A 70113-nucleotide genomic window follows, 5' to 3' on the forward strand; every position below is an offset into this window, starting at 1 on the left:
AAAGGGGAACATGGAAAGATGGGGGGGAAAGGAGGACACAGGACGGAGAGAGGACAGCAGCGCTCCCGTGTCACCTCTGGATGGATTCTGTCCCTTGTTCTGCCCTCAGGAAAAGAGAGACAGAGTGGCACAGAGTGTTGGGAAGGATGAAAGTTTGACAAGAATCTTTAACAGATATGTGTGCATGACAGAAAGATTTTTGAATGTAGAATGAGCCAAAGGAATAGAAATGAAAGCAAGTTTTGATATAGAAGAAAAGAATTGTTGAGCCAGTCTTACTGGGTAACTAAGGCAAAGGCTGTGCTACTTACAAGTGGTTTTTATGGCTTAGAGCAAAGGATAAACCCACCTCAAGAAGATGTTTTTACCAAGCAAAAAGATTCCACAGGTAAACAAGACTGCCAATATTGCAAGTAGAAAAAAGGTCTCAGAATTTTCCACTGCAAGAAAACTGAAAAACAACTTCTAGCTAAAACTGTAACGTAATAACTTTGAGTGATTGGAGAATAGTAACATGAATATGGTAATTACAGGCGTTATGATAGGCTATAGGTAAAAGTAAAGGTATAGATTGGTTATTCTGTGTTAACATGCTCAGCAAAGCAGAGTATATAATGCACTGTAACCAAAGCTAAAGGGTCTCCAGGCCTGCCTGCAGCTGTAGGCACAGGCTCTGCCACGCACAACCCTGGACTGCTGTAACATCCAGGATACAATAAACTGCATTTTGAAGAAATGCCTGGGGTCCCTCATCTCTCATTCAGGCTCTTACAGGAGAGGGACACGGGGTGACAGAGAGATGGCAGCAACCCCGTGCCGTGCTGGCAGTTTTCACTCCTTGCTGCACGCTTGGGAACAAAAGGGTAAGGAAAGATATGGGCAATGTTATGGATACATATTCTAATATTGGCTTTTCACAGATATTAAAATGGATTTTATATGTGTGATGTTAAAGCAACTTTGGTACAAATATATGGGTTTTATTTCTGTTGTTAATTAAGCTCAGAGAAATAGCTGCTTGTGTTAAATGCCTGCTGGGATGGGATAACATCCAATGCACACAGGATGAGGACACCTGTACAGATCTGCCAACTATCAGCTCTCCCTGTCTGAAGGCAGAGTGGACCAAGGCCCAAAAACCTGGAGGTGATAAAGAGAAGGAGCCAAAACCACAGCCAAGAAACACACATGCTCTGAAAAGGCAGACCCAAGGAGGGGCCAGGTAGAAGAGTTCCTGGAATATGTAAACTAGTTTATGGATATGCATGAGGGTCTATGAATATGCAACAGGCTGATGAAAGGGAAAAGGTATTTCAGGGGATCCCCGAAGGGAACAGGGTGCTCCTGGCTGAGTGCCAAGATGCACCCGGCCATAATAACCATGGTCCTCCATGGTCCTGGTCTCCCATTGTCCTTTATTAAACTTTTTACATTTTCACAGGAGGGTGAACGTGTTTTTCACATTTAGGAACGGGTAAAGTTTTTTCAGTTTTTTACAGGAGGGAGTTTTGAAGAGCTACAAGTGGCTAATCTGCCTGCAACAAGGACCATTCCACGGGCTCTTGTCACCTTTCCTGACACGTCTGCTGCAGCTCATGGAGGGTGAAGCCCTGGAGGCTCCTTAGGGGTGGTTATGGACGATTGCAGGCAGCGCCTCGATGCCCTGGATCAGCGGTGCCCCCTCCTGGGAACCCCCACGTTTTCCAAATAGGCATCATCTCCTTCAGGATGCTTCCTTAAGAATCTGAGCTGTACATTGATGACAGAGGTTACAATCTAAACCATTCCCATCAGTCAGTAACATAATTCAGGTGTTAAGATGTTGGAATGTTGGAGGACAGAAGACAGATGATGAACTTTGGACCTGGTTAACAGAAGAGATTTGATACCAGGATGCCTTGGCAAAACAAACAGGACTTTGAAAATTAGACCTAGATTGCAAGAAGGGTTTGCTGGAAAAAAATCAGACGGGTTTGCTGTAAAAAGAAAATCCCATTAAACTCTGCAAGCAAGGGATGTTGTTTTATGCATAAGTTTGTGTATGTGATTTTAACCTAATCACTGTAGTACACATTACTAGTCTCCCTAAAATAGTATATAAGTGCTTTTATCCCACAATAAAATCAGATTCTGATCCCCAAGTCAGTCTCCCCATCTCTCTCCATCACTGACACTTCCCTAATAAAGAACTGTTATTCCTGCTCCCATATTTTTACCTGAGAGCCTCCCTTAATTTAAAATTTATAACAATTCAGAAGGAAGGGGTTTCCATTTTTCCATTTCAAGAAAGGCTCCTGCCTTCCTTAGCAAACACCTGTCTTTCCAAACCAAGACACAGGAGCCACCTGTATTATACATGGAAATACTTCACACAAAAATAACAAGAGCCTCAAAAAGGCAAAACAGCTTGGTAATTTGTAGAAAGTAACTCTGATCAAAAATAAAATGTGTGAATAGATTGGTCTAAAGATGACATTCACAATTTTCCTGGTGACATTGTGCACTGTACTGTAACAGTGGACAGTCACTGGATATAGACAGCAGGATAACTGGATATGCTTTTCAAACTTATTCTTAGTATTCATTGAATTCTTCATTGAATCCTCATCCTTCTGTACACTTCAGCTCTGCTGTAAACTTCAGAGACATTTTTTCACAAGCTTCTAACAAGTTACTCTGGATCCATAATTCCTGAGACCAAATGGAGTCCAAATGCCAAGTGGGATTACTCTTTTCAAAGCCTGGAGTCACACAGAATGGAGCAGTACTTAAATCATTGTGTGTATCCCAAACACATAGCAGTCCAGTCACTGACCAGCTGCAATAATTTTTTGACTTTTGCTACAAATTACCTTCAAGAATAAGCTACAAATAATATCTTGAACCGGTTTAAATTCAGGGACAGCATTGCAATTGCCCTTTAAATTTCTAAGGGTGCCTAGTGCTGTTGCAGTAATACAAGAGAACTGTAAGTGTGTATTACTAGTTGTTATTCATATTAGGTACAAATGGCTCAGCTTAGCTTTGCAAAGGAGGAAACAAGTGATGGAGAGTTGAAATGATGGAGTTGGGACAGTGTAGCCAGTCTGCTTTTTGTGAGAGATGCTCTTAAGCAGTGGCAGTAGTAATGCACTTGTCTTCTGTAACTTTGCTCCTTGTGATCTACTGTCCACCTCAGCAACTTTTTCTCCTCTTTTTTTTCCTTTATTACTCCAGCTGAGTACCAAGAGGAAAAGACAGAACTGCAATGTTACTACCAAAATAATAGATTTTTTTTTCAAACTAAAAAATACTCACAGCTTTTAGAAAACACAACAGAAGTGTTGGAAAGTATAAACAATACAAGTTATTGAACAGTATTTTTACATTCTACTAAATCAGCCAAACAAATGGATAGTAGGGCTTGAGGAACAAGGATATAATTGAAGTTTTGTTAAAAGGGCTTATTTTGGTCTCTATGTGGTAACTGTCATCACCCTGATGTAAATACTTCACAATCTATTTAAATTTTCCTAAATTGTATTATCTTGAGATCAGCTATGATTTTTTAAATTTCTCTTGTACCCATCACTGAATTATCTGAGCACAATCTCCAAACAAGACAAATGGTAAAGTAGCAAAGGGCTGCAATAACTGAGCAGCCAACAGGATAAGCCACACTGGCACCTATTGGCTTTGCCAAATCCTCTGTGAGTGCTTTCGTTTCTTTTCCTTTTTGGTTTAAAATGCAACACATTTTCATTACTTCTCATGACTCGCCTCTGAAAGAAAAAGGCAGTAGCTGTTTTTGGCAGGGTAAGTTACATTTGCAAATTGGCTCACCTCCTTGGCAGCAGAACTGCATTTTTTCTTATCAAAGCTGCTCCTCAGCTTGAGTGGGGAGAAGGCGCAAAAGGATGAGAGAGGCTGGTGGAGCTCTGATGGTCTGAGGATCCAATGGTGCAAAGAGCTGGAAGGTGAAATACCTTCTCTTGAGTTCAGGGGCATTAGGGAAAGGGAGTGTGTGCCCAAAAACTCAGTCCTGTCAGCCATATTCACCTAGTAAAAGGTTTCTTTCCTGCACCTGTGTGTGTGGCCAATGCCAAGGGATGGCAGCTCTTTCTGTTGTGAGGGCATTGCAGCCTCCAACTGCAGAGTATGCAAACTGAGCTGCACTGAAATGTGTTCTCCAGGGCTCAGTTTTGGGGCTGGTCCTGGTTAACATCTTTATTGATGATCTGGAGATCGAGATTGACAGCACCCTCAGTAAATTTGCCAATGCCCAGTTGGGTGGGAGTGTGGATCTGCTGGAGGACGGGAAGGCTCTGCAGTGAGACTTGGACAGACTCGATCAATGGGCCAAGGACAAGGCCATTGAGGTTCCACAAGGCCAAGTGCCACATCCTGCAGGTCACCAGCCGCCTCAGTGTGAGCCAGAGTGTGCCCAAGGGGGCAAGAGGCCAATGGCACCTGGCCTGGATCAGCAGCAGTGTGGGCAGCGGGACCAGGGCAGTGCCTGCCCCTCTGTGCTGGGCACTGCTGAGGCCACAGCTCGAGGGCTGTGTCAGCTCTGGGCCCCTTGGGAAAAAGGACATTGAGGGGCTGAGTGTGTCCAGAGAAGGGCAGCAAGGCTCACAAAGTCTCTAGAAAACATGTCCCATGAGGAGTAGCTGAGGGAGCTGGTTTGTTCAGTCTGGAGAAGAGGCTCAGGAGGGACCTCACCGCTCTCTCCAACTCCCTGACAGGAGCGTGCACTGAGGGGGGGCTGCTCTCTTCTGCTGGGCCTGCACTGAGAGCCAGAGGAAGTGGCCTCACGTTGAGAGGAAATTCAGGTTAGACTTTAGAAAAATATTTCACTGCTCAGGTGTTCATGCCTGGGAATAGGTTGGCCAGAGGGGTGGTGCAGTTGCCATCCCTGGAGATGTTAAAGAGACCTCTGGATCTGACACTGGCAAATGGTTTAGTGGTCTGTGTTTGAAGTGTCAGAGCTGGGCTGACGTTGAACTGATGCTCTTCAAGATCTCTTTCACCTCTGACGGTTCTACAATTCCAAGCGCTTCCCGCCTGGCTGAGGGGAAGGCTCAGGGCTGTCCCGAGTCCGAGGGCGGCCGCACCCTGAGGCGCTGGGGCGGCGCTGCGGCTGCGGCGTCTCCTGAGGGGCCGGGTCGGGCTCTGCCCTCAGCTCCGCGAGATCCCAGATCAGCCCGGCGGGACCTCTGCTGTCCTTCAGCCCGCAGATCCCACCCCTCAGCCCGCAGATCCCACCCCTCAGCCCGCAGATTCCACCCCTCAGCCTGCAGATCCCACCCCTCAGCCTGCAGATCCCGTCCTTCAGCCGGACAGCGCTCGGCAGCGGGCGCCCGCCTCGCCTCGGGGTCTGCCCGGAGCCACCCGCGCCACTGGATCACAGGTACCCGAGCCGTGCCCCATTTCCCCCCTCGGGACTCCCCAGCCTTCCCACAGAAGAATGCAGCTGCTGTTTCATCTTTAGACTGTTGCCTTCAAAACCCCCCCTCCCCACCCCCCGCTCTTATTTTAAATTTGTATATGTTCTTTCCCTTTTATCTTTGGGCTGATCTGGGGTGCTTGCTAAGGCTTCAGAGGGGAGCTCTGATAACGAGCTGTAAATCACTCACGGCCCATCTGAGGGAGGAGGGTGCGAGGGAGCTGAAATAGGCCAGGACAGCCCCAAGTCCTGTTCCACAGCTCAGCGTCCTCACGGCCTCAGCTGCTGCTGTGGGGTTTGGTTTCCACAGGACGCCAACAACCCGCACTTCTCCCCTCTGGGCTTTGCTCCCTGGGTTTCGAAGGATAAGTCCTGCCCAGGCTGGCTGGTCTACTGACCGTGCCAGCCATGTGCTCTGGTGCTGCTGAGCACACACATTGACAGATCTGCACTTCTCCAGGAGTGGTTTCTGAAGTCTGAAGCAATGTTACTGGGTTATTTTCCATAAATGATGGAGAAGAGTTTTAGATGCAACATTTGCCAGCTGTTTGTTGAAGCAAATCTAGTTGTTTGTCTCTCCACCTTGCTCTGTGATGAAACAACCGAGGTCAGCTATTTGCATCTAATTAATGTATGCTGGCTTATCAATACTATTTTGTGTACCTCCTGTAGGTTGCAAAAGTCAAAAAGATCAAGGTAAAGGTCGAAATATACATCCTTGTATACATCCAGTTTTAAACCCCTTGTTCTTCTTATATTGCAGAATTGTATAAACATGTATTAAATGAAACTCTTCTGAAAAGCAATTAGCTCCAGAGCAAACTCATTTTTACAGCCTTCCTTTTGTTTGGGTGGGTTGTGTTTTTTCTTAGGCTGGCAGGGTGATGGCAGTAGGACAAAAAGAGGTGAGAAAGGCTGGCAAGCTTTTTCCTTGTTGTGGCAGGGTAGGATTTGCAGGAAAATGAAATGCATGTCTTATTATCACTTCTGAAAGGCTGCAGGGAGATGACCACTCTCAATTCTCGCTGTGTAAGGGAAGCAGCAAAGGAATGGGGGCAGTCAGTAACTCCCAAGAGAAAGCAGGGCTGGCTGTCTTCATTAGGATGACAAGGATTCTGCTTTGAGCCTTTGCTCCACTTGGAGAAGGAAAATGAATCCATTCTTAAGCTGCATTTGCCACTGATTTAAAGTTTCTACCTGGAGCCAAGTCATTTTTGGAGAAATTGTAAGGGGTTACTGTGATGCTTGCATCAGCCTTCTCTGTTTGGGACTTGGGGCATGTTTGAGGGAGCATCTTTGTGCCTCCAAAGCTGAATGTCACTCTGCTGCTCTGCTCTCAGAGGCTGCCCCGTGGGGTTTGTGAAGAAGCAATGCTGTGGGGTTTTGTGGGTTGCATGGTTCATGGAATGTGGCAATGTCTTTGGAGAATTTCAGTGGGTTCTCCCTGTAAGGAACATGTCTCTGTGCTCACTGCCCTTGGTTTGATCAGTGCTGCCAGAACAATGCTGATGGTTTGGTGGCTCCTTGAGCAGCAGGAGGCCGAATGTTTTAGAGTGTTCACCCCCTAAGTAACATGACTTGGTCTTAGTGCCAGTTGTTGGCTGATGGCAAAGTTGGCCACTCTTGTAAGGAAAGTTGGATCAGCTTTGTTGTGATCAGTGACACAGAGCAGGGGATGTTCTTTACTGACAGTGCCCCTCAGGGGTAACATGGAACGACCTGATTTCTGCAGAATGTCCACTCTCAAAAGATGATCACCTGTTAGTTACAAATGCAGGGCTGTCATAAAAGACTGTATTTCCAAAGGAAAACTCTGCCATACAACAATACATTCAACTGTGTGTGTGTGAGAGATGACAAAGTAAAAGCAGAAAACTGGGAAAAGTGCATTTTGGAAAAATGGTGTCATTTCTACTGCATATATTATAAACGCTGCTAATCTGAACAGAACTGAAAAAACTTTTTCCTTGTTGTTGTAGAACAAGAACAGAGATTTAAAAAAAATGAACACTCAAAAGGTGCAGATAAATCAGTGTGGTAAGATATCTAATATAATTTGTCATTATAATCTGCATCAATTTTACAAAGTTTTAGTAGACTGTGATAGGCCTGTTGTGGGGTGGTGAGCAGTTGGGAGAACATGCTTTTTCCTAATTTCCACATTTTGGATACTGTATTGGCTATGCAAAGGGTAAATCCAATGTCAAACCTGCACACATAGTAAAACACACCACCACGAAGTCACATTTTTTTGTTTTTAATTTGCTAATATTTATCCACATTTTTATTGTATTTTAACTTCTTTAAGAACCCTCAGACCTTGTAAGAGTTTACAGTAAACAATACCTTCTGTCACTGTTAGAAATAATTATCAACTAAGTCTTTTAATGATACCCCAAAGACTAAGAAGCAGATTTTCCAAGTCTGTTTTCCCACCCAGGGTTGTGTGTAGGTGCCCAGAGAATATTTTGTGTTACATCTCCACCCACCTGACTGAGGGCTCTGCTGCTGTGCTGCATGGTTTATGTCTCCTGTACCTCAGTACCACGGAGCAGCCTTGTGCTCTTGGACTCTTTCCTTACTACTCCACAGATTTTCAACTGCACTCTGAATTTTATTTGCACTCTGAATACTTTAATGGCTGTGTATTATTTACACTTAATGCACCTTGCAACTGTGAATTTAACATTTAGTAGTTTACATCAGACTTACTAGGAGTTACTAGTAATTAAAGGCCAGAAATATTAAAAGGAGGCTGTTACTCTGCAAAGGAACTCATGCTCAAATAACAAAGGATGGACAGAAATATTTCTAGGTTTGTTGTTTGTGGCTGAATAGAAGTGATGTAGCTCCATTTTGGCTCACTTCCCCCCCTTTTTTAAAATACACCTACATACTGCATTTTGACAGGTTTATTCTAATACTGACTAGATTAATAGAGAGAAAAGATAACAATTTTAATGAAGTTATTTGTGTTTGCTCCTAGATATGAAAACAGATCTGAACTTACTGCTGGAATGCCTTAAATCTCAGATGGACTGCCCTGTGTCTCAGCAGGAGGCTGTGGTCACTGTCTATTCCATTTGCCAACAAAACAGTAAGAAAGGCTTTTCCTTAGAAACAATGCAGGCATTTATGTTCACCATATATGCCAAGGAACTGGTGGGCACTGTAAAAATGTCTAAAGGACATAAGGCTTGAGATGTTGGAAAATCCTAGAAGCCTTTCATTTTGCAGAGAAACAGAAGCAAAAGTTTCTGTTCTTTTTTCCTCTTGTAGGTGAAGCGAGCGAATACTTTGGAGGAATTGGTGGTTTGATGTTTAGAAATGACCTTGCCAAGTCGAGTACTCATTGCATTGTAAAGGAAGCAGCTTTATTTACATTGGGGATTATTCTAGAGAGTAATGGCAATAAAAATAACACTGTTTGTATTTCTGAGTGCGCTCTGGCCCCCTGTCATTACTTGTGCTCCTGCTTTGTCTCCACTTTCTTTTGGTCTCACAAAATGAGACTACAAGATTGTCAGTTGGAGCAAGGGCAGGGAAGGTGCCCCAGTTGCCCTGTCCATCCCCAGATTTGATCTGTGCCTTGCTGACTTGTGCACACAGGGTGTCTTTAAGTTACCAGACAGCTGCACTCCCCCTGTCCCTCAGCAGCAAGTGTTCAGTGACTCCTGGATTGTTCCAAAGCTTGCCAGGGTCCTGCTTGGTGTAGAACTCACTGCAGGGGGAAGCCCTCAGGCACTTCATAGTCCTGCCCTGTCTCTGCTCCCCACATACTGGCCACAACTGAAACTTAATAATTTAGGATGATGAGTAGCTTACTTTAGGACTTAATGGTTTTCACTTTTTGTTTTCAGTGTCTTGTCAACAGACTTTGTGTACTTCTGCATTGCTTGAAGAACTCATTTTATTTTGAATTAAAAAGGATTCTGATGTGAACTTGAAAAGAATGTCTGTTTCTGTCATCTTAGTACTGGTGTCAAATAATGGTAAGTTGGTTTTTTTTCTGTGTTACAACAACACTCCTTTTCTATTTGCCAATCTGCAGTCCAAAATTTGGAACATGCAATAAGCAATGTTTTGGTGAAGTGAATTTATAAAGATGAATGTTTGCATGTAACCGAACCTGAATTGTCGAAATAGGTCACTGCTCACTGGGATTTCCTTAAACAGCAGAACGTGGTTTAGTTCTAAGAAGAGAGTTTGCAAATGCAAACCCATAGTTTCTGAGAGTGTCTAGAAAGAGAGAGACATGGAAAGGTTATTTACCAATATGTTGATATGATTTTGTATTTCCTTGTGGGGAGGATATGTGCTCAGGAAAGGGAATGTATGTATGTAAATTCAACTTGCTGTTGAGATTTTGTCTGCAGTTGCATTTGTCTCTGGAGTCTTGTGTGTGTTCTCTTATAGAAAATGGGCAAACCCATGTCAGAGACACAGGCTGCATCAGCCTGCTGCTGCAGTTGTTCAGGTGAACAGGGTTGCAATTCAAACAGACAAATAGTAGGCTGGTTAGCAGCTATGTTTCCTTGACTATCAGTGTCATGGTCTGAGCCTGGCAAAATGCCAGTGCTTCCATGAGAAAACCTCTTTTCCTGGTATCTACTGTGAGATGTGATCAGAGACAGAGCCGAGCTGGCTCCAACTTACGATTGAAAGGAAAAAAAACTTCATTAACATAAAACTACAGGGAAAAAACACACAGAACACAGGATGAAAACCTTCACAATTTCCTCCTCCTCCCCCCACCAAATTTCCTAATTCTGTTACCACCCTTTGGATAATCAATTCTCAATTCTTTGAGAAGAGAGGAGTCCCTTTTGCACCACAGACTTCACCCAGGAAACAGTCGAAACTTCTCGTGTTTCCGTGTCACGTGTGGCACCGCCCGGAGAACATTTTGCCATTGTGACCTCTTCCTTCCATGTCCAGTGCTCTCACCACTGCACATGGACCAGAGCTGCTTCTAGGGTTTTTTCCCTTTAAGGATGCTTTGTCCAGTTCCAAAAAAGAGCACAGTCCCTCTCCTTTTGGGACACCTGTCCCTGCCATGTTTCACCCCCTGGGGCTGAGGGGTCTCTTGAACAGAGATCATCTTCCTCTTCTTCTTCTTCGGAGATGAAGGGCACCACCACCATTCTCCTCCACCCTTCGTCTCTGTTCACACACTCTCACATCACCGCACTCTCCTGGCTCTGAGCCACTGCCTCCCCCCAGAATGCAGTCTCTGTGTCACAGGAACTGAAGGGTTCTGTCCATAGCTATCCAAGAAAAGTCCAGCCAAAAGCCACTCCATCATCTCCTCCCACCTAGAATTCTTCTCAACTTCTCTCAATCTCACCAACTCCAGGATGAATCAGCATTTGCAAGGTTTCCATCGTCCCAAGAAGGGTTAAAAGTCCCAGGCTCTGCCGGTTTGGTTCATGAACTCCCACGGCTGGCTGCCCTGCTGGGCACCCCCCCCTTCTCCTTCACTCCAGCCACGCTATCACAAGCACAGGCTGCTCTCGCTCTCTCTCCCTCCGGGGGGGGGAATGGGGGATGGCTGCCCGAAGCCCTCGCAGTGCAATGCTCCTCCACCCTTCGGCCCAGGCCTGGCCTACCTCCCTCCGGCCGCATGGCTCCCCTCCCCCCTGCCCAGCTCAGAGCTGGACAGGGGAGAGGTCTCGTCTGGTCCAGGACCGTAACCCAAAAGGAACTTCCAGTGGGAGTTCACAGCTTTTAACCCCCTGTGTTCTCAGAGGCGTATCCATACCCTCAGTGGAAAAACCAGGTGCCAATATTAAAATCTAGACACCGATTGGCGTGACCACACCATCCCAAAAAAACCATATACCCTCAAACCATGACAATCTGAGACTTGCTTGCATTGTCCTTAACAGAACAACCCTCTCCACGTCTGAGAAGAATCTGCCAGCTGAAAACACTGATCCCTGCTATCAGCTCTGGTCCTCAGTGTGCAGCACTCTCTGTGCCTGTGTCAACAACCCCCAGCACGGGACGTGTTGCTCTGAAAATTGTGGAAGAAGTTCAGAGATATTCTCCAAATTGGTAACACTTAGGTTTCATTTTTGCTGTTCAGCTGAAGTTGATTTCATTGCGTTTTGATTTGGGGTAATTTGTTTTTACTTTTCCAGAAGATAATCAGAACATTTGCTGTGGGGTTTTTCCCTGTGCCAAAGGGTGGCTCGAGAGTTGCACAGAGCCTGGGATAGTTCGTCCCATCTGTTCATTTCTTGGTCTCACAGTTGCAAACAACTGGAAGTGCAGCTCAAGCTTTACACAGCTTTGCATTTGAGAAAAGGAAGTTTAATTCGAGAGCAAAATGGGTTTTCCTTTCTTGTCAATCTCTACAAAGTCATTTGCTGTTCTTCCCACTTTTACTCTGACCACTGTACTCCACCATCTTTACTTACACTGCGCTGTGCTCAAGTCCAGAAAGAGCCACAGTCTGCTTACATTTGATAGGGTCAGTAAAACTGCTGGGAGCTGTTCTGATTAAAAGTGTGTCTAAATTAAAGTCCTTGTGACATGACTGAAAACAATGACTTAGGTAGAACTCAGGCATGATGTTTGCCATTTGTGTGCACATATCAGGGTCATGTTTTCCTGGAACTATTTTATCTGCAGTTACTGCATTTCTTGAGATTAATGTATCTCCAGCTTCTGCTGTATAAGAAATGTAATGACTGACACATGCACAGAAAAACTCTGATGGACTTACTTGGTGAAATGCTAAAAGAATTTGCAAACTCTGTTGCTTAAATCATATTTTTTTCTTTTTTCCACTTAGCAGATGTGCAGAAATCTTTTGTTTCTATTGGAGGATTGGATACATTATCCAAAGTCCTCCTTGAGCTTATGCCTGATTCCTGTTTGTGTCACTCCAGCATGAAACTTGCAGTGGTAGTAACAAAGACTCTGAATGCCTGTATTGCTACTAACTGTGAGTGGAAAGACATTTTTGATAGATGGCAATTTTAAAATGCTATTTTTAAAGTCTTGTGCTGGTGGAAAAGTTGCAGAAATGAATGCTTAAAGGCAGTTAAGTTCTACACATCTCAGTGGATGTTGCAATGCTTTTTAAAACTCAGAGGTGTAAGTGGGGAGTGATTCAGTTCATCTGAGGTGGATTTCTGTCCCATCGTTGCTCAAATAAATGCAGTGAAATTTAAACCCAACTGAAAATTAAAATTGAGATGCTCCTGCCCGTGCTGGGTAAGTAAAGCTGAGCTCTGGGCCTGGATTTGACCAGTCAGTTTGGATCCTGGAGTTATGCCTGTGGCTGAATAATAAATTGTGTAGCTTTAGGAAGCTTTAGTCATTTAGAGGTGGAGCTGAACGGACGTGGTGTTTCTGCAGAGCACACTCTGCTCTGGTTTGCTGGCCGGGTACTGCTCTCCTGATGAGGTTTTGTGTTTTCCACAGAAGGTTTGCAGAAACCTGTGATCCTGACGAGCCTGTGCTGTGGCCATGGTTGCTGTATCTCACACTTCTGCCATAAGAGCTTCAAATGGAAGTTGCCAAAAGTTGAAAAGCATCAGCCTGCACTAGTTGTGAGGGTAGTTTCAGCTCAGTTGGGTGTGACAGGACTGGGCCTCAGCGTGGATGCTCTAGCAGTGGTGTTGCCAGTGCCAGGAAGGGCTTGCCCCCTGCTCTTTTTATGGCAGATACTCTGCGTGTCAAAGCTTATTCAACTCTCTCTGGCTCCATGCTGGAGCTGATCAAGGACATGGAGAAACTCAGCAGGGATCTCCAGAAGCTGCACAGTGCAAAGCCCTCCTCATTCATCAGATCTTCTGCCTCCTCTCCGTGGAGCACGGGCTGGGAGGATGGGCAGGGCTGGATTTGGGAGCAGCACAGGAGGGGTGGGGTAATCTGAGCTGTTCAGGGTGGAGCAGGGCAGGGCTGAGCAGGCCCAAGGCTTTGAGGGCTCTGTACAGTTCCCTCCAAACCCAGCATTTGATCCTTGGATATTTCCTGTACACTCACAATCGACTTTCTTTTCCTTCCAATCATTTTAACCAACAGCTGCCATGAGTGTTGTCTTGGCAAAGTATCCCACTGTGTCAGAGCTGCTGAAGCTGCTGTCCAATGAGACACTGAGCACAGGAGAAAAAATGAGTATTATTCTAACAATTGGACACTGTACTGAAGTTTGTGGTAAGATTTGCTTTTTCTTTTTCCTGTCTGTCAGCTTCTCCTAAATTCTCATCCACTGACTCCTCCTGTGGTGTCACTTCATCAAGACTGGAACATGAGAGAGAGTTCAGTTAAATAATACAATGTCAGTATTTGGACAAAAAGTTTTCTAGGAAGTTCCATCTTTAAATTTTAAAGCTTGTTAGCAGGAAGTGTCTTTAGTAGCTTTGAAAAGTAGACTCAATATGCAAGAATTCAGAGCTGGGCTTAGGTGTCACAGGGAATAATTAATCCAGACCTGAAAGCTGCTACAATCCAGACCTAGCAAATGGGTTGTCTTGAGCACCCTTTTCATGGTCCTTGGCACATACAGCTTCTCTCCACTGCTTACAAGGCCAGGAATATTTGTAAAAGCCATGTAAGAGCATTGGTTTCAAGACACAGAAGCAGTTGGTGGCTCTAAAATGGTTTTGTCGTGTTCCTCAGGGCTTGCCCAAGCTTATCTGGCACAAATACAGCACTTCAGTTGGTATTTTGTGGTAGTGCAAGCAAAGAGAAAAGGAAATTCATTTGTACCTCTGGTTTTTCTCATGTATGTTTAGAGAAACAAGAAAAAGGCCTTTTGTTCAAAAAGGTTGATTTTTATCCTCTGAGTGCCAATAACATGTTCAATAATTAGCTCAAGAGGTCATAAATTTATTTGAACAGACATTTTTTCATGAAGAATTAGTGAAACAAGACTTAATGGAAAATGTCTTTTGAATAGAAAAATTATTTTAAAATTATTTCAACAGAAAAAAGGTTTCTCTTCAAATGTCAACACTGTCAAAATAAAAATGTTAAAAGTTTATATTTCCTTTTTTTTGCTAAGTTTAAAGAAGAAAGAACTATGTTTGCAAGTTACCAGTTATATGATTCTGTATGTGAATGAGATCACAATAAAAATTCAGCCAATGGCATAAGAAATGAGGAGGAACAGATTGGCTAGACCAGGCTTAAGCTACTAATTTTATTTTGCTAAATAGAAACCTTGAGATTTTGATATTTCTGCATCCCAGGCCTCACCGAAATGTTGCATATCTACTCCAAGAGCAGGTCATGGAAGAGAAGAAATACAGGAGTCATTATTCAAATGTTTTAGGCCACAATTAAATGAGCTTGGAACTCCATAGAATAAGTGGCCTCAGTCCTTCAGTTTTCTTACAGCAACCTGAGTTCTGGTCAAATCATCCTGTGGGATGTAAAGCTCTCCTGCTGTCACTGCAGCAGGCTCGGGTCTGGAGTGAAAATCTCTCTTTCTGCAGAAACTTGCAGAGAGTTGCCAGTATTGGCCCCTACAATGACTGTAAGGTGAAGGTGTGTGGGGCTGAAACCAAACCTTTCCTTTACCATGTCCTGTTCTAGAAGAGAACCAGTGTGAGCTGCCTCAGAACAATGGTCTGCCACTCATGATTCAGGTATTGACAGGATCTCAGGACGAGGAGCTCGTCAAAGCTGCTACTTTTGTGCTGCAGAGCTGCAAACAAATGAGTAAGCTTGCTGTGACTGCTTTAAAAAGGAGAGGGATTGTTTCCATCTCTGTGTTCTGCTGATTCCCCAAGTGATTTTAACTTCTGTGGCAGCTTTTTTTGTAATTCTGTATACTCCAAAATATCTTTGTTTTCTGCACAGAAAGTTGCCTATTTGTCATCAAGAACTGACTTAGGCAAAAACAAAAAAGAAGTAAAAAAATTCCAAGAGTGTTGCAAAAATGCATTTGTGAAACCTCTCCATGTAGGGCCAGTTCTTAAAGCTTTCCCATCTCTAAATTGTGTGGAAAAGATCAACATTGTCATTTATCACCCAGGGGATACTTTCTTCCTGGGGATGTACCTCTAGAGGGAGGGAATAAACCAGGAGATAATCAAGCCTGAAATCACTGTGTCTACATTCATTTCCAATCTGAAGAAATCTTGATCTTTTTTTTCTAAAGTAGGATGTATTTTTGGGCCCCGTTTCAGTTTTTTATAAATTATCTGTACAATCCCTCCCATGAAGCAGAGAGACCTTGTCCTTTAATCTCTAGAGCATGGAGGGTGTGCAGTTGCTAATTAGGAAAAAACAAACCTGTATCTCCATTTCTGTGCTGCAAGCACAACGGAGAGGTTTGTGTCAGATTGAGGTGTGGAGATTTGTAGTGTCCATTACTGTGGAGTTGTTTTTTTAAAAAAGCAGAGACTTGTACTGGTGAAGAACCCAGAGTTAATTCAATGAAAAAGCTTTTTTTTCTTTCACAGCATCATTGTGGAAACAGTTTCTAGGAACTCTAATTGCAAGTTCACCACTTGTAACAGCAGCTTATATTTCAAGTGTGTTAACATTTATGTATAAATCTAAGTTTTATAAAAATTGTAATTTTGCATTAAATGATTGGGGCTGTCCCTCAGCATACTAAAATATAATAAATACTTTCTAAATGTTGTGTTTACATGATAAAATTTTAATTATTAATGTTGTTTTATATTTTATAAAGCTGAACAGTTGTCTCTGAAATGATATGATAACTCATTAAATGTGAACAGTGCAGAAGAATTGGATATGCAAGTCAGAAAAAGATGTCTGCAAGACAACTGGAAGAAAGCAAAAGTAATTTAACACAGAATAAACTCAACTGAAAAACAGCACGATGAGGTTGGCCTACTTACCAAAATAGGATAAAACTAATCACATCTTTCCAGAGTTTGAGGAGCAAGCAGAAGTAAAGCCTTAAGATAAGTTCAATGTGAGCAAAAAACCCAGGAAAAAACGTTGAATTTGTGTGAAACTACAACCTGCAACTTTTATCAGTATTGTAGATCAGCCTGAGTTACAGGTGTGCAGAGAATGGAGGCATCTGTATTGTAGGAAGTATTCTAGTTTGCTGTAAACCCAGATTTTCTATAAGCTAGAAAAAGCAGTTGAAGTAATTTTTAAATGCTGGACATTCAAACCTGTAAATTTAATATTTGGATGCATGAAATGCTCAGTGTTGTATGTCTGTGGGAACTGACTTACTGATCTACCCCAAAGGGTGAATATTATATATAGATACAATCTCCCCTTCAGAATGTGTTAGTAGTAGAGTTAGGTAATCATTGAAGGAGGCGTGCAATGACATGGATTTTTTTCCCCCCTTCTTTTCAAATTAATACATACTGCATAAAATAATTAAGTATCTTACTCTTCTGCCAGGTTGGTATGCTCTCATTTAATCCACTGACTGTCTGCTTTTCCTTTCCAACTTGAAAGATCATTTCCTTTTTTATGTCTTTCAGGACATGATTGAGACTGGTAGAACAATGAAAGCTCTGCTTTCCAAAATAAAAGACAAGAAACCAAGGATGGTAAGAGGTAGATCCTTGTAAGGTACAAGGATAAAGCCACTAACTAACATCTTCAAATCATTTGGGTCAATAGGCAGTGTATGCTGACAGGTGCTTGTTTGGCTTGAAGTTTGGAGTGGGAGGAAGCAAATGCAGGAAGTAATCCTTATCCAGCTGCTGAAAAATTAACTGTTTCTTCAGCTGGGAAATGAACCCGGGCACTACCATCTTCACTGCTCAGATAATTATAAAAAGGTTTTGTGGCTCTTGCCATGCAGTCATCAAGTCTGATGGATTCCCTGTTTCTTACTTTATGTTTGAAGGAAATTCAGCTCTTTCCATAGCTTTTCTAACACCGCCTCAGTTGTCTCGATACTAGAATGACAACACTCAGAATATTTCTTCATACTGTCAACCATAGAGGTTTTCAGAATCTGAGAGTCTGTCAGCCCTGGGAAGATGACTTCAAGTAGCATTCTAGATCTGCTTTTAGTAGATCTCAAAAGAAATTGTGTGGAATATCTCTGTGTCTGTCAAGTAACCACAATGCTCTGTAAAAACAGTTGCTTTAAGCATCAGGTATCCAGACAGTCTTTCTAGAGACTGTCCAGGAGGTTCTCAGGTTCTTCTGAAGTGCACAGGAAAAGCAAGAATAGATATGATTTTGCAGAAGAAATTGTCCTTTTCTCCCTTCCCCCAACTAAAATCATTACCAGCCACTTGGACATGCTTCCCCCTCTGTGCTATTCTAGTGTGCATTGCTGCATGGAAGGGCAAAGATCTGAGACACGGGATTGAAGGGAACTGAATACAAAGTCGAGCCACTTGGACAGACAGATCAGAGCCTTTGCTTCTCCCTCCACTTCAAGGCTGAACACTCCTCCTTTCTGTGCAATCATCTCACTGTTTTAATTGAAGTGCATGATTTCAGACACTTATGGGAAGTGTCGAGAGCCTGGGTTCCCCCCCGGCCGCGCCTTCCTTGTGCAGGAGCAGCCCGGAGCTGGGGCCGAGGCCCCGGCGATATCGAGCGCTGCCGCTGTGGCCCGTCACGTTCCGGGCCCCGGAGCGGATTCCTCCCCCTCCGGCCGGGGACCGAGGGGGCAGCAGGGCTGGAAGGAGCGGGGACCGAGGCCCGCCCGGCGTCACCGCCCCCGGCCCGGCCCCGACAATCGGGTGCTGCGGTTGCCGGGGAACCGCGGGCGCGGCCACAGCGGCTGTGACGGCGCCGCCGCCTCAGTTGCCGCAGAGCGCGCTCCGGGCTGGTTGTTCGCAGCCTGGGCTCGTGCAGCGGCTGCACTCAGCGATTCGCTCGGGGACTTTTTCACAGAGATTGTCTCTGCCAGCGAGCCCTGGACTCGCAGGGCATTGGTCTCTGCCAGCGAGGAGTCCTGAATTTCATTTGAAGGTAAAGATTGATTGTGCTTTTTTGTTTTGTCCCATCTGTGCTCTGAAAGAGAATTCCAAAGGGAAACAGAGGATGGGATAATGTGCAGCTGAATAGATGAACGATATCTGGTCTACTGATGGTTCTTTTTTTTCACTGAAGAGAAGCAGAATTTCCTAAATGTACTAGTCTAGGCATTTTTTTTCCCTATAGTGATGACTTAAACTGCTTAAAGGTGAATGAGTTCTGCTCAGGTTTCAGTGGGTTGTTATGGTCTGGTTCTTAAAATTATTAGGGATATGCTCCTGAATTAAGGTGCAAACAGGACCATATGCCAAAGTCAGTTGTCTGGATTTGATGTAACAGCAAATGTGAGAAAGAGAGAGAGAGAAATAGAGAAGGGAGTTGGGGAGGGGGAGAGAAAGAGAGTGACCAATTAAATAGAAAGTAGAAAGTATCACCATTGCATGAATCTCACTGGCATTCCATGAAATACTCTTCTGGTCTTCTCTGTGGTGAGGTGTCACAAAACATGAGACTCCAATGGATTCATGCAGATTTGGGCAAGGTGGGACTGCCCAGGTTCCTGCCTGGGGTGGGGCAAGTTGGACTCTGTCTCTTGCTACTTTCAAATAAGATAAAATCTTTAGCACCAGTATATCCTTTTGAGCCTGCTGTGAATTGGGTTGTGGATTTTCAGATCTGTTGTGTTCCTTTGCATGCCATGCAGTCACCTGGTGCAAGGCCTCAGGAATGGGTCTGGGGGCACTCTGGAGGTCTTTGATGGGTTCTGACACCCCGTCAGCTGCCCCTGATTGGAATGTCCCCTGGATGTGGCCTTCTGGGGCTGGGGGGTTTTAGAGCTGAGCCAGATTGTCTGAGGGAGGATGGGTGTCCACTGCCCCTTACCAGAGGTTGTGCCACACCCCCAAAATTTCCTCCTTCCCCCTGTGTTGATGGGAAGTTTGTGTGCAAAGCTGGCCTCAGCAGATGAGTCTGTAGCTATGACTTCCCCAGCCTGAAGGCAGAGAGAGCTGATTTTCAGGACAGCTGCTGGGTTTGGCTTGGTTGTGGATACATTTTTCTCAATTAGCCTTGTTTAGTTCTCCCCAGACCTGAGCTAGCAGGACCATAGTGTCACCTTGATTTTGTTTCAAGTTCCCTTAGGTGGCTTAACTCCCAGTCCCAAGTTCCAGTCAGGAGGCATTTTCAGGGAGGGTTGGGCTTCAGTGGAGGCAGCTTCCTTATTCAGTTTTGTCAGAATGGGCAAAAAGTCCTTCCTAACAAGATTTAAGCCATTAGCCATAACATTCCAGTCTCTCCCAAGTCCTGTGAAGAGCAGCTGAGAGAGCAGGGGTGCTTTTTAGCCTAAAGAAGAGGAGGCCCACTCTGGCTATTTTTAAGTAATATTTAAGCTAGAGCTTTGTCTGTTCCAACTATTATTAATGTTCAGCTTTTGAGCTCCAGGTTTCAGTACAATCCATCTTTGAATTGCACAAGGCAGCCATATAGTTCAAATAAAGTCCAACTAGAGGCCTAACCATACTAGCTACTTATGCCAAACAAGCACTCAGCTACTTTCAAATCATATCAAATTGTTTAGCACCAGTATATGCCTTGAATCTGCCATGGATTGGGTTGTGGATTTTCAGAGTTCCGTTGTTGCTCCTTCCAGTTTTGTTGAGGCACTGTCTCCCTCTGTGACATCATCCCTTGGAGATGGCGTCTGGATTGCCCAAGAAGACACCACCACCTCGTCTTTTGCTGAGGGAAAGGCTGAAGCCAAACACTGTGAGTGGCCACTGGGGCTGTGTTAAGGCTGGCACCTGCCCTGGTGTCCCTGCTCTCCCTGGCCCTGTTGTCCAGCAGCGCTGTGAAGCTGCAGAGCCCCTCCCCAGCCCTCTGTGCCGTGCTCCTGTTGCTGGGGGCTGTCCTGGTGCAGCAGGGAACACTGTGGGATGCTTCAGTTGTGTCTTGCCTGGCTGTGCCAGTGGAGCCAAGTGAAACCAATGTACAGCTGAAGCCCTGTCCCTTTCCCTTTGCCACAGGAATTCCTTCTGTCAGACTGGGCACTCACCTGTGCTGCTCTGACCATCCTGCCCTTGGCCACCCGGGCATGTGGGGGAGGGAAAGCTCAAATTCTGCCCAAAGCCTTGAGAGCCATGGCTGTTCCCAGCTGGAAGAGCTTCCAAAGCAGCTGTTCTCTCCCAGCTCCTGTGGGCACAGATCCAGCCCTGCAGGCAGCACTGGAGCCAAAGCCACAAAGGTCCCTTGCTGTCTGGAGCTCTCTTGGCTGAAGATGCCCCAGTGCTGAGGCTCTGTCAAGGAGATCCCTCTGTTTTCTTCTGTGGAGGGCTCTGTCAGCCCAGACAGAGAAAGCAATTTAACAGGGAGAACCAAAACCTGGACACATTCCTGTGCACCTCCCTCTTGGTACAGCTTTGTTTTCTTGCATCTGTTGGACTCAGCCAGCAGCGATATCTCCCTGCTGTGAGTTCTGAGTGTTGTGCAGGGATGGAGTTCAGGCAGTTCTGAGAGCTCCTGCCCATTTTCTGGAAAGGTCACTGCCTCAACCCAAGGAAATGTAAGAGGAAACAAATGCCCAAAGAGCAGAAATCCCCAACCATGTCCCATCCAATCCCAGAGAAGCCAATAGGACAGAGCCATGTGGCTGGAGTGTGTGTATTGCACTCTGTATTATTAATTTACTGATGCTAAGGATTTCAGCAGGAAACTTCCAGGGCTCCCAGGACTGTCCTAGTGGCTGTGATCACAAGTTATTCACCAGTGCCACTTGTTCCAGAAAAGCCTCTCTGAACAAGCCATCTCTGAGGCTCTAGCTGGTGTATTTTTGCCTTTCAGCTGCTTCCCTCTAAGTTCCAGAGGGAGAAGATTCCCAGCAGGAAGAAGGAGGCCAGTACTGGGGGGAGTATTCTGCCCAGAACTGGCCCATTTCCAGACAGGAGTGAGACTCGTCCAAAGGTAGCCTTTTCCTGCTCTTTTCCTTTCTGTTGAACATGAAGTTTGAAGGGGGTGTGTGCTTGTGACAGGCTTGTCTCCAGCAAAACACCTCAGTGTCCAGGTGCTGTTGTCATTGCACACTGCTGGGAGGGGTGGACTGGGAGTCCTGATGTGCACAGAGCAACACAAATAACCTCTGCTGAAGCTGCTGGGCTGTGCTGGAGTGTAGCTGCCATTGCTAACAGGGGAAGGCTGGGGACACAAAGGCACAACATTGCCATTTGCCATTCTCCTGCTGAGAGAGCCTCCTCTTGCTTTGGTGTGGTCACCATCAAATGCTTGGGGTCACAGGATTCCCTCCAGAGTGGCAGCGTTGGCCTTTGAAGGCCAAGGATCTGCAGGAATTACTTCAGATTTAACAAAAGAAATTGCATTCCTGCTTTGGGCTGGAACAATGTGTTGGACCCTGATGGGGTGTTAGATTTTGCAGGCTGCCAGATGTGCAGGGGACTGGTCCTGGGCAGAGGGGAATGGATGTTCTTTATCTGGATCAGTGGCTACTTAGAGGTGTGTTTAAAGCTGCTTTTCTGGCAGGACTGGCCCAGTAGAAAGCACAGTCCAAAGGGGCAGGTGACCGAGGTGGGCTGTTGAGCAGGAAATTGGCAGCAGGAGACATGGAACAAAGTGGTTAAGGATTGCCCTTGAGAGGGGCATTGGGAACACCTCAGGGAAGGGCACAGCTAAGGGCCAGTGTGCTGCAGCCACTCCCTTCAGCAGAATGTGTCTGCTGTGAAGTCCCACAGGAGACCTGCTGGTGTCCCTGCAGTGACAGCAGTGTGGCTGGAGCAGGCAGACAAAGCAGGGGAGAGTTTTCTCAAAGCAATGTCTCTGCTCCAGAAGCATTTGCTGTTGTTGTGTCATTCCAGACGTGCCTCTACAGTGGCATTAAATAAGATAGCAGTAATGACAAGAAAGCACCCATTTAAAACTCCTGGGAAATGGAGATACCAACTGTCATGGTCTGCGCCTGGCGAAATGCCAGTGCTTCCATGAGAAAACCTCTTTTCCTGGTATCTACTGTGAGATGTGATCAGAGATAGAGCAGAGCAGGCTCCAACTTACGATTGAAAGGAAAAAAAACTTTATTAACATAAAACTACAGGGAAAAAACACACAGAACACAGGATGAAAACCCTCCAAATTTCCTCCTCCTCCCCCCACCAAAAATTTCCTAATTCCGTTACCACCCTTTGGATAATCAATTCTCAATTCTTTGAGAAGAGAGGAGTCCCTCTTGCACTACAGACTTCACCCAGGAAACAGGCGAAACTTCTCGTGTTTCTGTGTCACGTGTGGCACCGCCCGGAGAACATTTTGCCATCGTGACCTCTTCCTTCCATGTCCAGTGCTCTCACCACTGCACATGGACCAGAGCTGCTTCTAGGGTTTTTTCTCTTTAAGGATGCTTTGTCCAGTTCCAAAAAAGAGCACAGTCCCTCTCCTTTTGGGACACCTGTCCCTGCCATGTTTCACCCCCTGGGGCTGAGGGGTCTCTTGAACAGAGATCATCTTCCTCTTCTTCTTCTTCGAAGACGGAGGGCACCACCACAACCCTCCTCCACCCTTCGTCTCTGTTCACACACTCTCACATCACCGCACTCTCCTGGCTCTGAGCCACTGCCTACCCCAGAATGCAGTCTCTGTGTCACAGGAACTCAAGGGTTCTGTCCATAGCTATCCAAGAAAAGTCCAGCCAAAAGCCACTCCATCATCTCCTCCCACCTAGAATTCTTCTCAACTTCTCTCAATCTCACCAACTCCAGGATGAATCAGCATTTGCAAGGTTTCCATCGTCCCAAGAAGGGTTAAAAGTCCCAGGCTCTGCCGGTTTGGTTCATGAACTCCCATGGCTGGCTGCCCTGCTGGGCACCCCCCCCTTCTCCTTCACTCCAGCCGCGCTATCACAGGCACAGGCTGCTCTCTCTCTCTCTCCCTCCGGGTGGGGAATGGGGGATGGCTGCCCGAAGCCCTGGCAGTGCAATGCTCCTCCACCCTTCGGCCCAGGCCTGGCCTACATCCCTCCGCATCCCTCCGGCCGCATGGCTCCCCTCCCCCCTGCCCAGCTCCGAGCTGGACAGGGGAGGTCTCCTCTGGTCCAGGACCGGAACTCAAAAGGAACTTCCAGTGGGAGTTCACAGCTTTTAACCCCCTGTGTTCTCAGAGGCGTATCCATGCCCTCAGTGGACAAACCAGGTGCCAATATTAAAATCTGGACACCGATTGGCGTGACCACACCATCCCAAAAAAAACCATTTCCCCTCAAACCACAACACCAACTCTACTTTTACCCAAGTTGCTGAGAAAATAACTGAACCCTACCCTCATTCAGCATTCACCTCCCTTGTCTTTTGATTTTCACCTCATCTGTCTTTTTATTTTTGCCTTTCCTTCTGTTTGAAACACACTAACTTTTAAGTACAATGAAAGGGGACAAAATCATCAAAGCAAAAGAAAACTATTTATTAGTAAGGATTCAGCTGAGCCGGGTGTGTCTCCCTCCCCGAGAGCCAAGCACACACACACCCTCTGAGAAAATGGCAATCTTTCTGTGCCCTTTATACCCGGCTGGGGCGGTCCCTGTCCCCTTTCCCATTGGATGGGTACTCAGGAGCTTCCATTCTCTACTGACCACCAACTTTTCTGTCCCCTCCCCTCTCGTCCTACTTCCTTTTGGTCAGGTCTTCAACCCCGTCCCTCTCACTGCCACACTCAACATCCAACCTGAACAAATCCAAACCACAAACAACACACAGAACCAACAAATTCCATTCTTTTGCTTTATGACCTTTTGGCTTCAGCCAAATACCACCTCATCTCTCCCACCTCCTCTGGTCCTGTGCTCTTCTTACTGATAGGTCTAAGTTCTAGAGCAAAAAAGATATTTGCAGTTGTGTGGGCCTGCGTTTCCCTGTCTCAGAGTAAAGGACATCCCAGAATTGTTTCCCATGGAGTCTCCTGTAAATCCATGGGTTTTACTTACTCCATGAGTGCTCAGTCAGTGCCCCAGAGCTCTGTGACCACATAGGCACAGGGCTGTGCTTAAGGGAAGTGCTGCCTGGCATTGTGGAGAAAGAAACCTGGAGAAATAGATGCCAAACGAGCAGCTTGGCCTGAGCCTGCTCTGTGTGGCCCAGCAGCTCTGGATCACTCAGAGCAGAGGTGGGTGAGCCACTGTTTGCCCAGTGTGGGCTGGGCAGACGTGCTCGCCCAGAGTCTGTACTTCCCTGGGGATCAGTGGAAGATTCTCCTTCATGAACCTTCCTCCCAGCAGCTGAAGCTCTCCCTGCTCTCTCTCGCCTCTCCAGCTGCCGTCAGCTGCCCCGAAACAGAGCTGGTTTGGGGTTTCCCCACCAGAGGTGGTATTTCAGAACTTCGTCGCTCGGGAGATCTCTGAGATGGAGCTGTCTCTCATTAATAAGGACAAGGTAAGTGCTGGCACCCGGAGCTTTAACACTGTGCTGGAAGAGGAGAGTGCTGTCATTCCCTGGGTGTACAGCAAAGCAAGTTGTCTGCTGCATCACATGCAGAAGAAAATATCTCAGCACCTTGTTCTGCAAGATGCTGGAAATCTTCCTGTGCTGGGAATTGTCCCCTGATTTTGGCCATGCAGTGATGGTGTCTATCCCAAAGGAGTTTCCTTCTCTTGCAAGCTCTGGATTGAGAGGAATGTTGAGGGCTGTACAGTTCTTTCCTGCTCTCCTGCTTTGCCTTGAGTCTGTCCCACACCCTGTGTCTCCTTGGTTAATCTTGGCTCCTGGTAGGAGTCTCTGCCTCTCTCAGCCAGTTTGGCTCCCTTTGTGCAGTTCACAGTCACAGCTCAGGGGCTGAGTCTTCTGCACTTTGTGCTGGAATCACTTCTCATCAATGGCATTGGCACTGCAGGAGACGTGTTCTGAAAGAGCCCTGCAATCAGGCTGATGGAGCAGAAGCAGTGAGAGGCCTTTAGGTGCCACTTCAGGCTCCTGCTCAGCTTCATCCAGCTCTGCTCAGCTTTTCCAAAAGGAACACGGTGCTCTGCTTTCCCTTTGGAGAACCAGAGCGCATCCAAAGCTGTGTGCTCCTGGAGGTTTCCAGCTTCACTTGAAGAAATTTGGATTGTTTTGCAGTTTGCCAAGAGAGCTGAGAGGGGGGAAAAGTTGAAAAATGTCAGCAGTTGTGTTCCAGTGTAAAGAGGAAAACTTGAGACCACTGGAATTTCAGTCAGGGAAAGATTTTCTCAAGGGGGGCTTGTGCCAAGAGTGGGCTGGTGGGAGGAGACAGGAGGGAGTTCAAATCATCTGGTTTAGACTTTTGGAGAGCATTTTGGTGCTCAGGGGTTGATGCTCTCAGTGTGCCAGAAAATGCATGTTTGCTGTGTCTGTGAATGCCAGAGGGCAGAACCTGGCCTGCTGGCTGCAGGCAGGAATGCCCAGCAGCCCAGCCTGCCTGCACAGGCAGCAAGAAGGCCTGGAGAGCCAAGACTGGCTTTTCATCCTGGAACCACACTGTCAGTCAGTGCTGGTCATGTTTCTCCAGGCAGAAAAGGCCTTTGAAGCCCATAGTCAACAGGCAAAGCCTGTCTGTGTTTCTGTCACTTTTGGCAAGCTAATTGCTCTCATGGTTTTATGATTCTTCCTTGCTGCTTTACTGTTAATTGCAATTCTCTTTGCCATCTCCTTGTTTTAGGGATTGTCTTGCTGTGTTCCTTCCCTGTTTTGCTTTTCAGGTTTGCTTTTCTTCCCAGTAAGGCCACAGTGCTTGGTCTCCTCTCTTGCTGCTCTGCCTGCCTGACTGTATCCCCACAACTTCCCTACCCAAAGCTAATCTGCTAGAAGGGAATTTCTTCCTTCCCCCAGGACAATGTGCTGGTTTGCTTTCAGGTAGCACATTCCCCCTCTGGAACATGACAACTGCATGGCTGTGTGCAGGCAGAAGCCAGCAGGTTTTTTGGCCTTGTTGAATAGGCAGATGACTTGGTTCAGGTGCTCTGTCTCCATCCTCCTGGTGCTGACCTGCTCAGCCCTTCCTTGCCAGCAGGCACTGCCCTACTGGCCGTGGCCAAAATGCTGGAGGCAGACAGAAGGGATTCCAGTTCACCCTTGTGAAGGATGTGCCTGTGCCTGCAGAGCTGAAAGTGCTTTGGGAAGGGGCCAAGGAGGGATGCCAGCAGGGCACAGACAGGTCTCCTCTGGTCCTGTTGGCACAAGTGGCACAATGATCATTTGGTGTCTTTGCTGCAGATTCCTTGGCTGGTGAAGGTGTCCATGGAGAGCTGCCCTTATTTCCAGCTGGCGTGCCCCAGGGATGTGTACCATGTGGTGCCAGCAGGCGCCTCTGCCCCTGTGCGCATCCGCTTCAGCCCCGCCGAGAACAAGGTGAGAGTGGAGGAGCCAAAGCACAGAATGATCTGCACAGCCATTGTTTTCCCTGCACTCTGGCTCCAGCCCATTGCATGCTGTGAGCTTGGCTCCAGGCCGTGGGCAGGCAGCCTGCAGCCAGTCACACCTTGGCCCCTGCTGGCAGGCACTGCAGCCAGGCCTGACAGGCTCTGCTTCCCCTCCCTGCACATCCCTGAGCATTGCCAAGGGAAGATGCAGAGGAACAGGATGGAAATGACAGAGGGCTGTTGATAGATGTTGGGCCATCTCTAGGTCTAGGGGAAGGGGTTTCATTATGATGGAAAACACCAGAGGAACCAAGAGGTCAGAGAGCTTTCCTCCTTGCTGACTGGCACCAGCTTCCCTGCCTGCCCCTGGGCTGGAGCAAAGACGGTGCTTTTTCACCCCCTCTGCTCTCCAGCCTTGCAGCTGTGCTGTCCCAGAGCACAAGCGAGCATGGTACAGCTGCAGGGCCAGGGCAGAGGATGTGCTGTGCCCGTGAGCCCGGCCTGGCACAGGCACACTGGGCTCTGGGTGCCCTTGGTCAGCAGGAGGTTGCTGAGCTGCAGGGGACTGGGACACCTGCCTGAAGGAGCTCGTGCCGGGCAGGTACAAGCTGCAGGCAGAGCTGTGAGCCCAGGGCTTGTGGCAGTGACACTACTGGGGCTCTGTCTTCATGCCTGTCCCTGTGCTTGCTCTGTCAGCTGGCACCCATCCCGTGACAAAGGTGCTTTTGTGGGGAGGTTTGAACAGCAGTGCTGAGGCCCTGGCAAGTCTGATCTCAGTGCTGGGATCTGGAGGGTTCATGTTCTGATCTGGAGGCTTGTTCATAGGGAAGGGTTTAGGACATGGCATGGAAGGGAGGAAACCTTGCAGGGAAACAAAGAGAGGCCCTTTCCAACAGCATCCTGCTACCTCTTGGCACTGTTCTTCTCCTGGCTTGGTTGGAGAGGCAAAGTTAGAGAGGAGTTCTGAGCCAACTGATGTTTCTACAGCAGGCCAGAGGTGCAGGATCTCTTTGGGTGCAGCTGTTTTCTCATCTTCCTTTTGCTGCTTAGAGCCAGTTGAAGACTTTGTCCTATTCTCAGACAGTTGGAATATAGAAACCTAGAGGAATGTCCTGTGTTCCCAAGCACCATGTTCTTTAGAATGAACTTAGGAATTGTTTAACAATCATTAAAATTTAGAGTAAAATTGTGGTGGCCTAGGGTATGGGTATGACCTAGTGATACAAGAGCTGAATGCCACAGAGATAGGTTTTGCAAAAGTGCCCCGGTGCCTTTAAAATGTGACATATTAGTAGAACTTAGTGCTCATTTTAGGGTGCAATAGGTAAATCGATGCCCTTGGAGCATCAATTTACCTATTGCACCCTAAAATGAACAATAAGTTTTTCTTCTGCCATGGGGATGGCACTAAATGCCCTGTGCTGAGGCAGTTTCTTTTCCTGCAGGATTATTGCCACCAGCTGGTCTGCATGACTGCAAGGGAAAGGATCATTGTGCCAATTCGGGCCATTGGTGCCCGAGCTGTCCTGGACTTCCCTGCCCAGCTGGATTTCTCCAAGTGTGCAGACCAGGGCAGCACCCAGAAGACTCTGCTGGTGCGCAATGTCGGTACCCAGGCAGCTCGTTACCAGCTGAGCACCCAGAGGTGAGGCAGCTCATCTGTCCTTGTGCAAAACACCTTTGGGGGACAGCAGAGCTGGGAAAGAGCAGCAAAAAGAACCAGAGCATTGCAGCTGCTGCCCTGCAGCCTGTCTGGAAGGGAGCAGGATGGATGGCATCTGCTCTTGCTTTCTGTGGCCTTGGAGCTTTCTCTGTCCCAGATTTGCTGGAGGCTGCTGGAACATGTTGGTAGCTGGCTTGCACCCTCCTGAGCACAAGCAGCTTCTGAAATGCTTCCTCAGCACTGTCAGCCAAATAGACCCATTCCCTGAGAGGCCACAGGCACGTGGCTTTCCAGTGGTCCTGGAGGGGACCTCTGGCAATCATCTGAGCAAACACACTGCTCAAAGCAAGAGCAGAGTCTGGGGACTGCAAGGTGCCATTGGGAGATCTGGACCTGGCTTTAGATGCCATAGAAGGGAACAAACATATCAATGGACCTAGCTAAAAAGCAGGAAAAAACAACGTGTTTTTCAAGAAAACCCCCTCCGTCCCTTATCTTTTCTGCCTGTCAGTTGCAGTAGTGATTCATTGAGAGGATGGATCTAACAGGGTGAGAAGTGTCTTAAGGAGTAGCTCACAATGAACAGAGAAAAGGCCAAAACTGAGCTTGCCAGCCCCATCTCTTGGCAGTGGTTTTCATTTGGTTATTACAGTGTCAGGGATGTCTCCTGCACAGCTCTTCTGTGGGCTCAGGGAACAGCTTAGTGCTGTTGGCTGAAATTCAGAGGAGTTGAGAGATGACTGCTACAGCAGGAACAGAAGAGTCTGGTGGGTCCAGCCCAGGGTGGGATGTAGCAGGTGAAGGGGCTGAATTGCACTCAGTTTTTTCGGCCTGAAACTGAGTCCTGGACTTGGCTGGATCCTCTTCTCCTGATAATTTGAAAAAAAGAAGACACCTTCTTTCTCAGGCAAGCCCTGAAGTCACCTCCAGGAATGTTCTTCCCATCCTGCCATCTGAGGGCAGGAGCATGTAACAGGGGGCAGGAGTGGGAAGGGAATGGAATGGAAGGGAGTGCTGAAGCCTGGCCAGGGATTCCCCTAACTGGCAACTTCTCTGTTCTGATGAAATTTCTGGCAAAAGACTAAGGGAAGAATCCTGTGCCTTGCCCCCAGCAGGCACTGATCCCCCGAGCCCCAGCAGAGAGCTGCAGCAGGGCTGGCATCAGCCCCGGGGCAGATGCAGGAGCACGTGCACTGATCTGGCTCTGGGGCTGCTGGGGCCTTGTCTTTCCTCCCCTCCCTCCAAAGTCTCACGTCCAGCCCATAAACATTGCTGGCCCAAGGCTTCTCCACCAGCCAGCAGTGATGTTCTCCCCAGTGGCAATGGGAACAGCTCAGCCCATCATTGCAGCAAGAGGTCCTTCATGAGCAGAACCTGAAGCAAGTTCATCAGCTGTCACTGCTGACATGAGCAAAGCTCAGCTTGCCAGATGTTCCCTTTGTTTTTGTGTGTGATGCATTCATCACCAAAGTCCCCAGAAGACACTTTGAAGTGACAGATTGACCAGCAGCAAAGCACCAAGGCCAGGAACTTTTGTTTGCTCAGTGGGGCTGTAGAAGAGCACAAAGCCCAGCAGCTGCTGGGCAGAAGCACTTTTCCCCTGGGCTGTCCCTGAGCATCAAAGCACAGAGTCTTGTGTTTGTCAGGCAAGAGCTCTTTACCTGGTGATCAATGCTGATTGCTCCTGGTAAATCCAAAGTGCACCAACACAGTTGCATAATTATTTCCAACACATTGCACAGAGTTTGTCTGGTGGGCCAAGCAAGCAGTTACCAGCCTGCATGACAACCCAGAGTCCCAGACTGCATTGCTGGTAAATACACAGAAACCTCCTGTTCTGTTTCCTTGATGTGCTCCTGCTGATGGTGCTTCATTGAGCTGGGATTGTACCCTTCGGACTGTAAATGGCATCCTCCTTTTGGGTCTTGTTTCCAGGTCACTGTATTGCTCTAATCTGCAGTTGCACTCTTTCAGAGTTTTGATTGCTCCTTTTCTTAGAAAAGGAAGCTCTCATTGAAATGCTGATAAAATGTGTCTTTTTGGCTAAATCAGGATGTTTTCAATGGAAAAGAAACCAAAGAACCACACTGCAACAGTAACTATTCCTTGGTCTTCAGGGAATAGTTCCTTCTCCCTGTCTGATTGCTAGGCTGTAATCTGCCAGGACAGGGAGTGCCCTAACGTTTGCATCTCCTGAGATGAGGTTCATAGGCAGCAGGAAAAGAGAAATTCCTGAGGCAGTCAGTGTTAAGTTGTCATGCAGATAGCTCTGAACCCTCTCTGTGCTCTTCAGAAACCATTCTCTGATGGGATTGGTGGCAGTGGGACCCTTGAGCCTCATTGCAGAGAGCTGGATGCAGAGTATGGGGGAGCTGAGGTCATTTTAGCCCCAGGATCTGGTGAGGGCTGGATCTCCTCAGCAGTGGCTCAGTGGCTGTTTCTGATGCTGTCTGTTCTGGCTGTCTTCTGCTGCCTGTGCTTGGTTTGCTCCCTGCTTGCCCCAGGGAGCTGCAGTGAGCTGCAGTGCAGAAGGAATCTCCTGGCCAGGTGTCCCCCCAGCCCTGCTCCCTCTCTCTGTGTTGCAGTCCTTTCTCCGTGGTGCCGGCCACAGGAGCTCTGGGCGCTGGTGACACCGTGCAGGTGACAGTGGGATTTCACCCGCGGGCCAGCGGTGACCACTGGGGCTCCCTGGCAGTGAGCTGCAGCACAGGTGAGTGCTGGGCCCTGCACGGGCACAGGACAGTTCTGCACCATGGCTCCCTGCTGTCCCATCCCCTGCATTCCCTCCAGAGGTACCTCCCCTGCTCAGCTTCACCCCAAAGCAAACTGAGAACTCCTTGGTCTTTAGGGGCTTGAGAAAGTGAATCTCCTCTAACAGGCAGAGATTTTGGACTCCTGTTGTGCTGGGAGTTGCTGAGTGGAGGAAAGAGGATCCCTGATTCTCCACTCCCATGTGGCTATGCCTGGCTGAAGTTTTATTTGATTCCTGGGCAGTGCTGTAGGTGAGGTCTCCATCAGACTCTCTCCAATGCAGTGGATTTCTTGCACACCTCTGTCCCATGTGTGTCTTCTCCCCTGGCTTGCCACAGACCCTTTTTCTCTGTGGCCCTTACACATAGATGTAGTTTCTGTCTAACAACATTTTCAGGTGCTCTAGTTCTTTTTTTTTTGTGACAAACCCAAACAAATTTTTCCCTGTCCCCATTTCCCAGGCTGTTCCTGCTGTTGCAAACCTCTCACATCTGTCTCCCATTTGATTTCTAGACTGAGGAATCCCATTCAGTCTTAATGGAGAAGCTGCTCTGTACTTACTCATCTTTGTCCCTTTTTTATTTCATTTGCAATGCTGCAGCTTGGTTTTTCAGATCAGAACAATATCAAATATTTCAAGACTGATGTGGCTGTGGCTTTGGCCAGGGAGATGATGATGATGATGATGATGATGATTTTCATGGTGTTCATTTTGCAGTGGTTTGTCACATTGCAGAGCCAGGCTGGTTGTGTTTCCTCCCCTGTGTCCCCTCCTGCTGGGGGCTGTCACTTCACTTGTTCCTCTGGGCCTCCTTTTGCTGCCCACCTGCCCCCAGGCATATTTGCTGGTCAGCAACAAGGGATCCAAGGGATCAGGAGAGACAGAGTCTGGTGGGATGCCCAGGGAGAGTCTGGGCAAGGCAGGACTGAGCAGGGCTCCTCAGCCCTGTCACCTGAAGGACTTGGATGCAGAAATCCTGGTGATCTGAGTGGTCACCGGAGCACATGGACCAATCTCCCTGTCCATACTGTCACCTTGGGGCTAAATCTCCACAAACACCCTCAGAAATAAGGTGTTTAAGGAGCTGCTCAGGACATCCCCACATTCTACACACAGAGATGTCAGGATGGGATAAATGGACTGATCCACAGAACTCCTCATTCAGCTCAAAACTGTGACACTTTCTTCTGTGCCCTGTGATTTGCTCCGTTCCTTGTGCTTCCATCAGGCAGTGAGCTGAGCAAAGACTCCCCTTTGCTTTGTTCCAGGGGAAGAAATTATCCACACAAAGCTCCACGGAGAAGCTGTGGATGTCAACGTTGGGCTGAGCACAAGTTCCGTGGAGCTTGACAAGACTTTCATCACCATGTCAAGCCACAGAACTGTGTTCATTGAGAACAGGAGTAACATCACAGCCCACTTCCAGTGGAAGGCTTTTCCTAGTGAGGAAGAAGAGAATGAAGAGAAGAGGAGGTTGGTTTGAAAGATGCATTTCAGTGAGATCCATGGCCCAAGACTGAAGCTAATGTTTGGCCTCAGGGGGGTGTTGGTGCTTTTGAAGGGTTAATGCCAAGCAAACCATCCCTGGCACTGGGGTGTGTGTCCCTGGCCTTCAGGAGCTCAGCACTCAGTATTCCAGTTCCATTGATACTCCAGCCAGGGATGGCATTTTGGGAAGGAAAGGTTGATTGTGATGAGTGGATTTCCTCAGGTTCTCATTGGGCTCTTGTCTCTCTAATCTTCTTCCTACATGACCTGGCAACATCCCTAAACATTTCCTGAATTGCCAGCCCCTCTTTCCAAAGGTGATACACCCTCTTCTTTCCCTTAGTTCCTTCAAAAGCATGGTCCAGGAGAAGATGGCAAAGGTGCCAGAAGACCCCATGCTGTTCTCCCATGACATTTTTTCCATCGAGCCAATGGTAAGTGATAGCTGAGAACCTCATTTTCCTCCTCCTCCTCCTCTTCCACTTGCTCCTCCCAAGACCCCTGCCCCCGTCCCCCTTCCCCCGGCTGCAGTCACTGGGCAGATCCTCAGCTGGCCCCATGTGGTGGGAGGGAGGACATGGAGTTTCTGGAGTGGCTGCAGAGCTCCCTGCTCAAAGCATTTGTGCCCTGCAGGCTCAAGGCAGGGCTGGGAGCCTGACAAAGCCGAGCTCTGCTGCCAGGCTCGAGCTGCTCAAGGCACTGTGTGTGTGTCCCTGCAGTGTCACAGGGAGCAGTTATTGCAGGCAGGGGCTCCCCCAACACGTGGGGTTCAGCAGAGGCTGTTGGAGCACTGCCAGCTCACACACTGACCTGAAGCTTGCCACGGTTCCCTGGCAAAAGGAGGTCAAATTCAGCCCAAGGGTAATGCCAGAAATGCCAATCCCCTCCTGTAAGCATGCCTTGCACTATTTCTGAGTCTGCCTTCCAGTGTCATCTGTGAGCCTGGACACCAGGGTGCAAGGCTGAAATGGGCCTTTGGAGTTCTCCTGCACACAGGGACACAAAACCTTTTCCTTTTCTGGTGATGCAAGCAAACTGCCACGTGCTACCATCAAGCTGAGCCCTGATTCTGAGTGCTGGCATTGTGAGAGATGATGAGTACCTGGTGTGTGCACAGTGCAAAATCCCTTCTCATCTTGGAGTAAAGCCCAGAATAATCCCAACCTCTGCTTTCTTTCAAAACAGCTTAACTAATATTTGCATTTCAAGGAAGGGCATCATGTTCTCTTCTTGATCACTCCTATGGCCCATCTAAGGCCAAGAGCCACCAGTGCACAGGGGCAGTTGCATCCCACTGTGGCTGCCAGCAGCATGATGTGAGCAAGAGCTTGTGTCAGAGCAGCAGGAATCTTGTGGAGAGTGGGAGCTGATCAGCTGAGCATTGAGAGCTTCCAGCGTTGGGTTGAGCTGGGTTTGGAGGGTTTCCTTGGCTCCTTGGGTTGTTCACTCATCACTGATGCTCTCAACAAAGGCTTACAGGAGTGTGGTTGCAAACAAGCAGTGTGAAGTGTGCAGAGCAATGTTTTGCTGTCTCTCTCTGTTGTAGGAGGGAGAAATCGGGCCGAATTGTTTGGCCGAAATCAAGGTGACCTTCAAACCCCTGGAAGCACTGGAGTATGGAAGTGTGGCTTACTGCAGCATCTCAGGTGCAGCTCCTTTGCCCTGCTTCTCTGCCCCTCAGTGAAGCCATGGTGCAAGCCTGAGCCCACTGGGCTCCCATGGAACTGCTGGGAAGAGTCCCTGGTCAGCAGGGACACCTCCCCCTAGACCAGGAAGCTCCAAGCCCCATCCAGCCTGGCTTGGAGCACTTGCAGGGCTGGAACCTCCACATCTTCCCTGGGGAACCTGCTCCAATCACTCACAGTAAAAAATTCCTTCCCTAATATCTAACCTCAATTTCCTTTCTTTCAATTTCTACCCATTACTCCTTGTCCTGCCACTCCAGGACACCAGAGATGTTTTAAACTCAGCAAAGTGGTGGCTCAAATTGGAAAGCAGCCTGAGGAATGGGTTAGAAATTAGAAGTCAGCCCCAAGGGATATCTCCTGAAGGGAGAGAAGGGTCCTGATCTTCTCCTGCAGCATCAGGAGCTGGTTGCATCCAGCTCAGTCAGGCACTACCACTGAGGCAGCCTGGAAAATGCAGTGTAACAGAGGGAATGATTGCACTGCAATGGACATCTCTCCCCAGGCCGTGAGAGCAGGCTGCCCCTGCAGCTCCGAGGGGAAGGCCAAGGACCCTTGGTTGAACTCAGCTCTCAGACTCTGGACCTTGGGAACGTTTTTGTCAACACCCCCCACGTCTATGAGGTGAGCAGCAGGACTTGGGATGGATCCTGATGGCTCCTGAGGCAGCAGCAAGCATGCTGGAGCTGTGGAATTCCTGCCACCCTGGGCACTTGTGAGCAGGGAATATTTGATGTCCTGCTCAAATCTGGGGGGGGTCAGGAAGGTGTGTCTGTTGTTCCTGAAGCCCCAGTCCCTGCTGGCAGCCTTCCTTAGGGATCAGCTGGGAGGCTTCCTGCACCACAACCCCTTGGCCCATGAACCCAGCACTGGCTCCAAAAGCTGCATGTTCAGAGGCTTTTGTGGCAGTGCAGACACAAGGTTCCTTTGGCCTGGGCTCTGCAGAAGCAGCTGACACAAACTGGCTGCCTTTGAGCTTCAGCCCACTGCAACAGCTTCCAGGCAAGTGTCTCCTGCTGATTGCTGCAAGGCACAGGAAAGCCTTGGGAGTTCTCTCCCTTGCTGACCAGTCCCTCAGCACACTTCAGCCTTGGTGCATCTCTGGCTCTAGAAAGAGAAAAGTGTCCCTGGGAATAAAGCAAAGCATTTTTCTACCTATTTGCCTCTCGCACAATAGTATCAAGCTTGCGAAAAAAAACCCATGAGAGATCAACTGAAGGGGTAGAAAGTGAGGCACTGCATCATGCCAGACATTTTCAAAAGCTTGGCTGGGGAAGAGAAAGACACCCTGAGTTTTCTTACCAAAAGTTGGTGCTGTCTGTACATTTTGATGCTGATGCCTCATTCCCAATGTATTGTTTTCATGGTGTGGGGAAAGGTGAATGAGCAGATGGTGCTGGTGGAACTGTGCTAACTGGGGCAGCAGCAGCTCTGGGGTGATTCCTTAGGCAGCTGCAATCAGCTCACGTTGCTCTCAGGGCCAGCTCTCAGTGAGCTTGGTGATGCTGAGCAGAGGTGCACAGCTCTGTGTCCATGGGATCACCCCAGGGTGAGTGCAGTTCTGGGGAGTTACCTCTGCTCTGCAGGAAAACCCAAAGGCAGAACTTGTCTTGTTGTATCTTTTGACTTCTGCCACTCAGCAGCACAAAGCATCTTCTGCCTTTTCTGGCTGTTCTTGGCATCATGAGACAATAACTCCCAAGAAGGGAAGGTTCCACATGTATTTCCACTTTGCTTTCTTGCTGCTGCAGGTGAAACTGATGAACCGAGGAGCTCTTGATGCTCCCTTCACCTGCATCCCTTCAGCCACCAAGGTGGGCTCCTGCTTCAAGTTTGCACCCGAGGAGGGCATCATTGCAGCAGGAGGGAGCCAGACTGTGCAGATCTCCTTCAGTGCCACCGTGTTGGGCAGCTTTGAGGAAGAGTTCCAGCTCAGAGTGGCTGGATCTCCTATGCCTGCCATCCTGACCATCAAGTAAGGACCCTAGGAGCTGGGTGGGCACATCTGTAGCTGTCTCTGGGACATCCCCCACCTACCTCATGTTGGGCTGGAGCAGAGAAAAAAGGTGTTTCCTGAGGTCTGAATCTGTGCTCTGATGCTGGCACTGCTTTAGTGTGAGGATGCCTCCTGCCCTTGGTGGTGCCTGGGAGCTGGAATGACTCCTCCCTGCAGAGATCTCCCTGTGCCTTGGGCCATGGCAGGCAGTGGGATGGATCAGACTTGGGCAGCAGCTGCTCTGGGATGTCCCACCTGAATGGGCCAGCCTGGCTGATTCTGCAGCAGCAGCAGTGTTTGTAAAAACTTGTGTTAATAATCCATTGCAGGTGGGCAGCAGCAGCCTCAGCTCACCTCTGCCAGCCCTGCTGGGAGGGACAAGCTGTGCTCCCAGCTGCTGTGCACAGAGTGCTCTGGTGCCTCCTTGGCACAGCCAGGAAAGGGCTGAGGTGGGAGTCAGGGAACTGCAGCAGGAACTGTCCCAAGGACTTGGGCATCCTCCCGTGGGCTGGGGCCATGGCAAGAGATAATCCTGGCCCAGCACAAGGGAGAAGGGCTGATCACAGGGGAAGCAGAGCTCAGTCCTCAGAAGCACAGCAGCGTGAGGCCTTGTCCCTGCCAGCCTGAGCCATGTGCTGCTGGGATAATGTAGTGGGAGCAGGAGAGCTGTTCTGGCTGCTCTGCAGCTTTGGAGCTGGGCTGCTGCTGTTGGCAGGCACTGGCTCAAGGCAGTAAAGAAATGGAAGCAATCTGCACTGGATTACACCAATAAGATAAGGGAGAGGGATAAAAAAGAGCAAGGAAGTTCTTACCTAGCAAGAGAAAAGTGGCAAGTAGGTGTGCCCACAGTGGAGAAACAATGATGCTGGCTTTGTTTTTGGAGGAAAAGTGCTGCTTTTGTATTTTGGAAATCAAGAGGGAACCTTTCACCATCAAAGAATTGATTCTCCTCTGTCCCTCCCCAAAAGTGATCAGGGGTGTTTCTGCATAAGCAGCTTTCTCCTTGGGCAAGGGCAGGTGTCTCTTGTTGAGATGTGCAGAGCAGAGCCAGGGGCAGTCCTGTGAACACAACACAAGGCCCAGGTCACTGCTCCTTGAGTTTGAACCAAAAGGCAGAGTGGGCATTGATTGGCATCAACCATGAAATCAACTGGTGAGTGTTGTGCAGCTTCAAGTGCTGATTTCAGTGGATGTTGGTGACTTTTGGAGTTTGTCTGCTGAGTTCAAGAACAGCTGAGGTGCTGTGCTGGATTCAGGACACCCTGGTTTGGTTGCTGAAGCTGTTGCTCTTGGCTGTGCCAGCTGGTGCACTGCTGACAAGCTGGTCCTTTCCTCTGGGATCCATCTGTCCCCGGCTAGAACTGTTGCTGCTCCTTTCAGAGGATGATTGGGCATGGCCTGGATTCATGTCTCAGAACTCTGTCTGTAATGATTGTGTGGGTCAAACTCTGCTGAGAAAGCTCCTCCATGGGAACAGCAGTTCCAGCTAAGAAGGAGCAAAGCAGGGAACCTGTGGCTGCAAGGGCTGCTTACAGAAGTGTGTGGGGACACCTTTATGTCCATCCCCTTGCAGACGGGGAAACTGAGGCACAGAGCCATGTCTGGGTGTGTGTTCAGGGTCCTTCATGGGACCAGCAACAACCTGGGGGCTTCTCCTGCCTGCCCTGTGCCCAGAGCCCATCAGTGGCTGTTGGCTGCTGGCCACTTGGCTTTAGCTGCCTCCTGTGCACGGGGCCCTGTGCTGAGCACATGGGGCTGTGTTGGTTGGAAACCCAGGGTGCCCTGAGCCCAGGTTTTGTGCCCCCGAGCCAGGACAGCCGGACCTTTGCAATTCCTTTAACCGAGCCGTTTCCTCCTCTGTCCTCGCCCTCCAGGGGCAGCGTCAGTGCACTGAGTTTACACTTCGACCTCCCTGAGCTCGACTTCGGGGACATCTCCTTTGGTGAGTGTTCCCTGGGCTGGGACACAGCCTCAGGAATCTGTGCCTTCCAACAGAACAGCATCCCTCACTCACGCTCTGCCCCAGCAGCCTCTCCAGGCTGTGAACTGCAGGGCTGCTGCTGCCTCAGGTGGCATTTTGCCATTGGGAGATCCAACAGAAGCAAGGAATATAAAGTCAGTGTTTTCTGGTGTCTCTGTGCTGCTTTAAAAGACAGATGTCTGTCAAGGAAGGTGGGAATCTTCCTGCAATGGAAAGATGAGCCCATCCCTCCAAATAATTCTACCTTTGAAATGAGAGGGCTCCCAGGCAAAACTATGGGAAAAGGAATAACAGTTCTTTCCTAGACTCGATCAGGAGAGCACAGATAAGAAGGCAAGAACAGACGTTTCCCAGGCGCCAAGTCCCGTTTTTCCCCTTGAGTGGAGTTCGGGTCCCAGCAGGAGGAGCTGTGGGATCCGGCAGGGCAGTGATCCCCTCCCAGCCGGTGCAGGGAGGGAAGGAGGGAAGGGAAGGGAGGAAGGAAGGAAATGCTCCTTTTGCAAACTGCCAAAGGGCAGGGGGATGTCGGCAGTGCGGAGCAGCAGCAGGCAGGAGCAGGGCAGGCAGGCAGGGTCGATGGCAGCGCTGAGCTGCAGCCAGGGCAGTCCCGGGGCCAAGCACACAACCTCCCGCAGCAGCAGCGGCCGAGCTTCGATCCCCGAGCGGGAGGAAGGGAAGCTCCGCTCCCTGCCCGAGCTCAGCTCTGACTGCACAGCCGCCCCCAGTATCACGCCCGAAATCCCAAAAAACCCCGAAGGGAAAAGCCCAGCCCCAGGGTCAAAACACCCCAAAACCCCTCTGCCCCTTCCCAGACCAAGGGCAACATTCACTGCCAAGCCTAAACCCAGAACAATGAAGTTCCTGAACTTTGGAAGGAAACTCATTGCCTTTCCTGAGCTGCTTCTTCCCCAGCCTGCATCGGCATGGAGGCACTTGTCAAGTTGCCTTGTGAAGAAATGAAACAAGCAAGGCAACAGATAGAAATATGGTTCTGAACCAGGAGATTGATCCTGCTGAATCCAATTTCATTGCTAAGGTCTCTCCAGCTGAAGGCAGCTGTTGTATCTTTGCTTCTTTGTGACTGTTGACTGTTGTCTGCATGTGCTGAGCTCAGTCTCATTTGAGGTTTTGACATCTGGGTTTGTCCTTTTTGTGCCTCTCCTACCTCCCTGCTGGAGTCACTGCTGGAGCTGGCAGTGGTCATTTGGATGGGCCCAGAGAAGCTCTGGGCTGCACCTGCAGTCCCCATCTGTGTTCCAGGGACTGTTGGTGAGCAGGCCTGGGGAGAAGTCTCCTCCCCACAGAGCTGGCCAGCCCAGCCAGGTGTGCCCTGCAGAGCAGGTTGTGGCTGCTCTGCGGGCTCGGCAGGACATCCCCACCATGAGTGGCTGTATCTCTGGCTTTCCAGGATGGAAAGCAAATCTCAGAGCTAAAGTGGGCTAAACCCTTGCAGGCAGCAATCCCAGTGAGCAGCATGGCTGTGATGTCCCTGTTTGTTGGGTGAGGTGGGACCTGATTCCTAATTGCTAATCTCAAAGCAAGGCTTGGGTGTGCCCCCAGCTGAGTGGGCTCTGAGCTGTCCCGTGCTCAGTCTGTTTGGCCCAAACCAAGAGATGCCTCAAGGATGCTGCAGAGAGAAGCTGCATTAGGGTGCTTTGCCTCACGTTCTAGTTCCTGATTCCATCCTCACTTTCTTTTGCTGTAGCTTCTTCTCAATGACGACTCCCTGTTTATATCTCTTGAAAACAGTGGGAGTGTTGGCAGGCTTCCCAGGGAATTTGACAGCTTGAATTCTCAGAGTAAATGCTGGGTCTGGATGCACACCCATCACTGAGAGATAAGTGGTGCTGGTTTGGGGCAGGTGAGGGAGCTCCTCCCCATCCCAAAGAGAGAAGCTTGCAGTGTTGAGCAGGGCTAGGAGTGGGCATTTTCAGGGCTGCAGTCTGGAATCTGGAAACTGTGTCAAAGGGAACTAAGTGACAATTAATTCCTCACGCACCTTCTCGGTGAGCTGTAGTTCAGATAATAAAGAGCTGAACTCCAATCCCACTTTTATCCTGCCAGGATATTCACCCCAGGATCATGCCATCATGGGTGCCTGACTGGATATTTGTGTCCTTTGCCAGGCTTTCCCTACACCCAGCGCTGTCGCCTCACCAACAGCTCCGCGGTGCCGCTGACGTTCCAGCTCCGCATGTCGGACGATGGCACGCAGCCGGCTGTTGACAGCGTGGATCAGATCCGCAGGCACAGCGACCCAGCCTGGAGGAAGGGAATCCATTTCTATGTTGAGCCCAGGGAGTTCACCATGAATCCCAGCCGAGGGACCATCCTCCCCCAGGGACACCAGGACATCGAGGTACAGCCAGAGTCCAGCCACAGACGCTGCAGCACCAGGGCTGAAGCTGCACTGGAGTGTGGGAGGGCTTTAGCTCTGGTGCCAGCTTTGAGCATGGTGGGAGGGAGAGATCTGCACTGCTGGGAGGCCTCTGCTAGCTGGCTTACTCGGGATGTTCCTCCAGGAGCACTGTTTGGTTTCCAAAATCATCTGCTGAGGTCACATACCTTATGGTCAAGGCCTGAAGCCATTCTTGTGTTTTTGAGAGCAATTGATTTGATTGCAAGTGGGCAGAGCAAGGATGATGGCAGAAGGTGGCTGTTAGAGAGATGTCATTGTATAAAGCAGTTGGCTTTTCTTCTTGGTCTCATTTCCCCCCTCCTGGGGAGCAGAATGATTTGTGTTCACTGCAGGAATCTCTAGAGGGGACAGAAAACTTTGCAGCCATGTGTAGTGGTTCAAATTTATTTTATTGATTTCTTCTTAAGTGGTTTGTTCTGTTGTACCCCCATGTTCTCCCCGAGTTGGTTTACCCCTGGGTTTCACCCTCCCTCAAAGCTGTCCCTCATGCCATTCCTTGCCCCTTGTTCCAGCTCTTTCCCTGCCTTTCAAGGCAACCCACCCCCTTTTGTTCCCCAGCCTTCTTTGCCAATTTGACCTCGAGCCATTCCCTGTCTGCAACACTCCTTTGGAATTCCCCTATTCCTGGAGGCCCCATTGGCCTTTGTGAGCCATCCTCTCCACCCTCCTACTCCAAGTGGCCCCAGATGTACACTTGATGTAATCCCCTCCCTGCTCCCCTGAGGATTCCCTAATGGTTTGCTGTTTGTACCCCCCCCCCCCCCCCCCCGCCCCCGATTTGTGTCTGTACAAAAGCCGTTTCACAGGAGTGCCCAGGGCTCTTTTGCCTCTGATCCCCTTGCTTGGAATAAACCCTTCCTTGTGGAACTTCAAGACAGGGAGCCTCCTCCTTTCTTCTCTGCCTGCTCCCTGTCGTGGCTTGTCTCTTGCACCATAGAGCAAGTGCCTCTGAGGGTTCTGCCTCTGGTAAGTGCCCATCCTGAGGCAGTTCCCCACTCCTGGCATGGGGCCAGAGTTCTGAGAGCCAGCCCGGGCTCCGGGTCCCACGGCAGCCATGAAGTGCCCAGCACCTGCTGGGCCACACTTTGCCCTCAGCTTGCTGCTGTAAAGCTGAACTCATTTTGTTCAAGTCAGATTTCCTCTGCATGGATGTCATTGTAGTCAGATGAGAAATTGGACCCCTAATTTGAATTCAGTATTGCAAAGAGCTTTAGTCTAATGTCTGAATGTAGCTGACCTATGCCCTGATAGCAAGGTGTGTTTAACAAATCTGGTATTGCCAGAAGGCTTTTGTTCCTCTGAGACTGTGCTCTACACATGGAGCTGCAGAAGAATGAAGGCCAAATCCTCCTCAAGAACTGGAGGATATCACAGGTGGGTAATGAGCTTTTGTAAGGAAGAATTTCCTGTTCTTCTCTTCCACCAGGTGACCCTGTGTTCCAACACGGTGATGGAGTTCCGCCGGAGGATGCTGGTGGACCTGGAGGGCATTGGCAAGGGAGTGACAAAACTGTTCATCACAGCCAGGTACCAGCCCTTGCCTGGCCTCCCCCAGGCACTGCCTTGCACAGGCTTTGCTGGCTGCAGCTGCCAAGGAGAAGTGCTGCTTAATGGCCTCATGTTGTGCCAGCTGGACATGAGAACAGCAGGGCTTGGGCAGCAGCCTGTGGTGAAAAGCAGCCCTGCTCACAGCCCAGCACGGTCCTGGGCCCTCTTCTAAAGGGACCAGGAATGATATCATTTCTTGGCCTGGGTTTTGGTGCTTGAGGTGGAACAAATTTCCCGAGGGCCTCCTCTCCTTCTTGCTGCAGGATGTGGAGTTGTGCTGGTTGTGACCAGCGTGCATTGGTTTGGGCCACAGCAAGCAGCCTGCTGAGAGTCAGGCTCTGCTTCTGTTCATGGGGGCACCTGGCAGGGGGGAAGTGGCTCTCAGCAAGAGTGGCGAGGGCAAGGTCTTAGGAGGGGAAAGCAGCCCTGGATGTGGCAGCTCAGTCCAGTTTTTCTCCTTCCCTCTCCTTCCCATTTTGAGCTTTAATATTCTCAGAGTTGAGACTAAAGGCCGTTGTTGCTGCAGCAGAATTCCATCCTGCAGTGCTGCTGTGGGTGCCAGTTGAATGCCCAGAGGGATGCAGCTCCCTGGTGCTGTTCCCTGTCCAAGGCAGAGCCATCCAGTCAGTGCCTGGGCTGCCATTCTGTAAAGCAGGTGGAGCTGGGGCCATTCAGTGCCTGGAGCTGTGCAGGGAAGGAGGGAGGGAGCTGCAGGGCCTGGGAGGGGGTGATCAGCCACTCTGGAGGGCAGCTGGTGTCTCGTGCCCTCCAGGGCTGGGGCAAAGAGCTGAGTTCTCAGGCAGGGCAACAGCACCATGGCAGAGAAGGGAGTCATTTTTCCTGAGACACTGGAGCTGTGTGTTCCTTGAGCCTTAGTGAGCCCTGATCCTTGTTGGGAAGGCTCCCCCAGAGCTCGTGGATCACTGGGACTGTGACAGGAGTCCTTGCAAGGCTTCTTGGGCAAAGGAGGGGCTGAGGCAGCTGTGGCACAAAGTGCTCTGCCTGGGGCACTTGGCAGCCTCTGGGTGCTGCCTCTCAGGGTTTGCCCCTCCTTGACAGGACCTGTTTGAGTGGGAAGAGGCAGAAGGCAATTTATCCCTGTAGGGCTGTTAAATGTCCATTTGACAGTGACCAATGTGTTCTGCTCCGTTGCACAATCTTTGGGGGTAAACGTTCTCCATTCTCTCAGTATCTCTGATTCCCCTGGGGTCATCTCTTTGCCCAGATGTCTCGTGCCTGAGCTCCAAGTGTCCCCCTATGTGCTCCAGTACGATGAGTGCCACCTGAAGGTGCCCTATGAGAAGAAGCTCGTCATCAGGAATCCCAGCCACCTCCCTGGCTGCTACGGGCTTATTCCCCAGGTTTGGCATCACATCGACCTCCTCCTGTCAAATATTATTGAGGAGATTATTAGGGGAAAAAAATGGTTTGGATAAGACTTTGCTGCTTTCTATTCAGTCTTAAAGATCGTCTGAGAACAGGATCCTACCCGAATGTAAACTTGAGGAGGCAGTGTAAGCTGCTGAGGGAACAGTTGATGTTCTAGTCTTCAGGGTGTTTTCTTGTGGGAGATCTTAGAGGGTTGTGAAAAGCTGCTGCATCCAGAGACACCAGTGCCTGTGCTGGCAGCCTCCTTGCAGGATCCCCTGCGAATGTTAAGCCTCCAATTCTTGCATCTTGTTTGTTCCTTTTACCTTTGTCCTGGGGAGTTTTAAACGTGTGTGTAAGTTGCTGTTGCGGTGGATGTTAAGGAGTCTAAAGTTTCTTCAGAGGTGCCTCTGAAGCTGCATTTCATTCTGTCCCTTCCAGAAACGCAAGGAGGACTCTGCTGTGTTCTACTCCAGCCCCCAGCCCTGTGGGATTGTCCAGCCCCAGAGCACAGCAGAGATCCCAGTTGTGGTGGAGGTGCAGGCGCTGGGCGAGCATCGCACCAACGTTCTCATCGGCGTGTTCGGGGATGAGAGAAACCCCCTGGTGAGGGCAAGGGGAGCTGTGTGCCTGTGGGCAACTGCTCCTGGCAGGGGCACAGGGACAGGGATTCTTCTGGGGAAAACAGGCACAGGCTGCTGTGGAGAAGGACAGGAGGGATGGGTGGCACAAACAGTTCGTGCCTTAGAGGTGGGAATCTCAGTGTCTGACACAGAATGGAGTTGGGCTAAGCTGGGATCCAGGGTCATTTTAGTTCATTGTTCTTTAAAATGCTGTTCACTTTGGAAACATCTGGTTTAAATGCCATCTCTCTGAGCACAAAAGAGGAGGTCAGAAGACTTCTAAGAACCTTGAGCTTTCTATAAAAGAAAGGAAAGCTGGCATTTGAAGTGTGGATGCAAAGATTGAAACTTATCTTAAGACATATGGAAATGGTGATGCCAAATTCCCTGGATGGCAGCAAACATCTGAACCTGGGCCATTGTGGCACTGCCTGTAAATCAGTGAACAGGAAGGACAGGCAGTGCAGGCTGTGCCAGGGAGCCTGAAGTTTGACAAAACAGTTGCTTTCAACTCTCAGGCTGCTTCCCTTAAAGAGGAGGGTTTCTGCCCACCAGAAGAACCAGTTGTTTAACTGTCAGCATGGTCTTAACTAGAGATTTCTGGCAAATCTTTTACCTTTGGGCCAATAATTTGTACTTTGAAAGGTTCTCTTACCTTAATCCTTTTCAATTTGGAGGTGAACATGTAATTTTCTTTTTCCCCAAAAGCCCAGCATTTCAGCTGGAGAGTGCTAGGTGTCCCTAAAGAAATAACGTGAGCAGGGTTGAGCTGTTGAAGGTTTTTTAGGTTTCCCTGTTGTAGTTTGGTTTGGGTTTTTTTAAAAATCTTTCTTGCTTGCTTCCTGGCACAGAGAGCACAGTTACGGAGCTCAGGATGGCTGGCAGAAACCTCCCTAAGCCCAAGGGTGACAGAGCTTGGCAGGATCCCAGCACCACAGCCTGTGTATGTATGGATGGGGAATGTGACCTGAGTCACCTGGGAGTGCTGGAAAATGTCAACCAAGGCCCCAGCAGTGTCAGGGGAACATTCCTGATAAATCCCTGTTGGAGCTGCAGAGTTTCTGGCCTTGGGCACTGGGGGGGGGCTGTGCTGGCTGGGCACTGGCTGGGTCTGCCCCTGGGTGCCTCAGATCTCCCCTTTTTGCTTGCCTTCTCTGTCCTTTCCTCTCCCACTGTGCTTTTGGCATCCCCACAAGGTGTTCATGCCTGTCCTCTGGAGCTGCTCAGTGCAAGCAGTTGCAGCTGCTGCAGCAGCTCAGTGTCATCCCTGGGCTGCCTTTAGAGCAGAGCTGCTCCAGCATGGATTGGGAAGGGCTGGATCAAACCATTTCTCAGTTCAAGGTGCCAGCACCCAGCCAGGGGCTGCATCCTGACCAGAAGCTGCTGGTGCAGGTGTCCCTCCCTCCCACTGCAGGTCCCTGTTCATAGTTCTCTTATTTTCCAGAGATGAGCTTCACCCACCTAAGTTCAAGCCCCAACCACCAAAGGAGAAGAGAACCGGCTTGGACTCCTCAGCATCTCGCTGGCGGCACTTCAAGATCAGAAGGGAGGAGCCAGTCCCAGCCCTGAGAGAAGGGCAGGATCTTGCCCAGTCTTCAGGAGCAGAGGTAGATTTTCTTGTCCACCCAGTGCTTGTGTTGCCTCCCCAGCCTGCCAGCACCAAGTCATGCTCGTGCTGACCTCCCTTTTTGCTGCCCTGCTGTCCTGTGCCCTGGCAGTGGGCTGGGCAGCAGGGCCAGTGGCTGGACATGGGGTGAGTGGGAGGGAGAAAGAGGAGAGTTTTCCTTGGAGAAGCTGACTCAGATCCTACAGGCCTGTGCTGAGTGTGGGATGTTTTGCCTTGTTTCCTTCCCAATGTAAGATGAGACTTTTATCTGCATCATCATGCTCAGAGCTCCAGCTTCCTTCCCAGAGCAAGCTGGGATGAGTCCTGATCTCCATGGAGCCTCTTCCCAAGCCAGCCAGACTCCCTGTGTGCAGGGCTCTGCTTTCACCCCAGAGCTGCTGTTGCACTGCTGGCCCTGAAGCTCTCTTACAAAGGGAGACTTTGCTCAGTGGCTGTCTCTTCCTCCCAGCACAGAAAATGGCTTGTTTTTCAGGTGCCAGCACAAACTCCTGAAAACCCTCCCCTCCCACGAGGCTTGGAGGGATTCAGGTGCTCCCTGGACGTAGTGCACACTCCCCTGGAAGGCAAGAGGGAATCTGTCTCACTTGCCCATTGTCAGTGTGGCCAGCAGGGCTGGAGCTCCCAGTGCCACTGGGGGCCCTCAGCATTGGCCACAGAGGGGCCTCCCCTCCCTCCAGGCCCAGCACAAAGTGCTGCTGAAGCAGCTGCTTGTTGGAGAGGCCGTGCAGGACACGTTGTGGGGCTGCCCAAGGACGCTGTGCAGCGCCTGTGGAGGGCACTGCTCCCCCTGGAACTCCTCAGGTGGTCCATAGGAAATTTTTGCAGGAGCTTTTGCTGTAGCACCTTGAGAAAGCAGCATTTCAATCAGAGATAGAGGGGAAGAGCCTCAGGAGTCAGATGAGCTGGGCTGGACTCCTTCCCTCAGCTGCAAGAGCTTTCACTCTTGAGTCTTCTCCTTCTCTAAAAGCAGGAAGTTTTTAAACTTTTTCAAGGCAAGTTGTGCATCAGAGAGAATTTCTACTGCCAGGAGACATCCCAGTTCCCTTTCATGTAATGTACTAATTAATGCATTGACCTGTGAGCATGGGAGAAGATTTTCCCCATGGTCCCTGCCCTGGTCAGTGGCATGGATGCAGGATGAGGTGAGGGTGATTCTGGCAGTGTTTGGAGAATAGGCCCCTCCAGGTCCAGCTGCACTTTGCTCCAAGATGCTCTTCTGCATCCATTTCCATGCTCAACACCTCAATCTCTCCTGTCTTCCATCCAGGCTTTCAGTGTCCTGCCACTCTCAGGTGTGCTGCAGCCAGGACAGAGCCAGCAGGTCTCTTCCACCTTCTCTGGCCACCTCAGCAGCACCTCCAATGTCACCGAGCTGTGCCACGTGGAGGGAGGCCCCACCTGTGAGGTGCTGGTGACCGGGGAGGCCTCAGGTGTCAGCTCCTCCCTGAGCCCCCGGGAGATCAGCTGTGGCTCTCAGGCACCTCTCAGGGACAGGTGAGTGAGCCTTGCATGGGTTACTGCTCTGCCATGGGTTCTTGTCCCTGCAGGGCTTCCCTGCTCCAAGGACTCTGAGCTCAGAGGTGCTGCATAGCAAAGGCCAGAAGCAGCACAGGGATGGCCACTCTGAGCTCCCTGGCTCCCAAGAGAGGAAGGACCTTCTTCTGTTGAGACAGAACATCATCTGCTCTATAGGAGTGCTGAGCCCTCCTGGCTTAGCTGCTGCCTGCAGGGAGCTGGGCTCTGGGCTTGCCTTGGCACTGCCTCTGGAGGTGTCTTGAAGTCCATGGTGTTGAGTGGCATCTTCTTCATCATCTCCCTTCTTCACCAAAGCAGTGGGATTGTGGGATGGGCAGGCATGGGGCACAGACCAAACCTTGCTTTGGGTCCTGCTCCTGCCTCAGATGAAGTCCTTGCAATGCTGATCTGCCAGGTTCTCCTTGTGGTGGGACAGCACCCAGAAAAGCTCATGTCCTTGAGGCTCCCCTTCAGCTGCAGCAGTAGGCAAGCACAGGAGAAGCTCAGCTCCAGCAAGGCAGCCCAGCTCAGGACACACAGGCCAAGTGTGGAGCTGGGAGGGGAGGCTGCTCAAAGCAAGCCTGTGCCTCAGGACTTCTTCAGGCCAGGCTGAAGTTGGTTTCATGGGGAGGAGATGGATGAGGCTGCTTCCAATGGTTTCCACGGCAGCCAGCCCTGGTTTGCTTGGTCACAGCTGGGTTCCAGCAGGAAATCTGGCTGCCAAGAGCCTGTCTGGCAGGAGAGGAGTTCCTGTAGCCTTTGCTTTCTGACTGACAGGATTGTTCTCATTAAGGAGCAGGCTAGGAGTCCTTAAAACCGAAGATGAGGGACAGAGACTCTCTAACTAATTAAAGTCAGACAGTGGTGTGTTTATTAACACCGGCGGGCGGCACCAGAGCCGTCCCTAAAAGGCGTGACCGCGCTGCCCAAGGTTCTCTGCCCTCTCTTTATTTCCCAAGATCTTACATACAATACATCTGCACAGCCCCAGCACCTCCCATCCCTGCTCTGTATTCAAATGAGGTCATTGGTCCTTCACACCTGTGCAATTCTTCTCTTGAATTGGGTCGGTGGTCTGAAATTGGTCAGTGGTTTTAAGGGATGAAGTCAGGAATGTCTTCATCAGGTCTCTGTGACCCTCTGGCATGATCCAAGGTCCCCTGCTTAGTGATTGATTGACATCAAGTCCAGGTGCTAACCCATTGTTCTACTGGTTTCAATTTGTTCTTGGAACAGTTCACTTACTCCCCTTCCTTCTAGAAAGAAGCTCCTAATGGTAAATAATAGAACAATCAGCTCCAGCTTAAGCATCTCATAATCATTAACCTATGGTCTGCCTATCTACCTTACATCCTGATCCATGGGAATTGCTTCTAACCCTCAGCTGAAATCTTAACCCTTTAAAATCATGCTTCAGCTGTGCCCAGGGAGAAGGGGCTGAATGAGCTGAGTAAGAATGGTAGGAGAGAGAAGCAGATGTGAGCAATCTGTGCTCTGCTCTAACCTGGGAAGCCAAGAGACAAAGGGCGTTCTCAGCACCAGCACAGAGAGCTGGTGGATTAGCCTTTGGCACTGGGCTGGAGGGCTCTGGCTGAGCCTTAAGAGGGAGCTTGCACAGTCAAGAGCTGATGATGGCAAAGCTCAGGTTTGGCTGGTCCTGGAGGTCCCCTTCCACCAGTGCCCTCACTTGGGATGTTCCCAGCCTCTGTGGGTTGAGGAGAATTCACGGAAATGGCCTCAGGGTGAAGGAATGAAGTGCAGGGCCAGCCAGGACTGGTGAGCCCAAGTTTCTGGTGGGACTCTCAGCCATGTTTTCTGTTTTGTCTGCAGAAGGGAACTGAAGCAGCCCGCTCAAAAGCTTCAGGAGGAGGCCAAAACCTTAGAGGAAGAAAAGAGGCAGAAGGAGGAAGAGAGGTGGAAGAAGGGAAAGAAGGGAGTTTGTGTGGGGAAGCAGCCTCCAAAAGCAGAGAAGGGGAAAAGCAAACCACCAGAGATGAAGGAAACCAAAATCCCAAAAAAAGAAACAAAATCCCCTGAGAAGAAGGAAAAGAAAGGCCCAGAGAAGAAAGAAGCCAACGCCCCAGAGAAGAAGGTCACCAAAGCCCCACAGAAGGGGAAAGCCAAAGTCCAAAAGAAGGGGGGGAACTGAAATCCCAGAAAAACCACATGGGATGGAGAAGGACTCCTAATTTTTTTATTCACACAACTAATTATACTCAGTTTATTAGACATCTTGTTTAATTTTAGCTAGTTAACAAATTTCTTAGCAGTTTTTCTATTATTGTTTAATAAATAGATTTTAGTTGTGCATCAAATCTCTCTACTGTATTGTTTTTCTGTTCTCTTCACTGATTCTCATGGCACAAATCCCTTGTTCTTGCAGGTGCATTTGTTTCTCACCCTCAGAATAGATTGTTCACAAAGTCTCATTCTCAAAATCGCTTCACATGGGAACTTGTAACTGCTTAGCTGCACTCAGAGGAGATGACAGGCCAGCTGTTAATAGAGCAGAGCAAGGCCTGATTTCATAGGGCCTTTCTTTTATCATTATTCTACCTGTCTATGGCATCTCCCCCTTTTTGTTCATTTAAAAAAGGCTCCTGTGTTCTGATGTTGAAACTGCTCACTCTTGTGAGGGTATTATCTCATCAAGGTTATCACTGGTTATCTGTTAGATATGGGATAAGGCAGATAAAAGAGCAATTACAATCAACAAAACTTACCAAATTCTATCAAGTCATTGACACAGGGTTTTGCAGCATGAGAAAACAGAAGAATAATGTCCAATGTCTCTTGGGGAAATGGAAAGAAATGACCATTGTTTCCAATTAGTTGAGAAGTGTGAGAAAGTCCATTAGCTGGAAATGTTGATCTTTGCCATCCCTGAATGTCCTCCTGGGAGCTGGAACAGGGAATAACTGGAGAAGGTCAGTAGGAGCGCTGTACCATGAGGGTGCCATGAGGCTTTTGTTGGCAAAGTGCCTCTGTCAGTTTCCAGACCCAGCCATGTCTTGGCAGTCCTCCTCCTGCTCCTGCTCTGGCCACAGAGGCTGCAAGGTGATGAGGTTATTTCTCTTTGCCCTGGGCCTCATTTTTTCAGAGCTGATCAGTGTCTGATGGAATGAACAGGTGACAGCTTTGAGCTGCTGATGATAAAACACAGGCACATCTTCTCCTGAAGGTAATGAATCAGTTGGGCTTCACTGTGGTGCACTCAGTTGGGATTTAGATATGGTGAGCTTTTTTCCCAAATTTCTCATGTAAATACTGCATCATTCAGAATGATTAGTTGTCCGAATTTCTCATGTACAATTTGCATTATCTGAACGTTCTTAAGGTGTTATTTCCTCTTCTTTTTGGTTTTTTAAGAATGAGATGCATGTCTTTTGTTATGAGTGTGAAGCAACATCATAGTAAATTAATACATGCAGTGGACAAGAAACTTACAGCAATTAGAAATAATTTGGACACAACAATCAGGAATATTTCAAATAGCAGACAAAACTAACAGCATAGGTGGAATTAGGTAAATAGCAATCTCTGAAATAATGTACCATCATCCCAGAGTCTGCAAACAGCTGACAAACCTCCATTCAGGGGGGACTTGGATCATTATTTCCAGACAATAATTCCCAAGCTCCCTTTAAAAATAGTTCAACAGTCATGTCTAGAGGGTCAGATTGCCATGTCCAAGCAACTCAAATCTAGTTTTGATGCAGAAAACACCCGGCTCTGTTGGCAAATTCCAGTCCAGGCAGAGCTGAGGCCTGGCCACCACCCAAGCTCTAAGTGGGAGAGAATTCCCTAAAGGTAATTTAAAACAAGGCTCTAGAGAATGGCACTTAGGAGTGAAGGTCTGGGGGTGACAGACTAATGAACCATCCAATAGCTGTCTCCTCCAAAATTCCCCCAGCACAGAGATGCTTTAAACCCAGCAAACTGTTGGAGTGGTTCTGTAATAATAATTGGGGCTGCATCTGATTCCTTGGAGGAGATGTCACAACACCATCAGTTTAGAGGAGGCTTCCCACAGAGCTGAGAGATCATTTCTTGGAACTCTGAAAAATCCTTGAAAATGCTGAGACAGCCCTGGGTCAAACCATGGAGGATTTTGGTGGGATTTGGGGCAGATTGTTTGGTGTATCCAGAGTGACTTTGGGCAGATTTGGGGCCTGCTTGGGGCAGGTTTGGGGCAGGTTTGTTGCTGATGTTGGGGTTTTTCTCCCGTTTGCCCAGCTGTGGGCAAAGCCCCGAAGCACATCCTGTTCCTGCCCCAGCTCCTGAGGAGCCCAAGGAGCTGATGCTCTCCATGCTCTGCCCCCAGGGACATCTGGGGCGATCCCGGCATCCCGGGGATTCCGGGCGGCCTTTGGGCATTGGGGGATTTGGGGGCTTGGGGGGTGAGAGGGGTGAGGGGGGCTTGGGGCTGGATTGTTTGGGGGAAGTATCGGGATTTGGGGTGGAATGTCTGCATTATTGAGGGTGAATTTCTGGGGTTTTAGGAGGAATGTCTGGATTTTTGATAGGAAATTTCTGGATTTTTTGGGGGGTGAATTTCTGAATTAGGGTGGAGATTTTGGATTTTTGGGGAGGTTCTGGATTTTTTTTGAGGGGGAATTTCAGGATTTTTGTAGGAATGTTTCTGGATTTGGGGGGAGGGGATTTCTGGATTTTTGGGTATGTTTCTGTAGTTTTTGGGAATTATTCTGGATGGGAACTGAGGTTGGTTTTGGATTTTTTGAGGAGGACTGGTTCTGGATTTTCTGGGCAAAGTTCGTTTTTTGGGAATGTTCCAGGATTTTTTGGAGGAACATTTCTGGATTTCTTTGGGGAACATTTCTGACTTTTTGGGGGAATTTTTCAGGATTTCTTTTTGAGAACATTTTTGGACTTTTTTTGGGAACTGTTACACATCAGGGAACATTTCTGAATTTGGGGGGGGAACATTTCTTGATTTTTTTCGGAGAACATTCCCAGGTGTCTGGGGAATGTTCCCGGGTTTCTGGGGCTCTCCTGACCCAATTCCCATCCCAGGTTCCCAGGGTTCCAGGAGCTGCCCTGGTGCCCAGGCACCGCGACATCGCCTGGGTGCAGTTGGAAAAACCCAAAATGTCATAAAATGCTCTCAAATCGAATAGAAATACCAGAAAATCCCTAAAAACCACCGCAAAACACCCTAAATCCCATACAATTGCTCCCAAATCCCACAGACCTGCCCTCTAATCCCATAGAAATATTCCAAAATCCCAGAAAACTGCCCAAAACTAGTCCTGACCCTGCCCCACCCCCCACTCTCCCAGGTAGGCTCAGCTCAACCCAAATCTTCCTTTTTAAACCCCAAATCCTCCTGCAGACACTGACTCTGGAGGCTCCCAGAGCTTCCTTGTCTCCAGGAGCTTCTGTCAAGTCCCAGTGGAACCTCAGTGCTGCATTGTTCCACAGCCTCACAGCGCTCTCCTGGCTTCCATGAGGTCCCTCTGTGTCCCACTGCAGCCTTGGCTCCATGAGGGTCTCCTGGCTTCCATGAGGGTCTTCTGGCTCCATGAGGGTCTCCTGGCTCCATGAGGGTCTCCTGGCTCCATGAGGGTCTCCTGGCTCCATGGGGGTCTCCTGGCTTCCATGATGCTCCACTCTGTCCCAAGGGGCGTCCGTGGCTCAGCTTTGGAGCCCTGCAAGATCCAAAGATTCCCCCCCAAAAATCACCAGCCCAGGGACCCCCAGGATATTTGGGCTGAGCTCCCGCTCCCCAGGCACCTGCATGGAACCCAAGTGACCGCTGTGACTCCATGGAATGTCCTGGAACAAACTGTCCCTTGTCAGACAGCGGGGTGCCATGGGACACAGGTGCCACTGGGACACGGCCACTGCCCATGGAACCAGGTGTCCATGGTGACAGAGCCAGGCCTGATGGAACGCTGGAGAACATTGTTACCCCATGGAATCTCATGGAACCAGGTGTCCATGGTGACAAAGCTGGGCCTCATGGAACACTGGAGAACATTGTTACCCCATGGAATCTCATGGAACCAGGTGTCCATGGTGACAGAGCCGGGCCTGATGGAACACTGGAGAACATTGTTACCCCATGGAATCTCATGGAACCAGGTGTCACAGCCGGGCCTCATGGAACCTAATGGAACACAGGAGAACATTGTTACCTGTTGGAACCCTGGCTGCTGAGAATTTTAGACTTTTGAGCTGACAGACACTGACCCCTAAGAGAACACTGCATTTGACCTGAGGCTGTGGAGAAGGCTTCCAAAATGGAATGATGGAACTGGGATTACACCCTTGAATGGAAGGGTGTAATAGCACATGGTGGAAAACTTAGAGTTTAAGGTTTTAGAGTATAGTAATATAAATAAAACAAGATGGAGGTTTTAGGGCAGAGGCTGATCCTTTTTCTTTGCCTTTTTCTTCACCTTCTTCTTCTTCTTCCTCACCTTCTTCTTTTCCTTCTCCTTCTCCTCTTTCTTCACCTTCTTCTCCTCCTCCTCCTCCTCCTCCTCACCCTTGTCCTCTCTCTTCCTCCTCCTCCTCAGGTTTGGGTGGTATTGTGTAATTGGATAAAAGAGACCCCGTTGTCAGGCACGGGTGGTTGGTTATTGGGTTAAAAGGAAAAATAATTGAGGTGTCATTTCTTAATTGGACAGTTTATCCTTCAAAGACCTTGTAGAGGGAGAGATGGGGCTCCATTTTTACCTTGTTAGCGAAGTGCTGCAGAACTCACAGCTTGTGAGACTGTTACATGGACAAGAGCTAATGAACACCTGAGTCCAAACAAGAAACACTGTCTTGTGATTTAATCCCGACCTTGGCAGAGAAGAAGCAAAAGAACTGACTGTTCCCCCACGGAATCTCATGGAACCAGGTGTCCACTGTTTCACAGTGCAGCCTCAGAGAGTGGGGAGACCATTGTGACACAATGGAATATCCTGAAATCAAGGCTCTGTTGTGGCAAACCTGGGCTTTATGAAAACAAGGACACCGCTGGGATGCAATGGAATCTCAAGGAACCAAGGGTCAACTGTCAACACATCAGCTTCTCAGGAAACCAAGGAAAAAAACCACTGTGACACACAGTGGGCCTCATGGGACCCAGGAGACCATGGTGACACCGTGGAACCTCATGGAACCAAGTCTGAATTGTGACAGGACCCAGGAGACCATGGTGACACCGTGGAATCTCATGGAACCAAGTCTGAATTGTGGCAGGACCCAGGAGACCATGGTGACACCGTGGAATCTCATGGAACCAAGTGTCCAGAGTTTCATGGCTCAGCCCCAGGGAGCGCTGGAGACCATTGTGTCCCAGTGGGAACACAGGGAACAAAGGCTCCACTGTGACACAGCAGGGCCTCATGGAATGCAAGAGATCATCCTGATGGAATGGAAACTCATGGAACCAAGGGCCCACTCTTTGGCTGCGTGGCCCCATGGAATGCTGGAGACCATTGTGGCACCATGGAATGAATGGCACAAAGGTTCCACTGGGACCCAGCAGGGCCTCATGGAACCAAGGACACCGCTGGGATGCAATGGAATCTCATGGAACCAAGGTCCAGTTGTGACAAAGCTGGGCCTCATGAAACCAAGGACACCCCGTGATGCAATGGAATCTCATGGATCCAAGGATCAATTGCCAACACATCAGGTTCTCATGAGACCAAGCAGAACATTGTGACACAGGGCAATCTCATGGAAGCAAGGCTCTGCTTTGACCAAGTGGGGCCTCATGGGACACAGGTGCCATGTTGTGTCACCATGGACACTTGCTTCCTCCAAGGCTGGAGATGTCCCAGTGGCACTGGGCTTCCATGAGGCCATGCTTTGTCACAATGGAGCCTTGGTTCCATGAGATTCCATTGTCCCACAGTGGTCTCCTGGGTGCCATGAGGCCTGCCTTTGTCCCAGTGGAACCTTGCTTGCAGGAGCCTTGGCAATGTCCCAGTGGCACAGGGGTTCCATGAGACCCTGCCGTGTCCCAAGGGGCCCTTGGCTCCATCAGGTTCCATTGTGTCACAGAGCTCTCCTGGGTCCCATGAGGCCTTGGTCTGCCACAGTGGTGTCTTGTTCCTCCTGGGCCTGACAATGTCCCAGTGGCACCTGTGTCCATGAGGCCCCACATGGTCAAAGCAGAGCCTTGGGTTAACAACTGACCCTTGTTTCCTTGAGATTCTATTTGTGAAAAACACGTTCACCCTCCTGTGAAAATGTAAAAAGTTTAATAAAGGACAATGGGAGACCAGGACCATGGAGCAAAGGTTATTATGGCCGGGTGCATCTTGGCACTCAGCCAGGAGCACCCTGTTCCCTTCGGGGATCCCCCTGAAATACCTTTCTCCTTACACCAGCCTGTTGCATATTCATAGACCCTCATGCATATCCATAAACTACTTCACATATTCCAGGAACTCTTCTACATGGCCCCTCCTTGGGTCTGCCTTTTCAGAGCATGTGTGTTTCTTGGCTGTGGTTTTGGCTCCTTCTCTTTATCACCTCCAGGTTTTGGGCCTTGGTCCACTCTGCCTCCAGACAGGGAGTGCTGATAGTTGGCAGATCTGTGCAGGTGTCCTCATCCTGTGTGCATTGGATGTTATCCCATCCCAGCAGGCATTTAACACAAGCATGTTTCTCTCAGCTATTTCACTACAATGTCTAAGCTCAATTAACAACAGAAATAAAAACTGTATCTTTAGAACAAAGTTACTTTAACTTCACACACATAAAATCCATTTTAATATTTGCAAAAAGCCAATATTATAATATGTATCTATAACAGGGTGAAGGAGCCCTGGCCCAGGCTGTGGCCCTGGGGGACACGGGGACGCTGCCGGGGGGTCCCTGTCCCCCTGTCCCACCCCCATGGCCCCGGCCCCCCGTCCCCGTGTCAGGCTCTGGGGTCGATCTCTTGGAACATCCTCTGGGGGAGGCTGCGGCACCGGGGGCGGGGGGACCTGGGGGGACAGGGGACCCTGCTGGGCACGAGCAGGGTTGGACTGCTCTGGGGGGGCTGTGAGGGGGGACAGGGCAGAGTGACCTCACACAGCCCCTGTGATGTCACACAGCCCCCTGTGATGTCATACAGCCCCTTTGATGTCACAGAGCCCCTGGGATGTCACACAGCACCTGTGATGTCACACAGCCATCTGTGATGTCACACAGCCCCTGTGATGTCACACAGCCCCTCTGTTATGTCACACAGTCTCCATATGATGGCATTCAGCTGCTATGTGATGTCACAGACCAGCTTTGTGATGTCACAGCCACCCTGTGATGTCACAGCCTTGTCTGTGATGTCACAGCCTTCTCTGTGACATCACACAGCTGCTCCGTGATATCATACCCTATGTCACAACCCACATTCTGATGTCACAGAACCACCATCTATGATGTCACTGCTAACTCTGTGATGTCACAACACCATCAGTGATGTCACACAGGCCCTTGCTGACATCCCAGCTGCTCTGTGCCTCTATGACACAGCCACAAAGGTGTTGCTGTGACACAGCCCCCTCAGAGACATCCCACAGCCCCTGCCAGTGCTGAGCCCCTGTGAGCTCTGTCTGTGCCCTGCTCGTGTCCCTGAGGTGCCCTGGCAGTGCCCCAGCCCTGCTGGGCTGTGCACAGGAGCTGCTCCTGCCCAGAGCTGTCTCTCTGCAGCGCTGCCCTTGCCAGGAGCTGCCTCTGTGCCAGGAGCCCAGCCCAGCTCAGCAGCACAGACACAGCACAAGGACTTTAATGACCCTCTGGGGCTTTGTGCTCAGGCCCTGAACATCAGTCCTTGAGAGGGAGCTGAAGAAACCTCTCCAGAATTCCAAGTCAGAATCCAACTCCAAAGTTTCTTGGACTTTTAATGGGTCCCACTGAGGGACACGACTGAGAAAGTGTCCCCAGGCCCCAGGCAGAGCAGAGAACTGGAGGCAGTGATGACAGGTGGGGACAAAGAGAAGCCAAGTCTTGGTGCCCTGGGGCACAGCAGGGTCTGTGCCACCAAGGGCTGGGAGGAGACACCTTGTCCTGAGGCCCTGGGGCCTCCTGGCACAGCCCCAGCCAGGCTGGGCACTGTCAGCCCCTTGTCCTGCCCTCAGCATCCCCCCCTAGCCCACATCCCAGTGGCCTCAAGGATCTGCTGGAAGGAGTCCCTGGGGAGCCTTGCTCAGCAATGGCCCTGGGGGCTCCTGAATGCTCCCAGGGACTGCAGGTTTTTCAAAGGACTTTGGGTTTGGCTTTTGCCTTGGAGCCTCTGAGAGGTTTGTGCAATCATGGCCTCCAATTATCTGCTGTAATTAGTCCCTGGAGAGGCTTTGTCAGTAACAACACTCAGTGGGGCTCATTACTGCTTCAAGGTACTTCAGTTCTTTTAAGGTACTTGGTGTTTCCCTTTGGATACAGACTGTGGGAGAGGTTTGTGCAATCATGGCTCCAATTATCTGCTTTAATGAGTCCCTGGAGAGCTTTGTACTGACACACAGTGGGGCTCATTAATACTTTGAGACAGTCAAGGTGTTTAAGGTACTTTGGATTTTCCTTTCCACACTGAGTGTCTGAGAACATTTTGTGCCATCCTGGCCACCAATTCTCTCCTCCAAGGAGCCCATGAGGAGCCTGTGTTGGAGAGGGACCTCAGTGGGACCCATTCATGTCTTGAGACCCTTTGGATGTTTCCTCTGTCTTGGACTCCTGGAAAAGTTTGTGCAATCTCTTTCCAGGCCCTGAGGTTCCAGGGCTCAGCTCCAAAGGCACAGTGAGGCTCATTAGGATCAAGCAAGTCCTGACAAACCATGGCTCTGCCTTGATTTCCCTCTGCTCTAGTGCAGCTCATGAGGAGGGTTTCCTTTGACAGTGATGGAGAAATAGTTCAAAGAGCTTCTAGGAAATATGGATTCCTATTTTAAAGAGTGTCTTTTATGGCTGTTCTTATTACACAAGAGGTGATTGCAGCAATCAGGGACAGATATTGATGCAGGGACTCTCCTAAGGAGGTCTGGCCTGCTCAGAGAAGCTGTGCCTTGAGGTCTGAGCCAGCGTGGACAACCTTGCTCCACATTCCCCAAGCCCATCGTGTCTCTCCTCACTCACCTGGGACCTGCTTTGCTTGGAGAACTGGCTGCACACAGCCAAAGAGGAATTTTCCTTCTTTTATTTTTGAAGCAATCTAAAACTCCTGAGTTTCCCCATTGCAAACAGACATCCTCCTCAAGTGTGTGCCAAGCCCAAGGTGCCACCAAGAGCACTCCAGACCTGCCCTGGGCCAGCTGTGAGGGTGGATCATCATGCCAACATGCAGTGGGCCATTGCAAGGGACTGTTGCCATGGTCACTGCAGTGACCCCACTGCTGGGTTTGGGTGCCATGGACACCCCATCAGTTCAGGTTTCCTTGGAAACCAGCCCAAGGAGCCATTTCTGCAGCCAGGTTCCATGGCCACGTGCCTGCAGAGCTGTTGCTGCCCTCGGCTGCCATGGCAGCCCTCAGGACAAAGCGGTGCCAGGGCTGTTCCAGGTACAATTGCAGTGACACTCCTTGGTGCCACCAGGTGCCATGGCAACGGCCACGGGGACCCGTTCCTTAGTTTGGTGCCATGGCAACCAATGCCCAGACCTGTTGTGGTGGTTGGTGGCCATGGAAACCTGCCCTGGGCCCCTTGCTCGGGGCTGGTGTCACTGCCCAGAGCCAGAGGGGATCCCTGGCTGGGGGCTTGTGCCATGGCCACCTGCCCTGTGCCGCGCTGGCCGCTCAGGCACCAGGAACCAGCAGCCAACGCCACTGCCAGGGCCAAAGGCCAGGTCAGCCAGACAGAAAGGGGCAGTGCTGGGCACTGTTTCCATGGCAACCGTCCCTGGGGGTGACACCTGGCTCACCTGTGCTGGCAGTTGCCATGGAAAGCCCTGGCAGGGACTGAGGGCACAGACACTGGCACTGAGGCACTGCTGGGCCGGGTGCTGAGCACAGGGCTGAGCACGCAGAGATGGTTTTGTTCTTGCTGAGCTGCAGCAGAGCCAAGGCCTGTCCTGCCCCTGGTCCAGCCACGCTGGGGAGGGGCTGGGGCTGCGGGGCAGCTGGGCAGGGGACACAGCCAGGACAGGGGACCCCAGCTGAGCCCGGGGATACCCCAGACCATAGGACATCATGCTCAGTGTATGAAGGGGGGGAACAAGGAGGAGGGAGGGAATTTTGGAGGGAGGGATTTTGCCTTGCCAGGGAACACTTAGGCAAGAGGGGGCCCTGTTTCACCAGTGGGCAGGGTCACTACCAAAGACACAGACACCAGCTTAAGCAATTGTGTCATTTATATCATGCACAGCTGCAAAGAATTACAGAAGGATAAGCTCAGCAAAGCACATCATCATTAGCAAACATTTACAAAAGAAGCTCAGCAATCCATCCAGTCATTACTACCAAAGATTGCCTGCAGTGATTAAAGAAAGATCCATCAGCAGTTCCCCTCAGGCTCTACCATCACCCAGATCCACACATCAGCTGGGGAAGCCAAGGGCTGCAGAGCCACTCCCAGACACTGGGAATTCCTGCAGGTGCCTCCACCTCTGCAGGCAAGGAGGCTCCAAGCCCCCTGGGAGAGGACACAGCTTTTACTCTGTTAAACACACAAGCTGACATCACTGCTAGTGTGGGAACATCTGGTTTCATTCTCCTCATTGCTTTCTCCCAAAGCCTGGCCAGGGCTCAAGGAGGAACCAGGGGAGTTGGCTTTGATCCTTCAGCCCCAAACAAGGCCAGATGGGGCCTGCTCTGGTTTCTAAATACAGAAAGATAAATCCATGTTTTATCAAGGAACACATACACAGATCATGTTGGTAATAATGCTTCCTTAAGGAGTGGACACAAATCTAACATTTGGTTGGAAGGTTCATCTAGAGGTGAACTTTGCCTCAGGGCCTCTTCAGGCCTTGATACTTTGATCGGTCCTCAGACCTACAATGAACTACAACGCTCATAACAATTATTTCAATAACACAGTTCAGATTTACATATTAGGCATAAAGGCATCTCCTCTTGCTTCAATTAAGTTCTATTGGACATTTCAACAGGATCAGTTGCTACTTCTGCTAATAATCCATTCAGCTTATTCATGGAAACTCCACAGGACAGGGCAGCACACATGGGGCACAGGATGAACCAGAATATTTTGCATTCTAAAATCCAGGGCACTCCTTGGGGAGAAAATGTTCCCTGGGCCCCAACTCTTCCTTGTGGTTGTTGCTGAAGGACCCGAAATGGTGGCCCTGCAGCCAAGAGTGGTGTGACACTGACACCGAGCAGCTCCAGCACCCCGAGTTCTACTGACATTGGCAGGGATGGTAAAGCACAGAAATCCTCTCACACTGGGGCCTCTGGAACTAGAACAGGGTTGGGTTTCTCCTGGAGGGAAATCTTAGGGAATCCTGTCCAAGTGATCCTTGTATTCCTGTGTTTTCTTTAACTGTCCCTTCACTGACAGTGACAGGCAGAGCCCAGGGACAGAGTTCTGGCCACCCCACAGGCTGGGCCCTCCAAGGGAACCCCATCCCTCCCAACTCCAGCTGAGAACATCCCCAGCAATTGGTGACATGCACTGCTTTGGCTACCCTGATCTTCACATTTTCATAACTAATCATTCCATTTTGATCACTCACCCCTTGGTGAAACACTAGAGGTGTTTGTGCAGACAAAGATTCTGGCTGACCATCAAGGTACAACTTACAGACATCAGTAGTACTTTAGTGACACAGTTCTTCATTCTTTTTTCTCAGTCTCATTCGAGTTAGGAACAATAATTCTGTTGTCCATGGAGCTGGTGCCTTTTTAATTCCAGAATAATGCCCCGAGGCCCTTTGCTGTTCAGCTTTACCATGTTGTCTGTGCCTAACAAGGCTTGGGGGGCCCTTTCCCCTCTGGCTGGAAGGGGGCCGGGTCCCAGTCCCTGAGGGGCACCCAGGCTCCTGGATGGAATTCCTCTGGAAGTCCCTCAGGGTCACAGCAGCCTGCACATGGAGCCCCGTGGATCAGAGCATTTTCCAAGGGGGCCCTTGGGGCAAACAGGGAGATTTGCTCTGGCAGGATGTGTAAAACAATATCCTGTCAGATCTGCTGGGTCTCACACAGAACACTTGGCTGCAGGGACACATTCCCATTGCTCCTGCCCAGGTTTCAGGACTCAGAGTTGTCTTTCCTAGGAGCTGTTCCTTCAGCTGCCTCGGGAGGGCCTTTTGGCCTCCACACCCACACTCTGGCTCCATTATTAGGGCTGCTGGATCCAAACCCTTTATCTCCACAAATGGTGGTGATTGGAGGTGGAGCTCCTTTTTTCACAACCTTTCTTAAAATTGCAATTTCAATAATTGGGCTACCCTGTCATGGGGTTGAATAATCCAAACTTGTTCACTATTATTTAACAGAATTACTGCAATTTCTCCTTGATATTCTGCATCAATTCCTCCTGCCATGACATGAACACTTTGCAAGGCCAAGCTCCAAGCGAGCAGTGACCAAAGCAAAGTGTCCTGGAGGAATCTCAATTCCTGTTTCAGTATTGATAGCTCACATTAGCTTTGAATTTATCCCAATTAATTCCAGTGCATGAAGGCCCAGCCCTGCAGCCTCTGGGCTGGCCCTGCCAGGGGCCATCCCAGCCAGAACAATTTCCCAGGCAGTCCAAGTCTCACTGCCCATGGCTGTATTTGCAAATTGGGTGCAGCCCTGCACAGCCAGGGGGTTTCCATTTCCCCAGTGGGCCATTGTTAAGGGCATGGAGCACATCTGGGAGATGGGCTCTCCATGGGCACAGGTTCCCATCTCCTCATTCTTTCAACTGCTCTTTTCACAACCCCTTCACCCGTTCAACCAGTCCTGCAGCTTGTGGATAGTCTGCTACATGAAAAACCCTGCAGGCTTAACCACTGTATTTTTCACAGGAACAGACAAAGCACTCTGCATCACAGTATCAGCAAACCCTGTAAAAAAAGCCAATTTCATCCCGTCCTCCTTTTTTCATTGTATGCAATCTCACAAAGTTGACCACTGACATTAGGGTCCTGGCCAATCCTGTTCTGTAGGGTATTTAGTGTTACATCCCTGAGAAGCCAAAGTTACCAAATTAGTAATGTCAGCACTATTTCACATCATTATTATTTTATATGTAAATATAGATATTGATACTGACATAAAGATATAGATAGATATGGACATATATATAAATAAACATATATTAAAGTATATTATGCTATAAATACATATATAGTTATTTCTTATATTAATATTTCACTTGCACAAATGCATCTGATCTCAAGATTAAAACCTTCTTTTCTTGCTCCATGTGGGAGCATTCCAGCAATAATTGTTCCTTCTGAAGGTGATATTTCCAATGAACTCTTAACAAATCCATCTTTGTCTGCCCAAACCCCCAAGTTCTTTTCCTTTTCCATTTGCAGTTTTTGGATGCATTTGAAGACATCCAGGGGTGCAGCTTCTTTTCAGCGACTGCCCCACTGCTCACACGGTGCTCCCACCTCAGCCCACTCCAGAGCCAGGGAACTCCAGGGAAGGGCTTCCCATCTGGGAATTTCTGATGGGACTGATTCCTCACATTTACATTGAACAAGTGACATTTTGTTGTCATCTGGCCAGACTGTGCCAGTTCTGTTTTACCAGTGGGCAGGGTCAGCACCAAGGACACAGACTCCAGCTGAAGGAATCAGTGTCATTTCCTGCAGCTCAAAGCAGCAAAGAATCACAAAAGGAGCAGCTCAGCAATGCACCCAATCATCCCCACCAAAGATTGCCTGCAGTGATTAACAAAGATCCAGCAGCATTTACCCCCAGCCTTTTCCATCCCCCTGATCCACACAGCAGCTGGGGGAAGCTGTCACAGCCCAGGGCTGCAGAGCCACTCCTGGGCACTGGGAATTCCTGCAGGTGCCTCCAGCCACAGGTGAGGCTCCAACCCCGCTGGGAGAGGGCCCAGCTCTGACAGTGCTGGATGAACAAACTGACAGCACTTCCAGTGCGGGAACATCTGGTTTCATGCTCCTCTTGGCTCCCTCCCAAAGCCTGGCCAGGGCCCCAGGAGGAACCAGGGGAGGTGACTTTGATCCTTCAGCCCCAAACAAGGCCAGATGTCAGATTTCATGGCCTTGTCTGGCTTCTAAACACAGAAAGGTCAATACATGTTTCACTGAGGAGTGCCTACATCTATCCCAGTGCTAATGACCATGCATATTTCATTAGGGAGCAGATACAAAGATAACCTTTGGGTGGAAGGTTCATCCAGAGGCACCTTTGGCTCAGGGCCTGCTGTCCAGGCCTCCCTCAGGGCTGTTGTCCAGGCCTTGGCACTTCAGGGATGTGGTTTAGTGCTGGGCTTGGCACTGCTGGCTGACCGACTGCACTGGTGAGCTCAGAGGTCTTTTCCAAGTGAAAGGATTCTGGGATTCCATGGTTATATCCACTGCATTCAGCTGGGTCTATTTTAGCAGCATGACTTTGCTCAGAAAGTTCCCTCTTGCCCAGCTCCTGTGGCCTGAGGCTTCAGCTCCTTCAGCTCCTGGTGCTGAGCTGCTCATGCTGAACAAGACGACTCGGAGAGATGAACACAGTCCATCCAATTCCTTCTGGGTCACAGAGAGGGGAGGCTGTGGAAACAGGAGCATTGTTTGCTGTGGCCTCCTCTCTGCCCTTCACACCTGTCAGCGCTCTGAACCAGCCAAGAGCTTTCTCCAAGAGTGCAATGGAGCAGCTGTTCCTGCTCCTGGGTCTGGCTCTCTCCAGTCTCTGACCTTGCCTGGTTCTGTCCCTCTTGCTGTGCCCTCTGCTCCCCCAGGGCTCGCTGGCTGCTGCCCAGGACTGTGGGACTGGCACAGATCCAGTGCTGGAGACCCTCCTTTCTGTGCCCTTGGAGCTGCCTGGGCACAGCAGCCTTTTCCATCTGGAAGCTCCCCATGGACAGGGAGTCCCCAACTCCGTTCCTTGCACAACTTCCAGGAGCCCAGGGCTGCCATCTCAAGTCCCTGCTGCCACTGGGGGCTCCCAGGTGCCTCAGGCTGCTGTGACACCGCTGCACACGGGAGGGAAGAGGGGCAGGGGCTGTGCTGAAAGTCAGCTCCGTGTGCTGCTGCTGCTGCTGCTGCTGTGGGGTCATTTGTGCAGCCCTGGCCCAGAGTCAGGGATCAGATCCAGGCCCTGCTGCTGCTCCCTCAGGATCAGCCCCAGTTTGGCTGTTGCTGTCAGGGCCAGCAGAAGCCATGGCTGGAGCAGCAGGTGCTGACAGTGCCCCAAGCCCCGGGGCTGGAGGGGTCCCTGGGCTGGGGCTGGCAGGGAGCTGCCCCTTGTTCTCCCTCTGCCCCAAGCAAAGCTGGGCCGGGCACAAGTGGGGCAGCACAGCCAGCAGGGAGCCTGCCAGTCTCTTCCAGCCCTGTCTGCTCAGAGTTTGGCCCTTGGAGCCTCAGGTGGCCAAAGGCAGCTGCTGTTGGTCCCTCTGGGTGTGCCCGTGTTCAGCAGTGCTGCTCCATCAGTCTGTGCTCAGCAACGGGGAAAAGCCTCAGCCCTGCAGGGCCAGGAGCTGCTGGGCTCTGCCTGAGCAGCTCAGCCAGCAGGAAGGGAGCTGCTCCACACGGGAACCAGGAGCAAAGGACATTCCTTTTGTAGGACATGTTTTCTATTTAAAGAGAAAAAAAAGAAAAAGAAAAAAAACTTGATAAATTGTAAAAGATAAGAATAAAATCAATGGTTAGTGAAAAAACATAACAGAATGTTAGTGAAAAAAACAAAACATAAATGCAAAGTTACATTCTTTGAATTAAGAGGTAAATGATCTTTTTAAAAAGAGAACTTAGTTATTTACATTGTAAATGGGCTGATGGCATGGATCCATCTTACTGACCTCAGCAGCCTTTTAAAAGATTTTGGGCTTAGTTTCCAACACTGGTATTTGAAATTGTGCTCAAAGCAAGAGGAAATTGTTTTGTGCCCTTCTAGCTCCAAGCAGGACTGGGAATTGAAGCCCCGTCAATCCCCAAATCCTTTAGAAGATGACCTTCCTCCTCACCCTGGTAATGAGCTGCACATTCCCTTTGAAACTGTCAGGGATTTCTTAAAGACACCAAATCCCACTTACGGCTTCTTGCTCTGGCTGGGAAGTGCAGAAGGGCAATTCTCCATCCATCAGCTCCAGCCTGCACTGCCTCAGGAACACGGCCCACTCGCCAGCCTTGGCCCACTCGTGGCACTGCTAGAGGAGGAAGAAAGTGCAATTGCACAATTCCAGCCAATAAAGAAGGAAGAACGGGACAGACAAAACACCCTGTGCAGATCCAGGGGGTTAGATGGGACTGTGGAGAGTCTGGGTCCTTGCCAATTGGATGTGTGTCCCCAGCTGCAATCTCTGGGCCTGCAGGAGAGTCTCACTCACCTGCCAAAGCAGAAAGCTCAGGCGCTGTGCTCAGAACGGGCTCGTCTGATGCAAAGCTGTCAGAGCAATGTGAGGGCAGAGCCAGCCCAGCTGGGCCCAGGGCTGAGCCCAGCAGAGCCCTGGCAGAGCCCAGAGCAGCCTCAGCACGCGCAGAGCCCGGCTGCAAGGAGAGAAAGCAGAAACTGCCAGTCAGCTGAGGGCTCCTGTCCCCTTGTGCCCAGGCCTGCGGTGCCCAGGCCATGCTGGCTGTGCCCAGAGCTGTGCCCAGAGCTGCCCATCCCTGCTGCCTTTGGAACAGAGCAGGAGGGCAGGACATGTGCCCAGCCTGCAGCCAGCCAGGGCACATCCAGCCCTCAGCTGCTGCCCAGAGCAGGATGCTCCTGTGCTCGCTGCCATCTCCCAAAAGCTCTGATCCCACCCTGCCAAGCAGACAGGGACCCACCTCACGCCATCCACGGCTGGAAGAAAAGCTGCTCCCAAACCATGTCCTCAGCCTTCTCCAAGGGCACGGCCCATCCACGCCACAGCTGCTCCCAATCACTTCCCCATTCACGTTGGACCACCCAGTATGCTTGCTCTGGAAAAACAAACAACACATTATTGAAAAAAGATTGGAGACAAAAATGGAAAACAAGAAAAAAGGGAAAAACTCTTATCTCTGTCAGGGCCTTGAGGAAGGCCCAACCCCTACACGCTAGGGAAAAACACAGCCTTGGGGAAGGAAGCCCTCCCCAAGGGGAGCCTCCCCAAGGGAACACTTTCTCTTTTCCCCCCTGCACTGCCCCCCAAAATCACGGGGATCCCAAAGCAAACAAGGGCAGTGGAGCAGCCCAAGCCCTTCCTTGCCTGCACAGCAAAGCAGCTGAGCACAGCTTCTGGAGTCCCACCTCTGCTCCCACCATGGGGTTTGTTTGTGCCGGGCTGGCTGCCCCAGCCCCAGCCCAGGCCACGGTGGGTGCTGGGGGCTGTTGGCAGGGCCAGGAGCCCACTCCCATTTTGTACCCACCCCAGCCCATCCCTCCAGCCCTGCCAAAAAGCAGCTGGGCAGCCGACTGAAGAATGAGTTGCATCTGCCCCAGCAAAGGGGGAACCTTTGCTTCCCTGCCAGGCTGGGCAATGCCCAAATCTGGGAGCATTTCCACAGCTCTGGACTCATCTGCAAATTCCCTGTGGACTTTGGCTTTGTTAAGAAGGTGCCAGAATCAAAGTCCATCACCTTCAACCACCGGTGGCCAGGCTGAGGAAGAGCTTGTCATCCTTGATGTCATCCTCGCTGTCTCCAGCAGCAGCAGCAGCAACATCCCCACCTGGTACAGCTTCTCCAGGGGCTCCTTCTCCTTCCCTGCGGTGAGACCAGGCTCTCAGGGCTCTGCCCAGGGCCCCAGCTGTCAGGGAACCAGGACAAGCAAAACCAGCTTGGATGGTGGCCACCAGTGCTGGGCAGAGCTGCTCAGCTCCAGCACAAGGGCTGCGTGTTCCCATCCCATGACCCCTGGGCAGTGACACAGGCAGCACAAAAAGGTTCTGGGTTCCTTTGCTTCTGATTGCCAAGGTGTGTGTGGAGCTGGAACTTACCAGGGCCCTGGATCAAAGTGTGCCTGTGGCTCTCTCCATTCTTCTATGGCAGAGGAATATCCTGCACCCAAGGATCACAGAAGAGATCTTCTAATGTGGGTCTGTCCAAGAAGTGCACGGATAAACACCACCTGATCAGATCTTTGCACTCTGGGGAGAGAAAGCAGAAACTGCCGCTCAGCTGGAGAAGGCTCCTGTCTGCTTTGCCCCACTATTCCCATGCCCAGGCCATTCTGGATACGCTCAGAGCTGGGCCTCAACTTTCCCATCAATTCCCTGTTCTGGAGGAGAGCAGGACATGTGCCACCTCCTCAGCAGCTGCCCGAGCGGGATGCTCACGAGCCCGCTGCTGGCTCCCAGCACTGGTATTCCCCCCATGCCCAGAGATGTGGATTCACCTTGAGAGAGCTGTTGCCTCCTGTTATGAGGCAAGGCGACCTGGTTTCAAGGGACAGCACGGCGACCCAAACTCATCAGGGTCGCTCGGGCCAGTGACGGACGCAGACACCAATGTGGTGGACGGTCAAAAGGCCTTTATTATCTCATCTCGTGGGGTTTTATAGTCTAGGGGGTTTCACTACGTCAGAGGGAGGTCTGCAGTACTATCCATGGTTAGTAAGGAGTGGAAAGTTACTATCGTTAGGGGGGCTACATTCCTGGTCACATTCCTAGGGTGATCTCTTATCTCAGGTGACCAGGGGAGAAGGGAATCCTGCTGCTTTCCGTCACATCGCGTGATCTTCCGTTCGCCTATCCCTATCTACCACATTTCCCCCCCCCTTTTTCACAAATGAATGAGGTAGTCGTAGATATAGGCACTGAAATGAGGTATAAGGTTGTAATTTGATAAGGGAGAGGGGTTTGGTAAACCTGAGTAAGTTTTTTTGCCAGGCAAGCTTAGAAAATCTTGCGACTGGCTGCGTTCTCGGCTGAATTCACAGCATTTGTTGCCGGCCTATGAACAGGATGTTGGCCCGTTCTAGGCGGGTCTGAACGAATGAGACTAGCTTGTTTAGCAAGCATGGTCCGAAGGTAATAGCTAAAAGTAGCATTGCCAATGGACCTATTAGGGTGGAAATTAGGGTGGTTAGCCACGGTGATTGATTGAACCAGGATTCGAACCAACCCTGTTGTGCTTCCCTGTCTTTCTGCCTTTGGGCCAGTCTGTTTCGGAGTTCTGCCATGGAGTCTCTAACGACTCCCGTATGGTCCGCGTAGAAGCAACACTCCTCTCTCAGGGCGGCACACAGGCCTCCTTGTTGCATGAACAGGAGGTCCAGTCCTCGCCTGTTCTGCAAGACCACTTCTGAGAGTGAGGAGACTGACTTCTCTAGAAAGGAAATGGATTTCTCGATCCTTTGCAGGTCCTCATCGATGGTCATTTGCAGCTGGGACAGTCCTTGATGTTGGGTCGCTAGGGCTGAGACGCCTGTGGCCGTTCCAGCTGCTCCTAGGCCGAGCAGCATTGCGATAGTTATGCCTGTCACTATTTCTCTTTTGTGGAGTCGGCTGGGTTCTTCAAAAAGGTGGTACACTTCTTCGTCTGAGTGGTACAGGACCTTAGGAACAATTAGAACTTGGACACAAAAGTCGTTAGAGTCATTGAATTTGGCAAGGAACACACAGGGACTCACTCCAGATCGCTGGCAAACCCACATCCCAGATGCGGATGGGACTACCCACTTCCTCTGCGGGGGGTGTCCCACCTGCACTGGTGAGGGGCATCGGCTGTGGAGTAAAAGGGGGGTTTACACAGAAACACCGTTGATGCTTAGGTCTCTCCCGTGTAGGTCTCTCGGGAGCTGTTTGGCGGCTCGGTGGTCTGCCACTGTCCTCTGGAACGGGGATGTAAGCGTCACGAGGACGTCCCACGAGCATGTCCTGTAAACAAAAACTCACAACTCTCATCAGTCTCATTCTGCTCATTGTGAAGGTCGGGCTTGATTGACTTAAGTGGACACCACCTGACTTTGCCGTCCTTTTTGACAGCTGCATACCCTCGCCCCGTGAGCATCAGCCTCCAGCCCCGTTCCCATTCGCCTAGTTCATTTCTAATTATAACCTGCGGGCCCTCCTCTAGCGCTCGGGTGGCCCAGTGTTTTTGAACGGGACTGTTTGTTTCATCTCCCCTAGGGAAATGATTCAGTGCTAGCAAAGCGGTTGCCAGAATACGCGCCTGATCTCCTGGGGGAATGGAATTAGTGAAGCCCTCTGCTTTCGCCAACACTTCTAGCCTGGTTTTCAGGGTCTGATTTGCTCGCTCAACTATAGCCTGCCCGGTACTGTTATACGGGATACCTTGCACTAATGTGATGCCCCATTTTGAGGCGAATTCTTGCACTGGTTTGGAAGTGAAATTGGAACCGTTGTCAGCTTTGATCTGCTTGGGGATACCAAGCCATGCCATGGCTGTCAGCCAGTGCTGAATTGTGGCCTTAGAGTTAGTTTTGTGGTGTTGTGTGGCTAAAATCATTCCGCTATAAGTGTCCACTGTCACTGCAAGCCATGCTCGGGGCTTCAGCAGTTGACACAGGGTGAAATCCGACTGCCAGATCTCTGAAGGTTTGAGACCTCGCGGGTTGACCCCACTGGTCCATAGGGGTGATTTCTGGCAATGAGGGCAGGTGGCCACCACATGTTTTGCATCTGCTGTCGAGATCCCGCATCTCTTCGCCAGTGCTTTGGCTCCGATGTGGAGCGACTCGTGCAGTTGACGAGCTTCCTGCAGCGTCCATACGCCTTTTGCTGCGGCGTCCGCTTTGTCGTTGCCGGTCTGGAAGT

The 70113-nt window shown here is 50.0% G+C and overlaps 1 protein-coding gene and 1 pseudogene across 1 annotated transcript; both read left to right on the forward strand.

Moving 5' to 3' along the window:
• The first annotated feature begins 7428 nt into the window (after window positions 1-7428).
• LOC132334663 (telomere repeats-binding bouquet formation protein 1-like) lies at window positions 7429-18309 on the forward strand (annotated as a pseudogene).
• A 1711-nt stretch (window positions 18310-20020) lies between these two features.
• Window positions 20021-49193, forward strand: LOC132334664 (hydrocephalus-inducing protein-like). Its single transcript, XM_059860754.1, has 15 exons — window positions 20021-20092; window positions 24628-24747; window positions 26542-26676; window positions 28133-28332; window positions 30936-31044; window positions 34137-34236; window positions 34781-34899; window positions 36027-36250; window positions 38146-38213; window positions 40379-40611; window positions 42098-42198; window positions 43445-43580; window positions 44089-44193; window positions 47105-47267; window positions 49183-49193. Exons 1-15 carry the CDS (start codon window positions 20021-20023, stop codon window positions 49191-49193), a joined length of 1896 nt encoding a protein of 631 aa, XP_059716737.1.
• Window positions 49194-70113: the final 20920 nt, after the last annotated feature.

This window comes from Haemorhous mexicanus, chromosome 16 (genome assembly GCF_027477595.1).
Source record: "Haemorhous mexicanus isolate bHaeMex1 chromosome 16, bHaeMex1.pri, whole genome shotgun sequence".
Lineage (NCBI taxonomy): Eukaryota > Metazoa > Chordata > Aves > Passeriformes > Fringillidae > Haemorhous > Haemorhous mexicanus.

What these genes read in the sequence shown, in the direction of transcription:
- LOC132334664 (XM_059860754.1), top strand. Translation starts at nt 20,021, where the DNA reads ATGGCGTCTGGATTGCCCAAGAAGACACCACCACCTCGTCTTTTGCTG. An exon ending in TCAGCCCCGCCGAGAACAAG is followed by an intron (nt 26,677 to 28,132) that starts GTGAGAGTGGAG and finishes CTTTTCCTGCAG; the next exon opens with GATTATTGCCACCAGCTGGT. An exon ending in AAACTGTTCATCACAGCCAG is followed by an intron (nt 42,199 to 43,444) that starts GTACCAGCCCTT and finishes CTCTTTGCCCAG; the next exon opens with ATGTCTCGTGCCTGAGCTCC.